This window comes from Quercus lobata, chromosome 8, assembly GCF_001633185.2.
Source record: "Quercus lobata isolate SW786 chromosome 8, ValleyOak3.0 Primary Assembly, whole genome shotgun sequence".
Taxonomy (NCBI): Eukaryota; Viridiplantae; Streptophyta; class Magnoliopsida; order Fagales; family Fagaceae; genus Quercus; species Quercus lobata.
This window is the reverse complement of record NC_044911.1, coordinates 3,496,112-3,567,962: the sequence shown is the minus strand read 5'-3', so window position 1 is coordinate 3,567,962 and position 71,851 is coordinate 3,496,112. Positions and strand designations below refer to the sequence as shown.

At 32.4% G+C, this 71,851-nt stretch overlaps 5 protein-coding genes and 3 non-coding genes across 17 annotated transcripts in view; 4 read left to right on the top strand and 4 right to left on the bottom strand.

The window, feature by feature from the left end:
• The first annotated feature begins 7,099 nt into the window (after positions 1-7,099).
• LOC115955276 lies at positions 7,100-11,967 on the top strand. Of its 2 annotated transcripts, none has more exons than XM_031073350.1 (5): positions 7,100-7,646; positions 10,037-10,122; positions 10,220-10,525; positions 10,683-10,766; positions 11,303-11,967. In XM_031073350.1, exons 1-5 carry the CDS (start codon positions 7,272-7,274, stop codon positions 11,751-11,753), a joined length of 1,302 nt encoding a protein of 433 aa, XP_030929210.1. In that variant the 5' UTR covers positions 7,100-7,271; the 3' UTR covers positions 11,754-11,967. The 2 variants fall into 2 exon arrangements, with proteins under 2 accessions (XP_030929210.1, XP_030929211.1); XM_031073351.1 differs by lacking the exon at positions 7,100-7,646 and adding an exon at positions 7,807-7,837.
• An 835-nt stretch (positions 11,968-12,802) lies between these two features.
• On the bottom strand, positions 12,803-19,454 carry LOC115955725 (phosphatidylinositol/phosphatidylcholine transfer protein SFH2-like). Of its 4 annotated transcripts, none has more exons than XM_031074011.1 (11): positions 19,205-19,454; positions 19,060-19,088; positions 17,964-18,035; positions 17,783-17,836; positions 16,586-16,663; positions 16,208-16,261; positions 15,524-15,583; positions 15,354-15,449; positions 14,457-14,558; positions 14,301-14,381; positions 12,805-13,423 (listed from the first exon to the last, which is right to left on the bottom strand). In XM_031074011.1, the coding sequence occupies exons 1-11, from the start codon at positions 19,257-19,259 to the stop codon at positions 13,103-13,105; spliced, it is 1,002 nt and encodes a 333-aa protein (XP_030929871.1). In that variant the 5' UTR covers positions 19,260-19,454; the 3' UTR covers positions 12,805-13,102. The 4 variants fall into 4 exon arrangements, with proteins under 4 accessions (XP_030929873.1, XP_030929871.1, XP_030929870.1 ...); XM_031074010.1 differs by having other exon boundaries at positions 17,964-18,047; positions 19,205-19,453; XM_031074013.1 differs by lacking the exon at positions 17,783-17,836 and having other exon boundaries at positions 12,803-13,423.
• Positions 19,455-30,385: 10,931 nt separating this feature from the next.
• On the top strand, positions 30,386-30,458 carry TRNAF-GAA. The gene has a single exon. It is a non-coding gene; the product is annotated as a tRNA-Phe (tRNA).
• Positions 30,459-36,408: 5,950 nt separating this feature from the next.
• TRNAF-GAA lies at positions 36,409-36,481 on the top strand. Its single transcript has one exon. It is a non-coding gene; the product is annotated as a tRNA-Phe (tRNA).
• Positions 36,482-46,411: 9,930 nt separating this feature from the next.
• On the top strand, positions 46,412-46,484 carry TRNAF-GAA. The gene has a single exon. It is a non-coding gene; the product is annotated as a tRNA-Phe (tRNA).
• Positions 46,485-47,931: 1,447 nt separating this feature from the next.
• On the bottom strand, positions 47,932-53,390 carry LOC115955360 (serine/threonine-protein kinase D6PK-like). 5 transcript variants are annotated; one of them, XM_031073472.1, is made up of 3 exons: positions 53,095-53,390; positions 51,193-52,284; positions 47,932-48,955 (listed from the first exon to the last, which is right to left on the bottom strand). In XM_031073472.1, exons 2-3 carry the CDS (start codon positions 52,155-52,157, stop codon positions 48,094-48,096), a joined length of 1,827 nt encoding a protein of 608 aa, XP_030929332.1. In that variant the 5' UTR covers positions 52,158-52,284; positions 53,095-53,390; the 3' UTR covers positions 47,932-48,093. The 5 variants fall into 5 exon arrangements, with proteins under 5 accessions (XP_030929332.1, XP_030929329.1, XP_030929331.1 ...); XM_031073469.1 differs by having other exon boundaries at positions 51,193-52,298; positions 53,095-53,389; XM_031073471.1 differs by lacking the exon at positions 53,095-53,390 and adding an exon at positions 52,929-53,008.
• Positions 53,391-59,286: 5,896 nt separating this feature from the next.
• LOC115958025 (DNA-directed RNA polymerases I and III subunit RPAC1-like) lies at positions 59,287-68,024 on the bottom strand. Its single transcript, XM_031076386.1, has 9 exons — positions 67,661-68,024; positions 66,610-66,801; positions 64,837-64,963; positions 64,591-64,722; positions 64,267-64,472; positions 61,910-62,005; positions 61,732-61,825; positions 61,443-61,562; positions 59,287-59,705 (listed from the first exon to the last, which is right to left on the bottom strand). The coding sequence occupies exons 1-9, from the start codon at positions 67,883-67,885 to the stop codon at positions 59,602-59,604; spliced, it is 1,296 nt and encodes a 431-aa protein (XP_030932246.1). The 5' UTR covers positions 67,886-68,024; the 3' UTR covers positions 59,287-59,601.
• Positions 68,025-71,609: 3,585 nt separating this feature from the next.
• The window catches only part of LOC115955799 (25S rRNA (cytosine-C(5))-methyltransferase nop2), a 9,229-nt gene continuing 8,987 nt past the window's right edge, over positions 71,610-71,851 (bottom strand). For both annotated transcript variants that reach the window (XM_031074145.1, XM_031074144.1), the window contains one exon: positions 71,610-71,851. This exon is cut by the window's right edge and continues 193 nt beyond it. The gene's annotated coding sequence lies outside the window, so the exon portion shown is untranslated.

Sequence of the window (71,851 nt, the reverse complement as noted above, 5' to 3'; positions counted from 1 at the left end):
TTAAATTTTATTCTAATATTACAATTTACAACCAAATCTATGAATAGGTTTAGTTATTTCATAACTTTCTAAGAAAAAATAAGATTTAGTTATTCCATTACAACATTTTTTATTTCTAATAATAAAGATTATTATTCTTGTCATAATCTCCACTCAATGTACCAATAAAGATTTTTCATTCTTTTTTCCTTCTTGGTATGGTAACTATATTCTGGATTTTGTTAAACATGTACCTATATTGAAATGCATGCAAGATTAATGAATGATTCTTAATGAAACTAGTCACTAACCCGTGCAATGCACGGGATAGTTAAATAAAATTTATACACATTCACCTTTATTTGTACAATCATTTGAAAATAATTCTAACTAATATCCAAATGTAAGAGACACATTAACTTACTATTTAAAGTAGCCTTCTGAAGAATTTACACATATTGTGCAACTGAGCCTTAATTTCTCATCAACGGTTAGAAATATAAACTGCAAATATATAAATAAAGACCATGGCTTGAGAAGGACGCATTAAACTTCAAATAAGAGTAGTAATGTTACTTTCTCAATCTTTGCTCAGTTGTAATAATAATATAGAGGAAATTCAAAACATGAAAAGAAAATAAAAATTACAACAATTAATTCCATTATCTTTCATGCTATACTTTGTAATTGTACGGAATTAAGTCAACTCAATTTAAGTAGTTGTAATAAAATTGGCTTCTACTATTCTCTATTCTATAGAGATATGAACATATTGGATTTCTCAAACCCGGTATTGCAATAAAATAATTTATTATTGAAAATAAGAAACAATTAAGCTCATCCCTTAAAGATTTACTTCTTGTACTTGGTAATTTCCATTCAAACTTTAAAATAGATTATTTGCCTTACCTAGATGTTTTCCTTGTGGTGAGGACAAATAAAATGAGACAGGTGTTGTATAACCTTCAAGGCAAAAAAGCTTTCTTCTAGTCAAAAATAAAACTCGTCAAGAGGAGTAAGAGAGAAAGAAATTACTCAATGAAAAACCATGGTGAATGGAGAAAAGATTTTTGAACTTCCAAAGATCCACACAAATTTTAGCCATAGGTGCAAAATGCCAAGTTAAGAAATATAAATATTGATCTACAGTTGCAATTTTTAAATAGAAAATAGCAATTTCATGAACAAAAACCCTAGCAACCAAATAGAAAAACTATAACCTTGATTTGATTTCTCATTTATCAATGATGGTGACTAGAGAATAAGTTGATTTAGTCCATAAGAGTGGCCCTGAGTAATTGCCGATGGCAAGTGCCAAAGATAGTAAGTAAATCAAATCAAAGAAGGAGAGAGTATAAATTATTTCACAAAATCAAAGATCTCTTTACATCCCATAAAATTTAAAATAAAGAAGAAAATCTCTCTATAGTTTAAGAAACACAATATAATAAAATTAAAAAGAGAAAATTTTCGGAGGACAAAATATTATAGATAATTTAAAAGAATTTTGGTTTAATTCCTGAACACCGCAACTCCATAAAATTCATACTAATAATAATATTTTATGATTGCACAGACTATTTTTTTAAAGTGGTTGATCTCAACATTGGCGTGCATTTAATCTTTCACTAAAAGCAAAGGGAAGTAGATCATGTGCATACATCTTTATGAGCAATTTTTGGCAGGCGTAACAAACGTGTAACCATTTTGTCCTATTCCTACCATCTAAGAACATATCCTCTCTTATAAGTTGATGATGACAAGTTTACATATCCTCTCCCTTTTTTTTTTCTTTTTTTTTCCCCCAAAGAAATAAAAGGACTATAAAGACATGTCCAATTTGTTAAAATGCAAGTGCTTCAAGCCATAGAACGATTTAATGAAAATTGCAACTCCATGAATTGAATTTGCAAATGGTATTAACTATTGACTATTAATGCGATTATTAAGCCGTACCACATTGAACATGTTTCTCTATCAAAATATATAAACAAACTAACCTTACAACAGCTGAACTTTATAAGCTAAAATCTATACCGTGAGTTGTAGATCTTGAATGCTATACCATGCGTTTAGAGCTTCCTACATCTGGAGAGAGAGAGTGTGCAGAAATCAAAGAAAATCTCTCTATAGCTTAAAAAACACAATATACTAAAATCAAAGAGAGAAAATTTTCGAAGGACAAAATATTATAGATAATCTAAAAGAATTTTGGTTTAATTCCTGAACACCGCAACTCCATAAAATTCATACTAATAATAATATTTTATGATAGCGCAGTTAGAATTTTGGTTTAATTCTTGAACACTGAATTGGAAATTGATTATATGAGTATTCAATGGCGAACAAAGTACTATGTATTAATTAATATATAAATAAAACTAACCTTACAAAAGCTGAACTTATAAGCTAAAATCTATACCGTGCGTTGTAGATCTTTTAGGGCTTCCTACATCTGGAGAGAGAGAGTTTGCAGAAACCGTAGTTTTATATTTCTTAACTTGAAAGAGGGGTAAGGTTGCTAGGGTTTTGAGGAGTTATAATGTTTTTTTTTTTTTAAATATTGTACTGACGTGGAAAATTGTGGTGCCAGCAAAGGCTTCGGTTTTATATATATATATATATATATATAGATAAATGGTCCTTCTTTAGCGAGATAGCTTAGTTATGAACTGTTTGTTAATGTCGTTTCCTTGTTTCTCCAAAAGACCGCCTTTCAAACATAAAAATTTGTTTGTTTGTTTATTTTTACACCATAAATGCAAACTTTAGGCTATAAAATCTCATTATTCACTTAAAAATTTGGAGATTTTTATTTTGTTCTAATATCCTATTTACAGTGTGTAATAGCATTACAAGATTGTGCGAGACTTAAAAGGAGACGAGTGGTATAGATATTGAAGTGCTGTGTGATTTTGAAAGTGTGTCCAAGGAGAAGCTTTGTGAGAGCCATGACAGGTTACGATGAAAATGGAGACCTTATAGCAATGTGATCGAGAATATTCAATCCAATACTAACATGACTGGTAACTCCCTCTCTCTCTCTCTCTCTCTCTCTCTCTCTCACACACACACACACACAAACACACAGAAAACAGAGTTTCATAATTCATGATATGTCATGATTCTTGAATGCTACATGTATGGCTGGGTGTGCATGCTTGAAATCAACCTTATTACAGAACACGCATGTTTTGTTACAATTGATGTAAATTACATATCTTTTGAATTTGTTGTGTAGTTCTACTACATGGGAATCATAGTTTACCCTCGATTAGTAGAATCAAAGAAGAGATAGAATTACATGGTCTTCAAAGTACAGTTTCTGTTAGCCCATGCTCACACCTTGGGGGGCATAAGTATGCAGGAAATGTTATCATATTTGGGTCAAAAATCAATGGAGAAGTCACTGGGCACTGGTAAGGGATATCAGTTGATTGATTTACTTTTACCAACTAATGCATTCAAGTTTTTCGGACCATGTGATTTAGCAGGTAAAGATTTTCATCCTTCCCAAAAATACAGTTTAGTTTATTGATAATGGAGCCCTCTCCTTTTTTTTATTCTTTTTTTAAATCTATTGGTATGGATATATTACATTGTTACTCCAGAGGATGTACCCGTATTGCTTGAGCAACACGTTTTGAAAGGAGAAATTGTAGACTGGCTGTGGAGATAATATTCTCATCTCTTCGTCCTTCTGTGTGTGCATGTGTAAAGTGTATACTGTAAGATCGCTTTCAAGGTGGTTTGCATCTACATCAGAGCTGTATCCAATTTTGATATCAGTTTTAGCTGTATGATAGGATAGGACTTTGGAGCATACAGAAAATAGTGTAATGGAAAATTGTGCTTCAACCGACCCAGGATCTAGAGTAGATATAAATGAGTTTATCTACCCTCATTTTTTGTTGCTGCATTGTAGTGTCAAACAATTGCTGGTCCATTTTTTGTCTTCAAGCATGATTGAATTCAAATTGTTGACTAGGCTTTACTGAAACATTTGATGGTGCATTCAGGGATGTAGCCAGGGAAATGGAAATTCATACTGCTGCCAAAACCCTGGGTTTCCTGAATAGGTAGAGAATCTAGATGCCAATGTGGGTGCAACAAAGGTGATTTCTGATAAAAATAGCAGCAAGGAACTAAACTCCGGGATCAAATGCCTACTTTAGCACGCCCCAGCCTATGAACTATGATTTTAGACCCCTGAAGCTATGCTTTACTTGATTGAATACATTCTTTCCTTTGGTAATAGATTGACTTTGTAACTATTTTCTCTTAAGTTAATTGATTGATCACTTGCAAAGATGAAGACAAAACCATAAGGCTTCACATCGCATTGGAAGACTGGAACTCATAAGAAGCCCAACTCCGATAATTTGAAGTATATATATAAAGAAGTGGTGTCTCAGTCTTTAGTTAGACTATTCTACTCCCTATCCATAAGATACTCTAGAAACCCCATGAATTAATTGTGTGGTGAATTAAACATGAGATTTTTGGATTTACGTCATGCTCCAATTCAATGATTCTACCACCTAAATTCCCCCGAGTGGTGTCAAGAGCCCTTGACTTCATATCATTCTAGTAATATTGAACATATAACCAACAACACAAAACATTGATTGCTGGTGTTTTTTCATTTATTTATTTATTTTGGATAAATGATAAAGTCATTAATGTAAATCAAAATACACAATGCTCTTTCCTCAAGGAGTGCTATAGCCTTGGAGGAAAAGTCCAAACTCGAACAGTACTCACAACATTAGACTTTAATGCTCATCTAAAGCTTGCATCCCTCAACTATCAGGTTTCTCATCCCCATGTATCCTCTGCCACTTCAGGACTAACTTTGGGAATTCTCATAACTCCTTCCTAATCGTGAAAAATGATTGCAATGTGCAATCTCAACATGGGTTCTTTCTATTGTTATATCATAGTTCACCTTATAGGAGCCTTAAGGAGGAATGTATCATTGGGCATGACATTTTTACTTAGCATATACAAGCCACTTTGTATGATCTCTCTTGTGTAGATAATCTGATTCTGAGCACATTGCATTGACTCTCTCTCTCCAACTCATTTTGTTTATAAATTGTTCTATTTTGAGGTATTGTCCACTTTGAAAATTAATAAATGAGATACGATTCTCACAACATTTTAAATTTACCCTTTAATTTATTTGAAATTTTATTATTTTTTACATTTAAAACAAAACTCTAAACTAATGTGGCGAAAAGGACAAGAAATGTCTTGCCAGCATTAGAATTTAAAGCATGTAGTCTACTTTTAGGAAATGTTTGGAATAGAGAACTTACAATAATAATAATAAAAAATATGCCAAATTCTCTAAAGATTGAAGAACGAGAAGAGATCTACTAAGAGAAAGATTTATCCAATAGACAATCTTAACAATTACATATAATCATAAATGGACAATGTTAACCATTACATCCAATCACATGCTACACGAAAGTTACCCCTTTTTTCATTGGAGCTTACCTATAACAAAGATACACATAGCTATATGATACCAAAATTTTATTCATTATCAAGTTAGTCTGTAAGTTATTATAATAAACCCTAAACCCATTATACGTGATGCAGCAAAAAAGACAAGACATGCTTTGTTTGCATTAAGATTTAAAACTTATTATCTACTTTCACATAATATTTGGAACAGAGAAATTACAATAATATGCCACTGCATTCTCTGAAGTTTGAGGAACAAGAAGAGATCTATTAAGAGAGGAATTTATCCAAGAGATAATCTTAACTGTTACATCCAATTACAAACTACACGAAAGGTATTCCTTTCTCATGGGAACTTACCTATCACAAAGATGCACATAGCAAAATGTTACCAATCATATTCATTATCAAGTTAGTTTGTAAATTATTGTAATAAATCTTAAACCCGTTATACATGATGTGGTGAAAAGGACAATACATGACTTGACTGGGCTGCATTAAGATTCAAAAGTTGTTGTCTACTTTCAAGAAATGTTTCGAATAGAGAACTTACAATAATACAACACCACATTTTCCGAAAATTGAAAAACAAGAAGTGATATGTTAAGAGAAATATTTATTTGAGAGACAATCTTAATAGTTACATCCAATCACAAAATGGCAATTTTAATTGTTATATCCAATCACAAACTGCACAAAAGTTATTCCTTTTTTATGGGGACTTACCTATCATAGAGATGCACATAGTAATATTATATCAAATATATTCATTATTTGGTTTTTTTTTTCTAAGTTTTTGTAATAAATACTAAACCTGTTATGCGCAATGTGACGAAAAAGACAAGACATGTCTTGCTTGCATTAGGATTTAAAACTTGTCATCTACTTTTCTGAAATGTTTGGAATAGAGAATACATACAACACCGCGTTCTCCAAAAATTGAGGAACAAAAAGAGATCTATTAAGAGAAAGATTTATCCAAGGGACAATCTTAACAATTACATCCAATCACAAACTAAGAATCTCAACCGTTACATCCAATTATAAGCTACATAAAAGTTGTCCCTTTTTTAATGGGAATTTACCTGTCACATAGAACTTACAATAACACAACACCGTGTTCTCCGAAAGTTAAGGAACCATAAGAGTGCATCCAACCACAAAACAAGAATCTTAACTATTATATCTAATCACAAACTACACAAAGTTACTCTTCTTCATGGGGACATACCTATTAGAGATTTCACATATTGTCAATACGATACCAATCATATTCATTATATTTTAAGTTATTATGTTGTAAATATGATACTAATCTCATTCTTTGTTACCTTCATTTGTAAACCTTTTATATAATAATTGAAACTGGCTTTAACATTTTCTATTTGTGACAATGTAAAGTAATAAGAGTGTCACCACACACCCAATACAAGCACACAAACAAAGTATTAGCCTAGCTAGTATGAACATTTTACTACATCCAAGAACTATAGAGTAGACTAGAAAGTTCATAAAAAAGAAAATTTAGAGAGTAGACTAGAAAAGTAGATCCAAGAGTCAAAAGAGAGCCAGTCACTTAACTCCAAGGGTCAAGAAACTCCCCTGAATGACACGTGTCATACTGTCTCTGAGCAATGACCAAAGTCTATTTCCACACCCCCTCCTTCCAATGCCACTGGAACCCAACCCCTCTCTCTCCAAACACAAACACACTCTCTCTCTCTCTCTCTCTTTCTCACACAACAAACACAATCACTCACTCACTCACTCTCTCTCTCTCTCTCTCTCTCTCTCTCTCTCTGACAGTGATAATATCTATGGCTAGCAACAGAGACAGAGAAGAAGCTCTGACATTCACGAACCCATCTTCACCAATCACAGTCTCGGAATCACTTGACAGCTACCTCACCGACCCAAATTCTCTCATCAGCAGCGCCTCCGGGAGCTTTCAGAACGAAGGGTTATTATCTGGTGGAGCCGATACCGTCAGTGACGCCGAGTTCGGTTTCTCTCGCCTGGACTTCAGGACGAGTCGACTCGCCGGCTCCGTCGAGTTCTACCAGCGCCACGTCTTCCTTTGCTACAAGAACCCCAAGGTTTGGCCCGCAAGAATCGAAGCCTCTGAATTTGATCGTGTTCCCAGGTTGCTCTCTGCTGCTGTAATGGCTAAGAAAGCTGATATGAACAAAGAGGTAGGTCACTGTTGAGTTTTTTTTTTTTTTTTGTGGTTTTTAGTTTGGATTTCGTGAATTGAAAAATGGGATTTTTTGTGTTAGTTTTGAGGCTTTTGTTCCAAGTGTTGATGTGGGTTTATTATAAATTTAGTGAATTGAAATGGGTTTGTGTGATTTCTTGTTTGTGAAGAGCTGATATGAACAAAGAGGTGTGTCACTTGTGAATTGAAATGGGGGTATTGTGTGATTTTGGGGCCCTTTTGTTCTAAGCGTAGATATGGGTTCATTATAAATGCTGTGAATTGAAATGGGGTCTTGTGTGATTTTGTAGCCCTGATATAGGTTCATTGTAAATTTAGCAAATTGAAATGGGATTTTGTGTGATCTGGGAGGCTTTTCTTCTAAGTGTTAATATGGGGGTTTATTGTGAATTTAGTGAATTGAAATGGGTTTTTGTGTGATTTTAAAGGATTTTTTTTTCAAAGTGTTGATATGAGCCAACTGTAAATTTAGTGAATTGAAATGGGTTTTTGTGTGATTTTGGAGGCCTTTGTTCTAAGTGTTGATATGGGTTCATTATAAATTTAGTGGAAATAGGTTTGTGTGATTTCTTGGTTCTAGTGATGGTTGGTTTTAGATTTATTAAATTGAAAAGGTTGTGTGTGCCTGGTGGAGTGGGTTTGTTGTGAGGCTTTTGCTTTCGGGGTTAATGTGGGTTTATTCTGAATTTAGTGATTTCAAAATGGGTTTGTGTTTTTTGTTGGTTTTTTATTTCACTCCTGATAATGGTTGATTTTGAATTTAGTTATTTGAAACGGGTTGAATAGAGGAAAAGAAAGAATGTGGCAGGCCCCAATTAATTTGTTGAGGATCCATAGCCGACCCCGAAATTTGGGACTAAGGCTTTGTTGTTGCTGCTGCTGTTGTTGAAACAGGTTTGTCTGCTTTGTGGATTAGTTTTGTTTGAGGTGTGTTTTGGAGGGTTTTTTGTATTTTGAGGTGTGATTTGGAGGCTTTTTCTTTCACTGCTGAAGTGAGTTCATTGTGAAATTAGTGAATTGAAAGGGGTTGTGTATGTTGAGGGTGTGTTTTGGAGGCTTTTGCTTTCAACGTTGACATGGGTGATGTGGGTTTGTGTGTTTTGAGAATTGATTGTATTTAAAGGGTTATTTGGAGGCTTATAGGTTCACTTTTGATATGTGTTGATTTTGAAGTTTGTTAAATGAAGTGTTTTTTTTTTTTTTTTTTCCTCGTGCTTACTTGTTATTAGGAGTAATTTGGAAGTATGAGTTGATCTTTTTTTGATAAATGTTTTATGGAGGGTTGGTTGGGAATTTGTTGATTTCTGGTTGGTTTAGGGTATCTTATGGATTTGTTTTTGTTCTGGGATTCATTTGAAATTTGTGATTTGGTGTCCATTGGTTTGGACGTGGTGTGAATTTATTTTGTTTTCAGGATATTGAGGTGAGTTTTTTGGGGTCTTGTGGATTGTTTGTATTTTTGGAGTGATGTGAGGATGTGAATTGTGGGAGATCTAGAAGATTAGTAAGTTTGTTGCAGTAGAGGTTGGGGTTTGGGTAATTTTGGGGATGATTGATTTTGTTTTGCAAAAATATATTTTGGTTCTGAATAAGGCATAGATTTGACTCTCTTAATATTAGTAATACTGGTTAAAAAAAATATGGTTCTAGTTGTCGGGTTTGGATGTAGGATTTCCTGCTTAGTTTGTGGAGAGAAGAGAATGGTATTTAGTTCTAGAAATAAAGAAAAACAATTATGCCCCCAAATTTGTATTCAAGTATTAAAAAGACCTCTCTTACCACCATAATCTGGCTTACTCAGTCTAAATTTTTTCCATTTTCTCTCATTTTTTATTTTATTTTTGATGTCTTTATTGTTTGGTTGTCAAGTTGAGATAGTGCCTTCTATTTCATCAATACACCAAAAAGTAGTAACCATGTTGAGAACTTGACTGCTAGTGCTGTTTCAAATATATGTAAGAGATCAGTTTTGTCTTTCACAACATTCATGACTATCAGGATACTGTATTGTAGGTGTGGACTTCTTTTTTTGGATGCATCATCTTCTAGTTGACTGTTAAATACCTAGATCCAAGAACTGATGTTAACTGTGGCCTGCAAATTATTGCATTTGATTATTATGGTAATTAGTATTTATATTTGTTTCATAATGAGAGTAGTGATAATGAGTATCCACCAGCCTATGTGTTTGGGCAAATGAATGAAATAATTTGATGATGGTGGATAGTGCTGTTTTTTTATTGTTGATGTTACCTGCTTAAAATAGCCTGTCATACATGTTGCATGCTATTCCGTTACCTCCCCTTCCCCCAGTATAATATCAGTTGATGTTAATCTTCTCCCCTTGTCTCTTTCATTTCTCTTTAGACCCGCTTGACAATATGTGAGGGACATGATGGAACCGAGACATCAAATGGGGATGTACTAATCTTTCCAGACATGATAAGATACAGGTCAATGGCATGCCCATTTGAGATTTGGTCAAATGATTTTTTATTCCCCCCCCCCCCCCCCAAATTTATTACTGATCAACTTTGGTGAAAAATGCAGGAGATTGACACATTTTGATGTTGACACATTTGTTGAGGAAGTGCTTGTGAAGGATGGTGAATGGCTACCTGGAACTCCTGAAAGATTAAAGGGTTCATACGTTTTTGTATGTTCTCATGGGTCCCGAGATCGCCGTTGTGGAGTTTGTGGACCTGCCCTAGTCGGTAGATTCAAAGAAGAGATAGAATTACGTGGTCTTCAAAGTAAAATTTCTGTTAGTCCATGCTCACACATTGGGGGACATCAGTATGCAGGAAATGTTATCATATTTGGATCAAAAATCAATGGAGAAGTCACTGGACACTGGTAAGGGGATGTCATTTGATTGATTTATTTTTACAAGCTAATGCATTCAAGTTTGTCATACATTGTGATTTACCAGGTAAAGTTTTTCATCCTTCCCAAGGCATATATACATTTGTTTAGTTTATTGATGATGAAGCTTTCTTTTTTTAATCTATAGGTATGGTTATGTCACTCCAGAGGATGTACCTGTGTTGCTTGAGCAGCATATTTTGAAAGGAGAAATTGTAAATGGGCTGTGGAGGTAATCTTCTCGTATTTGTCCTTTGTGTATTGTGTTTGTGTGTAAACTATATGATTTCTTTCAAGGTGGTATGCAATTTTTTTTTCCCCTCTACTAGAAGTAGACTAGTGTGCTTTTGGCATTAGCTTATTTAGCTTTTTGTTGAAAATGTGCTAAAATATACTTGTACTTTGAAAAAATGAGAAAAAGTGAGGTTTTAAAAAGATTTACATAAAAGCTAAACAAAAAGGCTGAAAGCAGACGGACACATATCTCAGAGCTGTATTGCTTTTGATATGAATTTTAGCTCTATGATAGGAGCTGACAGGAAGTTTTCTTTTTTCCTTTATATAGGAAGCTGGGAGTTAAGAAAGAAAATAGTGTAACAAAGAATTGTGATTCAACTCACATAGAATCTGTAGTAAATATAAATGAGTTTATCAACTGTTGCTTTTTGTTACTACACTGTAGTGTCATATGTGTTGGTCCATATTTTGTCTCCAAGTATTTTTAAATTGAAATGGTTGACTTGGCTTAACATTTGATGGTGATTTCAGGGGTCAGATGGGATTATCAGAAGAGGAACAGAATAAATCCTATGAACTTAGGCAAAATTTAAATGGCGAGACAAATGTTGGGAATAAAACTGAAGAACTGACACAAACACATAAAAGTGAGATGCACACTGCTGCTTGTCAATCTCAACCTGAGGAAATGGGGTGTTGCCAGGAAAATGGAAACTCGTACTGCTGTGAGTACCCTGCATTTCCAGAAAAGCTAGAGACTCAAGATGCCAATGTGGGTACAGCAAAGGTGATATCTGATAAAAAGAGTAGCAAGAAACTAAATTCCAGGATCAATGGTGTTAAAGGGGGTAGTGCACGCAAAGTTTGTGCGATGCCAACATGGTTTGACAGCTGGGAGCGAGAAGATATGTATGCAGCTCTCGCTGTTGTTTGTGCTGCAGCATCGGTTGCCATTGCCTATAGTTGCTACAAACAGTTGTAGATAAACTTCAAAGCCAATCTCTATATTGTGTTCATGATATAACGGGTTAGAGTACTCTTCCCTTTGTTGTCTCCAATCTTTATAAGATACCAATGTCACTTCATGATGTAATGCCTCTGCAAAAAGAGCCTTTGACTTAGAAGCACAAGTGTTTGGATAAAATCATCAAAATGATGTATAAAAATGTCGGCTTTGCCTCGGGGCACCTAAATTATCTCTTTCTTGTGTTTTCTTTTTTTTTTTTTTTTTTTGGTTTGCTAGATGTGTGAAATTTGCACAAAAGCAAATATGTAAAATCTCAAATCTCATAATTTTCAAAATTTTGGCACTTCAGTTTGTAATATTGATCAAATTTTATATAGAGCACGATTTGTAATTTACTAGTTTGTACCAATGGATTGCATTTGATAGAAAGCTCCCTCTCTCTCTTCGAAGGAAACATTTATGAGGCAAGATGGCAACCATCAATTTGGGAGGTGGATAGGTATGTCCACAGTTCTAACTTCCGACAAGCTGATTAGCATTGTATCCCCTATGGAGCTGGAAGGCATGGACCTTTAAAGAGCTTTTTTGGCTTATCAATTATAATTCGTGCATTTAAATGGAAGTAAACTTTCAACTTTACCCGTGTTTATGGAGATTCAACCTCAAAGGTTATATTTATAATTTATGATCCCTTGTTAATGGAATATTTGGAATAGAATGATATGGAGGGAAAGGAGAGGAAAGTGGTGTAGAGAGAAAGGTGGTTAGAATATACTAATCTATCTCCCTCCATCCAAAGTCCAAACATACAATTAATATCAAGTTTTTTGAACACATTGGACTTGGAAGGCTTCAATCAAGCCCAGATGGGGAATCTCTTAGTTAAAGATTAATGGACTGTTAATTTGAAAATTTATAATCTAGAGGTTTTGGCTTCCGGATATGGTCGGATCTGTGTAAATGAACAGACACTAATAATACTGATCATAATATAGTGTATGTTTGGAAAAGGGTCATCAGGATTTGCAGGTCTCAGCTGTACAGCTTTGAAATAAAGCCAGATAGGTCAAAAAGAAAGCTGAGTTGGATTACTCAAGCAATTAACATAAATTATAAAAGATTACACTTGTTCTCAAGCCTTCTACATTAATGATCTATCATTATGATCATATTATGATCATCCACCCCAAGGTGGTAATGTCAAACTACACCAGGTTAGCTTTGTACTTAAAAAAAAAAAAACCTGCATCAAGCCAATGCAAGTGAATTTGTTATCTGATAATTGAAGTACAGCCTCTCATTGTAGCCATCTGATAATTGGGTCTCAGTGCCATGTAGACTTGGAATTGTCACATTTGTGTTCTTCAGTCACCATTAACTTTAACGCCCTTCAGTGAGTTGGCAAGCCCATTCTTATTTCCTAACTTATGGAATTCAGTTTGAATGGTCTTCATGATCTCGGTGTCTCCTGGGTTTGGCGCCGGAAAATCTACATGCATTGACCCCTGTTTGATTGGTGAAGTAGACTCTTTAGACAAAGCTTGCTGATTGATATAATCATAGAGTTGTTGATGGAATTCATGGTCTAATGAGAAACAGTTGTCAGTGCCCTCATTTCTATAATGCTTGGACGATCCAGAGCCCTCTCTTCTACAAAAATGCGGGAGTGATCCATAATCCATTATCTGAATACAAGTGAACAATGTTCTTGTCAAATAAATGGAACATACAGATGACACTAGTGCGGGCAGAAAAAAAAACAGTAAAGAATTCCATCTATGCTAGTGAGGCAACATGAGAAAGAGAGATTAAATGTTGAGACCATTACATTGCTCATTAAAAGAAAATCTTGATAGGTGGATAGTTTTTTTTTTTTTTTTGTGAAGGGGGGGGGGGGGGTGTTACTGATACGCTTTCACTTAACCCCCTACATTGCTCATTAACATTACAAGAGTACCAACCAACAATTAATAAGTTGAATGCAGAAACTGGAAAAATTCCAAATTCACCATACAGATTGACTAGAGGACCTAAAAATACCTGCCTTGACCTATAAAATTTGACACAACTTGATTTGAAGACAGGACGCAATATAGAGATTAAATTTGGTATCAAAACTTAGACCTACCTAAGGAGCTAAGCCATAGCATGTGTTAATTAGGGGTGAAGCAATATTCTAAGACATATATCACATTGCATAAACTATCAAAAAAGCCAAATCCTACTGTCTTTGGGAAGGCAGTTTCTGCCTAGTTTAATCAGAAGTGCAGCTTGTTATCCTTCTTGGGAGAGTTTTCGTAATTTTCTTTAGCTTGATCAGGCTTTGTCCTTGTTTGTATTCAAACTGGGTTAGTACTATTTAGCTTTCTGTTTGTTGTAGTTTTTCAGCTTATTTCAATAAAATTCACCATCTTGATTATCAAAAAAGAGAGGCCAAATCCATGTATAGAACCGCTTACTCAAGAAGTAAATTAATGGCAATTAAAATAATGATACTATGTTTCTGCCAGCATCAGCAGTTCTAAAACAAAATTTCTAAATACAAATGGAAACGATGCTTACCTTCAGTAACTCATCTCTTCCACAACCTTGCAGAACCTGGATTTTCCGCCTTGTTCTTTCTTGCAAAAGAGGCTTTACAACCTGCCAACAACTGAGCATTAAGCATTTTGTTGCAAAAGAAGTAAACTTTTTTAAAAGTAAAGTATTGACACAAACCTTCCAACATGCTGAAAATATATAGGGTGCATTTACAATATAATATGTATCTGTCTTCTCAGGATAGTTCAAGTCATCAATTGTAGATATAGCAGTCAAAAGCTGCATTAAGATTGAACAGATAGTGATGAAAAGTGTCAAATATACAGTCCACAGAGTGAGGGTAGGCAAAATATTAGATTAATTGATATTGAAATAGAAATCACCTTTTTTTCACAACTAAATAAGTCATTGAAAAAGCACAAAAGGCAACCCAAGTACAAGGAAAGCATAAAAGAGAAACATCACAATTATGAATGGAGATATTGAAATTGAATACACTTGTCTACTTATGATGTATAAAGAAACAAATACATGCCCTTATCACAGAAACATAGAATAAATTAAACTTGTAGTAACAAAAATGTAGACAGGTAACACATGGAAAGACAGCAATCCAAAACTTATGGTTCATTATATGAAAGATCTGTAAGCCAATATGACCTCATGCTTTTTGTTACCAGTGCAACAGCATAGAGAAAATGGCTTTTTGGGGTTCTACACCAAATCAATTTTCCAATAAGGAAACCTTGAATCCACTCCACTAATAGGTGACTATTGATCTTTTATTTATAAACTATAGTATATCAGATATAGTAATGATACCTAATAGCTGATATACTATACATCAAAAAAGGGATATCAAGTCTAAAATGAATGTGAGATGCAAAACCCTGATGTCCACAATAAACTCTTCTTAAACAAAAGGAAGATTACAACATGAAGCTGACCATTACCCTCCAAATCAAAAAATATGATGCCCATTGATAGATTTTATAGATTAAGGGCCCTTTTTAGGAAAAGAGTGACAGTTAGAAGAAAAGACAAGTTAGAGGTTTAAGGACTACAGATGTATACCTTAATGTTATTCAGCGCTGAAAGCTTTAAACCGGTCATGTCTAAGATTTTCAGACAGGTACCAATATGTCGTCCATGCTTCTTTGTTGCAGAAGGCTACAACAAAAGTAAAATCAGGCCATAAGACAAGTTACAAGTCATAAAGATTATTGAATAATTCAAGTACGCACCAGAACTACACGATCTCTGTATTCATTCAACTGGATGTGTGACTGCACATAGTAATTTACCTAAAAACAAAGAAACATGTCAGTACACTGTAAATATCAAGAAAACCCCAATACATGATGCACATAGCAGTATATAATGCTGCCTTGTGCTCATAAGTGAAAGCATATTTAATGAACATAAGTGCATTCATCTAGAAGCAAGTAATTATTGATATTTATTCAGAACCGTTATCATGTTCCATGTCTCAAAGAAGCATGAAACAGAAGAACCTAGTACGAAGTATACGACCACAAAGTACCATAATTTATTGGAAAGGAATATTGCAACACTATAATATTTCAGGGAATTATACACGTACTCCATATCTATACCACTTGCAGTCCTACCAGTCCTACTGATCCCTTAAAAGAGGTTGTAGAGAAATTAAGTAATGCTTTATGTATATACATTCTTAGAACAGGAAGTTTGGTGCCAACAAAACAGATATAACCTGATGCCCTTAAACATTGTCCTTTTCTATGATTCAAGCATATGAAAATTTTCAATCTTCAAATTAGCTTAATGTATAGCTCAAGCAAATCTTGCATACGTAGTCCATTATATACCAAATCCAGGCCTAATAGCCCAATACAATTTTATAACTGTGAAATTTAAGAAGATTGAATATCATGCAAGATCCTCACAGATGCTTTGTCAAATGTGCTGAGCCCAAGACCAATAGCAATGACTGGAAGGCCCTGGCAAAAGTTAGCAGAAATAATGAGAAAGAAAACATAAATAGGAATGCAGGAGTGAAATAATCATCATTAAAGCCTTCATTTCTCATAAATGCAACCATAAATTTCCAAAAGCAACTCCCCACCACCCCAAACCCCCCAAAAAAAGGGGAAATTTAATTTATTTTTTCTTTTTAAATGTGGGTACAATGGTATATCCATTTGTGGCAAAAAAATAGTTTTTGAGATGCCAGACCAGCTTAAACAAGTTGGCTGGGAAGCACAACAATGATCAAGATTGAAATCCATGATAATTTTATGTAAATCTGTGAAAGACAGGCATACCTGTTTTGTGTAACCAGAAAATCCTTGAAGGTGAGAATCTCGCACTGCTCTGTACAAGTCAATAGGGATGATAGGTTTCTGTATACAGAAACAAAAGAAAATTTTGTAATGTAATCAATTCTGAGCACAATATTAGGTACAGGGTTGCCACCAACATGGTTCCAAAATATAATCAATCACAATAAACAAATATTACAATCCATAAGCAGAAGATAACATAACAGAAAAAAGCAACCATAAATTTTATTTTTAGTCTAGACCCAAATTTTACCATACATAAAAATACCATATTTTTCTTTTCTGGCCTGGGTTAATAATCAACCATGAGATTACTGTATGCATATGATTCAAGATTGATCATGAACATATGCTCTTGGCCTAGAACTGAGACACCAGGATTGTCTTCAATGCATAAATAATAATACAATAAAAATCTTAAATATTTACTTTGGGCGGCAGTACATATATCAGATTTCTATACCCTTGCAATTTATATCTTGGATGCAAAATTTTTATTACAATTCATTATTCCAATTTGTTTCTGTTTTTCCTAAACTCAATGCATTTAATTACCACATGGACCAGAAGTGCCAAAACAGGCTACACAAGCTTACCCTAGAAGCTATATATGATTTATGATTCACCATAGATTTATGTACATTTTTTATAGTTGTAGGTTGGCCATCTTTTGGTTGCTTCCAGTTCCAACCTCCTTGAAAGAAGTAACATCTTCAGCATTCATTAATGTGGAAGAGAAGAATTGTGGCTTTTGATTCTGAGCATAACTTGCTGGTGTATTGAGAATAAAATAAAATTTTTCATCATATAGCTTATTAATCCTCACTTCTTAGTGATTATAGTGTCCCATACATGCATATTAAAAGGGATTTTCTGTTTTTTTTTTTTTTTTTTTTTTTTTTTTTTTTTGGGGTGGGGGGGGTATTGCAATGTACTCTATGTTTGGGACATAGCCCAGGACAAGTCTGACAAGTAGTTTCCTATTTCTTTTTGTCGGTTGCTTATCTCTAATTTCACAGTTTATATAATACTATCTAGCAGAAAAGAAACAACATATTCACTAAATGCAAGAATTCACAAAATAAATGAGAAGTCAAGCATCAAACAGAGAAATTTCAGAAGTGACTTTAGCGACAATATTTCATGTTTAGCTACTAATCCCATAACGATAAACCTCACCGACAGTATATTGTCAATTCCATTCTGTACTCTCCACTGTAAACAATCAACCAACTGGAACAGATTTGTATGGTTAGTAAAAGCAGAAGTAGCCAAAGACAAATAAAGCTTAAAGAAGAAAATAAAATTTTGCAAAGCAATAAGTTAATAGAGAAGCTTCAGTGAAACAAATGGATCTAACCATTTTATGTGCTTTGGCAACATTCCATTCCCTGGCTTTGAGAAACCGAACCAATGTTTCTGTTGGATAACCCTGGTGCATATTCTGGAGATCAAGGTACACACTTTGAATTTAAAATTTTAAGTAATTCTTAAAAGCAAAATTGCCAACTTCAATTCAATAAAGCATCACAAAACAGGCACAATCAAATAGATGAGACAACAAAAAAGCACAGGATTTATTTATAAGTAAATGATTCATTGAAGAGAGCAGAAGGAGCACGACCCAATCACCTGGGAAGGATAATTATTAGAGAAAATTAGAAAGATCAAGCAACTCAAGTGGATACTCCAAACTCAAACTCCACTACAAACTTACTTTCTTCCTCTAACACGCTTGAAGTGCGAATCACTGTGTCAGACTAAATCCCCTCCCCACTAGCTCTAAGTCAATAGCCTCATGATGAGTCATTCTTTTCAAAATAGCAATAAAACTTTGTCTACTTTATTTATGTAAACATATTCCATTAGTGAATGGGAAAGAGAAAGGGGGAAAATTTTAAGAAGCAAATTGATGAAGAAACCAGCCTCCTATCTTAGCCAAACTCCCTTCCGCTCTATATAAAATGTAAATCAAACCATGTATGATCAGAAAGGGTTCTGCCAATTCAGAGGGAACCCAACAGAATAAAAAAGCAGAATAATATCTACAACTACAGTCAAAAACCTTATCTACCCCATAGTGAATCAGCCAAACTTCACTGCTACCAATCCATCAGTTATAAAATAAATATTAGAAAGAAATGAAATTAAAATTATTATATAAATAAATAAAAAAAGCAAGATCGACCCAGATCACATATAACAAAACTAAGAATGTAAAACAATAAATAAAATCAGTACCTGATCCAAAATAAGCTACATGGTTGATTCAATTAGGCTATGTTGAGTAAAGGGTTAAAGTTCTCAGGTATTAAACACTTAAAAGCTAGACAACAGAAAACAAGTTCGTAGCAAAATTTTGTTCCAAAATTTATACTTTTTTTGCCAACCTTTTTTTCTCAGCATTCAAACAGAACACAGATCAGAGAAACTAACAAAAAAGAGAAGAGACCAACCTTGTATGAGTTCTTCAGTGGCTCATCTACTGCAACATTTCACAAACAAACAAACCAAAAAAAAAGGTAATAAATATTAGCAATTTAGGATCAGAGAAGAAGAATTTGAAGAAATTGCCAACTGGGGTTTTGACAAAAAGCTTACTTTCTTCCATTAAAGACCGGAACTCCTTCACAGCCTCCTCATTTGCAATACCCATCTCCTGTTTTTGCTTTCTAAATCTGAATTAGTAGAAAATATACAAACTTTCAGATGAGTTTTTTGAAAACCCAACTGGGTTTGGAGCTCCTCAGCCTCACAACCTGTGTCTCAGTCTCTGTCAGCTTTTTAAGAGCTCCAAGTTTAGAGAGAGAGAGACAGAGAGAGAGTTGTGAAATAAAATTTTAAAAAAAAAAAAAAAATCTGTGTTTGTTTTTTATACATCCACTTCCCCTTCTATGTTTGGTTTTAATAGTAACTCAGATGTTTTTGGTCTCCTAAAAAATAAATAAATAATTTTTTTTTTTTTTTTGAGAAACAATAAATTATTTGTTTGGTTTAAAGGCTTAAAGTTAAAGATGGAAATAATTTATTTTATAAAAAGATAGAGAATATAAATAAATGGAAAAACTTGCGTATTATGGATGTAAATTTTTATTACTAGTTATTAGCTGAGTTTTAACTTTCAAAACTGTTGTTCTCAAAAAAAAAAAAAAAAAAATTTAACTGTTTTTTTTTCTTTTTAATTTTTAATTTCCTTATATGACATTAATTTTTTGACTTTAATCTTATCAAACGGTCTAACATCATTAGATTAAAAAATGGAATGTAAGACCCTTCACATGAGAATATTCTTGTAAGATAATTACAAGAGGTTATTTGAGGTAAAATGAGATATTTAAGGGTCATATAAAGCTTAATCATGGATTTTAGATGAGGAAGGCTAAAGATACAAACAAAATTTTACACAACGGTTAGCGTGTGACAAGTTGTTAATGATAAATAAAAATAAGATGTAAGCGGTGAGTCCAAATCAAAATCAGTAAAAACTTGCCAACTTAACTATTTAAAAAATGTCCTTCTCAAAAAAAAAAAAAAAAAAAACTATTTAAAAAATGTTGTGAATTTCTTTTGTGCATATAGCATTCCTCATTTTAAATTCTAGATATATAAGAGAGATAAAATGATAAGGGGGATGACAAATGTGTAAAGCTAATTTTAGTGAAATTTTTTTAGAAAGTTGAACCAAATACCTGGATATGAACATCGTTAAGAACTTGATATACTCCAATTTTTCTTTAAAAAATAGCTTAGAAAATGAGGAGAAGAATTAGAGATTTAATTAATCTATATATATATATATAAAACCGAAACCTTTGAAACTCCCACAATTTTCCACATTATCATTTTAATTTAAAAAAATTTTAATTTTTAAAACTAAATAGTGAGAGAGTCCTAACAGGAGTCTCTTTTATATATATATATATATATATATATATATAAGAGACAAAATCTTTGAAAACCCTAAAGCAATCTCCTCTATCCGTCTCCACTAAGAGATAAAACCCTAAACTTCAAATTTTAATTATTAAAACTAAATAGTGAGAGAGTTCTAACAGGAGTCTCTTTTATTTATATATATATATATATATATATATAAGACAAAATCTTTGAAAACCCTAAAGTAATCTCCTCTGTCTGTCTCTACTAAGAGAGAAAACCCTAAGTTTCAATTTCTTTGGTACGCTTACTATTGCTTTTTCTCTTTTTTGTGAATTAGTTTTTTTTGCTTTTGTTTTGTATGGAGTAGTACTTTACAATATATAATATAACTACAAGTATTGTAGTAAGTTTGCTAACTTTTTGTGTGGTTCAAAGATGCTATATTCTATATTATTTTAGATTATATAACCTTAAGCTTTACCTTATGGAGACGTTGTACAAGTTTTCAATTCCTTTTGTGTGGATATTTTCTCACAGCTGTGGAGTAAGGTATATGAACTATATGTTATCTTATGTTTTCTCTTATGGTGTCATGCTTCTTTGTTTATTAATTAAAGATTATGTTGGAAGCCTATGTTATTTGCACCTTCAAAGTGTTCGACAATGTTTGAACCAAAATTTTCATCAATTAGGAAGAATTAGGTAAAAAAAACTTAGAAAAGCTTTCCATCCTTACTGAAATTGTCTCGCAATAATGACTTTTTTTTTTTTTTTTTTATAATTTGTAGGTTCTGAATGTTTTGATTTTTAATTTTATTATCTTTTGAAAGTTTGACCATCTAAATTTTTGGGTTCAATTTTTTGCAATATTTGAAACAGTTTAGCAAATTTCAACTGTTATAACTACGGATTAATCTCTTGAAGGTAACCTATCTTTCTCTTATATTTCTCTATTTGGTAGTCATATATACTTTGTTTTGTTTCAATAATTTCTAGACAGTGCCAGTAAATTTTCTGATTTTTTTTCCCCTTTCGAACGTTTTAACATCAGAACTTTTTAGTTTTTTTTTTTTCAATATCTAAATTTGGCTTATTCATCAAATTGTAACTCAAAAAGATAGGAGCAATTCACGCAATAGTATAGTTTCATAATCAATTTAAAATTTTATAAAATTATTTTTGTCTATTATAAATAGGTAAGTTCCCGTGCGTTGCACGGGTTTCCGACTAGTTAAATATAATTGTTAAGAGCCTTGTAGTTTTATAGACATGCCCAATCTCTCTCATGTGAAGAATCTGGTTTCGTATCATCTTTTTTCATTTGTTGTAAATGAAAAATAATAACAAACATGATTAAAATTAATGAGAGAATAGTACAAGATTTCAAAATAAAGGAAAAACATTATGAAATTAATACAAGATGCAGGCTCAACCTAATTAAACATATTTGATTATGTGCATGACTTTTTTTTTTTTTTTGGATTAAGAGAATTTACAACACTCAACACACCCAAAAGGCTTAAATAACCTTTGGGGGTCTTGAATGGAGATTATGAACACACACACCCCTTTTGTCACAATATGTACATGCTATTTCAATGATAAGATAACTTCGTGACTACTAATTTAAAGTCTTGATCACATTTTACTGAAACCTAAATTAAATATACATCTAATAAAAAATTAAAACCAAATAATTGAAAAAAATAAACTATTCTTCTAAAAAAAAGTATAGAAGTACTTAAATGATTCCTAATCGAGAAATATTTTTTTTTCGTATAAAATGGGAATTTAGGGTTCAACTCATTAAATATACGTGTTAGAATGTTAGCAATTATTTTGTCAACAAACATAGCATGGCTATCTTGATTATTGTATTTGTTCCGATATTAACATTTTCTATAAAATAAATCATTTTCCATAAAATATTTCCTATAAAAATATATAATTTTCCTATATTTGGTAGTAACTTTAAAATGAGTAGGAAAATTGTTTTTTACTTTCTTTTATTTAGTTTGGTGTGAGATATAATTGTTTTCTCAAAAAAATTGGTGGAAAACAACTCTATTTCATGACAAACTAAATAAGAGAAGTCAAAAGATAATTTTTCTTTTACACATTTTTTTTCTAATACTACCAAATACATATAAACACGAAAAACTATCTTTACATAAGTTTTTCCATTGAAACAGACACAATAATTCTAAGTTAATTTTGGGGTTCAAGTAATAGCACATTGTTAATTGCATTTTTTGCAACTTGTCATGTTTGTAGTTTGAATCTCACATCCTTTTATCCTATTTTTTATATTTTATTTTATGTCCTACCACTACATATTCTATTTTTCTTTTCTTATAAAATAACCAAAGTTTAAAATGAGGAAAAAATATATTCAAACAAATGGCAAAATTGTAATTGATAAAACATAAAATAGAATACAAAAATTGAAATAGATGATTTTTATTCAATTTATGGTCAATATATGGTCCTCTATTATATAAATATTATAGTTGGTGTATTGTGATACTAACCATTCAACAACAAAAACAAAGACGTCCTATAAAAAAATTAGTAATAAAATAGAGATAACGAAAAAGACAAAAGATATAGTTGTCAATAATTTTCTATAATTAATGTAAGCTGTGAGATTGAACCACGTTAAATTCCTATTTTAGCTTTTTCTCTTTTTGTTACTTGAAATTTATAAAAGAAATTTGTACTTCATTAGTTTTAAAATATGACCTTATTTTGGGTTTAGAACCAAAACTTATAAATAAATCTCGTTCATAAAAAATTTTCTTTTCATAAATAAATAAAAAAAAATTGAAACTTTTTTTTTTGAAAAGAATAAAATTGAAACTTGCTTGTGAGAGAGATGTGATGATTGATGGTGCCCTATTGTGGTATTTTGAACTTTGTTTTGTTTTTTTTCTTTTTAGGGACCCAGAATAACATGCATATATAAATCGTGAAAACTACACAAAATTAGAAACTCGGGTGTGAAAAAGGTTCATAAACTTTCTAATTAGTAAACGTGGGATCCATCATGGGGTCCATGTGAGGGGATTGATGTATGATGATGATATTGACTTGGTACCAGGCAAAAATGTAGCCACATGGGATTGTAAAAAGGGGCAAATCCTATTGGCTGGTAAAATCAAAGTCAAAATTTTCCCAAATACTAGGTCGGTCTAGGTTGATTTGGCTTTTTTTTTTTTTTAATTATGAATAAATAATAATCAGTACCATCCAATTAGGCAATAGATTTTCAAAGTGGGCAACCCCTATTGGCTGGTAAAAACAAAGTTAAATTTTTCCCATGAATAAAACAAGGTTGAATTAATAAAATTAATAAAACAGAGCAAATTTGGTTGGTGTATGGTATCAATCTTTGACTGCAATCTCTGAACATTCCAGTTTTGCAGGCATGACCAGTTAAACTGACCTTAACTGGTCATCCCTTCTTTAGCAGACAAAGTTTCAAAAATCATATGCAATTTATGGATTGATACATGATATATTTAACCCACTTTTCTATTAATTTTTTTTTTTTTTATACATTTTTAACTCTCTCTTTTTTTTTCTTTTTCTTTTTTTTAGTTTATTTTAATGGTTAAAATTGAAGGTTATTTTTTTCAACTTTCAATCTTAATCATTAATTACAATTGTATCAGAAGCAATATCGTAGATATTGCACCTAATCTCGATCCCCAATTTATTATGAATTGTATGAGCATGAAGTGTCAATGATATATGCTTAGAAGGATTTCACGACTTTCATGTTGTTAAAATAAAAAAATAAATGAATATTACAGCCAATCTATCATATCTAATAGTCCTTACTTTTCTCATGCTAGAAATTGGGGTTGGCATGCAAAAGTAATTATGTTTTCTACCAAAAAAAAAAAAAAGTAATTATGTAGCTTAATTACAAATTTACAATACACAATGATAAGGACCAATGTACTTGGTCTTAATGTACTGGAATAATTGTTAAGAAAATTTATGTTCCTAGACAAACTTCACGAGATCTATGCTTTTTTGTTGAAATTTGGATAAAGTTAAATTGTTGTTTGAGATCATGATAATATGTCGAATATCTCAGAGAAAGAAAAATAGTTTTTTTTTTGAGAAACAAAAAAAAAAAAAAAAAAAAAAGAAGTTGATTGAGGCAATGAATAAATAATTAAATACTCAGAAATTAAGACAAACTCTTTAAACTTTTGCATGCACATGACTTATAGGTGATCACATCTACTAGTAGTAACTAGAAACTATTCTCAACTCAAATTAGTTAGGAAATAGGGTTAAATACTTTTTTATATATAGATTGTCTTTCTTTCTTTTTTTTTTTTTTTTTTTTTAGAGTTTTGTAACTTTTTTTTTTTTTTTTGGAAAGAAGAGTTTTGTAACTCAATAGTATAGCCTAGTGATTCTAATGAAACATCCCAAGTTTGTATTCCTCCTCCCCACTTAATAAATGTATTAAGAATTTGTCTTTTTAAACTTAAACTCTTTAATATTTATAATATATATACATATAATTGAAGATGTTTGATTTTTGATTGACCTCATAATATTTTGCATTTTTGAGGTCTCACAATTTTGCACGTCAATATTCTAATATATAAATATGTTCTTATAACGTCTACTCCTAATGATAGAGTTATCATCAAATCAAAACACCAATCGGTTTTTGATGTAGGCAGAATTGAACTCTAAATCTCTTATTCAACCATTGGAGATTTTACCAGTTGAGTTAACTGAAACTTACATATTTTCTTTAAATATAATATGTAGTTTTATATGGAGTAAAATACTATTTTGATTTTTAAGTTTTACTAAAAATTTGTTTATCGTGCCTAAACTTTAAAATTTTATTTTTTGTCCCTAAACTGTTGAAAAGTTTGTCCATTAAATAATTGAAAATGTTTCTCTTTATGTTCTTAAACTTTAAAAAATATATTTTTCATCCCTAAACTATTGAAAATTTTTTTTTTTTTTTGTTTGCCCCTATTTTTGTCTTTTAACTATTGAAAAAATGACAAAAATTTTCTACAAATTTGGTTGTAACCAATGGTTACAACTCCCACAAACAAAATTAATATGACTACATATTTTGAAAATTAACTATTGAATTGTATATTATTTATGTTCTTAATACATATATTAAATTTTGTACCAATTGGATGTTTTTTACTATTTGATCTATAAATTTATTTTTCATACATAATTTTAGACTACAAAAACTTGAAATTTAAAATTTTAATTGATGATATAATTCAATGGTTAATTTATCAAAATTAACATCCAATAAAAATATATTGAGTGGATTTGTAGTCATCAACTATAACTAAGTTAATTTGTAACCAAACTTTGTCCTAAAAAAACTCTTTATAAAGTTTAAAGATGAAAAAAAGACATTTTTAAAGTTAAGATTAAATTCTATAAAGATGTGGTGTAAAACCAAAATTTTACCACTCTAATCTCAACATACCACATCATCAATATTACATATTAAAGAATAGGCACAACTACACTCAATCAATTTTTATATCAATTTGAAAATTCAACTTAACTGTAAGTTTATTGAGATGTTATTATGAGTGGTAGGATGTATTAAGTTTGAAGTAAAAAGTTGATATGGTTATCTCTTATTGGATGATGTATATAGATTTTACACCCCATTCTTACCAAATTCGAACTTTTTAAAGTTTAAAATTTTTTTTTTAAAGAAATTCTTAAAGTTTTAGAGATGAAAAACACCAAAATAGTATTTTAATTTTATAATAAATATCTATTAATAACTACCATTATTATATATTTAATAGATTAATTTAAAAGTAAAATCATAATAAATATATATTAATTACTACCATAATTATCAAATTCATATTAATATTCAATACAAAAAAACAATCAAAATGAATGTGAATTAATAACTATAGGGGGCCAATTAGTCAGAAGGTATTGTTAAAACTGTACATATTGAGCCTATGGCCCAGTCCAAAGATATTTACTTGTCCAAGGATGGTCAAATAATGTTATTATGGGAATGGTAGAAGAGGAAGAGATAAGGATTGTACATAATAGTCCAAAACATGTCCGAGGAGAAAAGTCATATTGGAAATGTGGATCCGAGGTCAGTAGGAATGTCCTATCTTCCTGAACATCCTTCAATGTTGCATCACGGTTAGAAATCAGACATTGGATAAGAGAGGAGTAGAGGAAGACAACAAATATCTACAAAAGCTACAACCTTCACATTAAATGCATCCTAGCTAACTCTCTGGCCGCATTAATGTGGAGGTGATATCTGAACAGTGATGAAACAGCCTTACAGTTGTTAGTTGAAAGTTCTGGGAGGTGTTAGAGGGAACAAGGAGTTCCTAGAATCTAACCTACACGTGTATGGTGGGGATGATGCCAAAAATTATAGTATATAGCATGGAAAGGAGAAAAGAAAGGGGGAGAAAAAAATCACTAAACGATCTTTTGAACTCTTGTAACCTTGATCATCAACTTGACATTATAACAAAGCTCTTCGGACTAGGCCGAGGATAAATTTTTTTACCTTACTTGTGTTTGATTATCTTAAATAAACAATTGTTACTGTCTTTCTTACTCAATAAAATTAGTTCTTTCACCCACACTCTATAAATTCATTGTTTGGGCTCATTGGGCCAAAACCCAATCTTATATTGGGTCAAATCCAAATTTAGTCCTTACAATAACTATTATAATTTTTAAATTTCAAAATAAATACAAAATAAAAGAGAAAACATCATGTCTTACATAAAAATATAAAATCATATTTTATTAAAAAAAAAATTATTCATTGCACGGATACTAACTACTAGTATTCATAAAATTATGTGAAAGGTGGAAAAGGATGGTGGGGACAATAAATATGCATTGTGAAATACAATTCAAATTATTAAAGAATCACACTCAAGTTAAATTGTAATAAATAGGGCCATTTGAACATATTTATGAGTTTCTTCAATTTTCAACCTCACCCTTTCAAGTTTCAACACCAATATCCAACCACTCCTTACCTCTAATGCATTTTTCTATTTCCTTTGAATTTAAAATATTGATCGAATTTGGATGTGACAACTGACAAGAATGTTCCCATGTGTCCCACACTCCTAGTGGCTCAAAATTAAATACACCACCTCCTTATACTATTATTTTCTTTTCTTTGGTTAGTGTCCTCATGTGAATCTTTCACATGTTTGAGATTTGGTTTCCATGTTCCCCATCCAATTCACCTATTTTTTAGATCTGTGCCAATTTTCTCCCCATCCAATTCACCTATTTTTTAGGTCTGTGCCAATTTTCTCTGGGACCCTTGGTGAAAGATTAGAATTTTCTGTCTCCCCCATATGATTCACATTCTTTTTTATTTTTTTTTATTTTTTATTTTTAAAATCAAGTGGTAGAACCGTAGAAGGGCCTACAAACTCTCTCTCTCTCTCTCTCTATATATATATATACCCCCAAATTCTCACCCCACAATGGATCAAGCCCATAATTTATTCGCATATTTTGTGTCAGATCTTGCAAACAATAATGTTAGGATCTCAATGCACCTCTAAATAAAATCATGTAGAGTATCCTCATATTGCAATTCTTATTTAAACCGTATGAATATATATATATATATATATATAAATGATTGATATATTGGTCTTGTACGGCACCGAGGTCCCAAGACCCAAATGGGCCCTAGGCTCAGGCCCAATGGCACGGCCCCATCACTTTAAGTTCTGCTTGAAACTACCTTCACGAACTACGAGTTTTGAGCCTCGGCCCCTAACCTATGCTCGGCATAAATTTCCCGAACAATCAATGAAACCTTGTCTGGACGTACCATAAGATGCTCAGCAGTTCAGAGAACATCACTATTGAGCATATTCACCTGAGTTGGAACCAAGTTCCAAAATCATAATCGCTGCATTCCACTCTCACCTAAACGTCCACTTACAACAGATAACATTGGACCTTCAATTGCATTTATAATGGCAATAATCATGATCTCCCCACTAACTTAGAGCTATAAATAGGAGAAGTTGGGGAAGAAGAGGGGGTTCAGAAAAAAGGGAGAAAAAAAAGTCATTTAGGAAGAGAGGAGGGATATTACTCTGAATTTCTGTGCCGAAAACGACCCAAAGTAGGAAATCCTAAAGCCCACCCTATAAATAAGTTGTGAGCCCAAGTGAGGTTAAGCCCAACAGTTTCATTTCCGGCACGCATAGGTCTAATGATAAAATAGTACAATCATCAGAAGCAAATATCATAAGTTAAAATTCTATTAAAAAAAAAAATACTAATACACCATTGTAATTTGGTTTGACACTCAATAATTAAGACGTTTAACCGTTGACCTTGGTTATTTGAAATCTAATTAAATTACCTATACAATAGCATTCCATTAGACATCTAATTGGTTATGAACTATGAAGTCAAATTCATGGATTCCAAAATGATGAGGACCCCATAGCTTTTGTTCCCCTTTGTGATGAAAATCCTCCCTTTATGAAAATCAGAAAATTCCCTTTTGCCTCTTACAAGCCCCCTCCACACAAACACACACACACACACACACACACATATATATATATATATATATATATTTAAAAAAAATTATTAAAAAAAAAAAAAAAAAAAAAAAACCGAAAACGAATGAGAATACAAATGTCATGTTTTTCCAAGTTTCTTTCTAGCAGATAGGGCCTAGTTGGCCACTTAAGAATTCAATGAGACCTAAGTTAGCACCTGCACTATCCTGAATTTTTCAGTAACCATCTTTTTTTCTTTTGTACTCTTTTTATATAAATACTATGGGCTCACTAATCGCACAATACTTATTATAGGTTCTTTTTTCGTAATTTAGGTTTGACTTTTAAGGCAAAGCTACTAAGATTTATCACATTTAAAAAGTGATGAAAGAGATATAATGCGAAAAAACGAACACTATATATGCTGCATATCATTTCAAGATCATAGATGCTAAAAAAATTTTATTTTAATGTTTCATTTACTCGATTCTAGGGAGGGAATCAATGCATTCTTGAAAGATAATGGTAGCTATTCAGCAAAAAGTAAATATAAAAAAACAAAAAGAGAAAGAAAGGAAAGAAAATGGTAGCCCTACATGTTTTGTTCAAATTCTCTTTTATTAGGGCAACTTTTGTTTGAGAACATTGTAATTCTATGTAGTTTAACACGTGAAACTTTACTATTTTTGACATCTCCTGATATTTTCTAATCGAGATATCCAATGTTCAAATCCTCCTCCTTTTAACTATCAAATTATCCCCAAAAAATTGGTTTTTATTATTATTTAAATTTGTTTAGAAATGATAACAACAAATTGTATCAATGATTTGGAAACTTAAATAAAATTCGCAATAGTTATAGAGTTATATGCAACAAAATATTGCAGCCTGTTCAATAAATTTACAAAAAGAGAACAACAAAAGAGGAAAAAAGATAATCATAGAGAAATTAATTGAAGGACTTAAAAAAAAAAAAATGCAAGGGCCACTAACACCAAGAATATAACCTTTCATCAACTTCTTTTCTATTAATTGTGATGTGTAGGTGTAACATGTGTTAACCATTCTTTTAGAGAAAATTATTAGGAATAATGTCAATTGGAAGCAAACTTTGGTGGCAGCAGTATCATTAACGTTATCAAAGAATTTTATAATTGATGTCTAGAAAAAGGCCTTGACATTTTATTCCCTATCACAAACTAAAAGAAATATTTAAAAAGAAATAAAGAAAAGGAAAATGCATAAAATATTGTTTGATTTTCACCGAATATACCATTCACTTTGTGAATATTCGAAAAGAAACTAGATATAATATAACTGTTCAGTGAATAACACGTAGGCGGGGATAGCTCAGTTGGGAGAGCGTCAGACTGAAGATCTGAAGGTCGCGTGTTCGATCCACGCTCACCGCATTTTTGTATATTTTTTAATCCTTTTATTTTAATATAATAATAACAAGTTTTTTTTTTTTTTTTTTTTTTTTTTTTAATATTTGAAACCAATATAATAATAACAAGTTAATAGTTCAGCCAAAAAAAAAAGTTGAAAACAACCAAAACAGGAAAAAGTACTTTCTAGCCAGGCCCACTTGTGAACTTTTCTTTTGAAACAAGTTATTTTTAATTGATGGTTATAATAATAATAACAAGTACTTCCTTATTTTTTATAACAAGTCAGTGCCATTTGATTTTGCCAAGGACATGATTTTTTTTTTTTTGGTATTTTTTTAATCCTTTTATTTTAATATAATAATAACAAGTTTTTTTTAAAAAAAATATTTAAAAACCAATATAATAATAACAAGTTAATAGTTCAGCCAAAAAAAAAAAAAAAGTTGAAAACAACCAAAACAGGAAAAAGTACTTTCTTGCCGGGCCCACTTGTGAACTTTTCTTTTGAAACAAGTTATTTTTAATTGATGGTTATAATAATAACAAGTACTTCCTTATTTTTTATAACAAGCCAGTGCCATTTGATCTTGCCAAGGACGTGATTTTTTTTATTTTTTTGGAATAATTGATAGTTATAATAATTGAAATGGGGATTTAAACCCCAGCCGTTTCTTGTACCTCTATTGAAACAGAATGGTTTCATGTTCCTTTATCGATTGGTTATTCTTCTATGTTTGTATATCTTTTTTCAATTTCGGTCTCTATTAGTTTATAAGATTGAGTGTGCGTTTGGAAAGTGCGTTTTGCGCTTCCCAGCGGCACGTTTTTTCTTTAGTGGGTTTCGTGCACTGTTCACGGCACCCACAAACTTTTTTTTTCTTCCAGTAAAATAAAAGAATTAAAAATGGGTCTTACAGCACTATTCACACATTTGAACATTATTTTGCTACAGTATTTTCAGTTTTCAACAATAACAAGTATTTCCTTATTTTTTATAACAAGTTAGTGCTATTTGATTTTGCCAAGGACATTATTTTTTTTGAATAATTGATAGTTATAATAATTGAAATGAGGATTTGAACCCTAATCGTTTCTTGTACCTCTATTGAAACAAAATGGTTTCATGTTCCTTCATTGATTGGTTATTACTCTCTGTTTGTATCTCTTTTTTCAATTTCGGTCTCAATTAGTTTACAAGATTGAGTGTGCGTTTGGGAAGTGCGTTTTGCGCTTCCTAGCGGCATGTTTTTTTTTCTTTAGTGGGTCCCGTGAACAGCCCGTGCACTGTTCACGGGACCCACAAACCTTTTTTTTTAAAGCAAAATAAAACATTAAAAATGGGTCTCACAACACTATACACACATTTGAAAATTATTTTGCTACAATGTTTTCAGTTTTCAATTTTTAGTTTTCAACAATAAGTGGTATTCAAACAGACTCTAAATGACCAATTCTCCTCCGGACCCTCGATTCGATTGTTTTCCAAGAATGTTGAGCCGTGTATGTAAGCCATGTATCTGGGAGGAACTTCAAAGAAAGGCTTTCGGTTTTTTGTACCCTGTTTAGGTCTTGCAGCTATTAATAATATATATATATATATATATAAATGGATTATTATATAATATTTAGAATAAAATTCTTTTTTTTTATTTAGAAAACAAATTATATATATGTCCAATCTCTAGTGGTGGTGGAACCAACCAAGATGTATGTCGTCCAACCCGACCTCAGACTCTTTCTTCTCGACCTATTTGACTCTCTAGCCTCAGTTATTTAGATGGTATCCTGAGATTAAAGAGCTCAAATTTCTCTCGGGGACACACGAAACAAAGATATGAACTAGGTAAATAGAAATGGAAAAAAGATGTTTCCAATTCATCAAAATCATATACTTTTCCTACATCTGTATGATATAAAAAACTAGATCAATATTGCCCATATAATGAAAGTAAATCTTGGTCCATGGAGTCCCAAGAAGGTAAGAACTCCAACCTGTCCGATGCTTCTTTGACCAAATACGATATATAAGTGGGACCTGCACTATGAGCAAGATGTGCGAAAAACCACTTCTTTTTTCCAGTTTTGCAACAACTTGGGTGAAGTGGGGTTCTACCGGGAAACCATGGATTTTTTAGTTTTTGCCACTGGTTACTAGTCGAGCCACTGGAATGGAATGAGATAAGAATCTCTATAGATCTTTCCTCTCCACTTACTCGTAACAGGCTTTCCTTCTGTAGAAGACTTCTTCTGAATGGCATAATTGTCCAATTTTTTCCTCAATCTTCTTTGAAGAATGACTCCTCCTACCTTGTTCTCCTAATGAAAACTATTATTTTTCTAATGCTTGTTTATGAGGGCTTATTTTTATCGGTTTATTGGGCTTAAAAATTAAAACTTTAATAAAAAGTTATACATAAGCCAAAACCGAAATAACTAGCTATAGTTGGCATGAAGGATTTCAGTTATGCACCTAATACATGAATTTTGTTGCTGGACTTGGATAAGGAGTAAGGACAGGTCCCAATAATCATCAGAGTGAAAACTAGGCATATTTTTGCTTAATGGAAGAGCAAAAATAGGGCTACTATAATCAATATTTTCAAGAACTTCAGAATTTATGGGGTCGATCAGCATAGTATTCATCCTCAAAATTGTTCTGTTGATGATGTGAACTGTGAAGAGACTCCTCATTCTATATATATTTTTTAATTAATTAGTTTACTTATGTGTATCAACTATCATGTCTTTCTCAATTATCTAAGTATGAACCAACTAATTCTTTAATCCATTGTGAGCCACATGCCAATGATTGATTTCTTCGTATTGGAAACAAGTTATATATTAGGACCTAAACTTATGTTTAATTTAGATAATAGTTGATTACGTGAATGAGTTTAGTTGATCTCTATGTAATTTTATATATGTTCCGTCTGTTAAATGACTTTTGGTTTCAAATATGAACAAACGGATAAGAGAGTTTTGAAACTAGTATATACTTGTGAACGTTCATGGAAAGTAAAATTTTTCTTTGCTTGCCCCATTGTATAACTTCGTGTTTTTTGTCATTTTCATTACGACAGAATTAGTTAGTGTACGTTATTCCCTCGTTGATTCCTTTTTGATCTTGTAACTTATGAACGGAAAATTATTGAATACTTTAGGAGTACCATAAATGCATACTCCCCTTCTCACATGAATTATGAGTCCCACCATAAATTTAATTTGTGAGACTCACAGTTATGTGTGAGAAGGGAATACGCATTTATGGTACTCTAGGAGTACCCAATAATTATCCCTTATGAACAAATGATTCTTTTAATTTTTTTTTTTTTATAATTATTAAGAGAAACTCAAAATAAAATTTTTTGTCTCGGAACAAATAGATCTTGGGTTCAAAACCCACCTACGTTATAAACTAATTTGTGTTTTGGCCTAACGATAGAGATTAATCAATATAGAGTGAATGACATAAGTTAAAATTCTATCATATTTATTTGTCTATCAAACAGAAATAATTAACTCTGTTTTAGAATTATAAGAGACCATTAAGTACTTGTGTGATGTAAGGAGTAAGAGTCGGGATTTAAGTCTTTAGGAGGGAGTTTCTCACACTATATACTTAGATTAAGTTAGAATAAAATTTCTATCTTGTATAAAAAAAAAATCATAGTTTAAATTCATTGTTTCTATCGTAATATTCAACATTGACATCTTCAAAAAGTCCTATGGATTTTCCTTGGTCCACATAATACAACGAGAATTGGATTGCCAAACAATCTGATTTGGATGACGTACAAACACTCCTCTCCATGAAAACAACAATCTATCACCTTCCTGGGCATTGTAGTTGAGAACTTGAGATATGTCTTGCTGAGAGCCTGGTTTCCTCAATATAATATTGTGGTGATCCATTCCATAGTCAATAAATCTATCAAGAAGCACCATTGCTCTTAAGTCTTAACCGAAAGAAAAGCTCTAAAAAGTATTGAAAGGGGGAGAAATTCATGAAATTAATTTAGTTTGGGGAGTTGGATGAAGCTTTGGCAATGATCTTGTGAACTCAATTGCATGATTAATTGCAATTTGGTTAATTGTAGCAGATCATTGGGTTTAGTTTGGATATTATGAAATATAAGGTGATTTCTTGTTAACCAAATTGACCGAGGTAGTAAAAGAAAAAACGATGAGTTAATGTGTTGAGATAAGTGTTATAAAGTTTGCATACATCCACATTAAGATGTCACAATTGTCAGGAATAGGCAAGAAAACTTTTCCATTTTCACCAATGCATCATTAATAGGTCTGTGCCAAATTTCTTTAGGACTCATACTAGTAAAAGATTAGAATTTTCTATCCCCCCTTATGATTCACATTTCATATTTATCTTTTTTTTTTAAATAATTAAGTAGTAGAAAAACCTAAAGTCTATACCACACAAACTCTCACCCCACAAAATTGGATCAAGTCCATAATTAATTTGTATATTTTGTGTCGGATGTTGCAAACAATGTTAGGATAAATATAGGTTTGGATCTCAATGCACCTCTCTAAATAAATCATGTGGAGTAACTCCACATTGCAAGCTTTACCCACTAAACAATACTAATACACCACTGCAATTTAGTTTAACACTCAACAACTAAGACGTTTAAAGGTTAACCTTTGAAATTCATGGATTCCAAATTGATGAGGACCCCATTGCTTTTGTTCCCCTTTGTAATGAAAATCTTCCCCTTATGTAAATTAGAAATTTCCCTTTTGCCTTAAAGTCAAAAAGAAAATTCCATAAATGTAAAATAACGAATGGGAATACAAATGTCATGCTTTTCCAATGAATACAATGAGAAACTAAGTTAGCACCTGCACTATCCAGAATTTTTCAGTAACAACCTATTTTCTTTTGTACTCTTTTATTATAGGTTTTTTTTTTTTTTTTTTTTTTTTTTTTTGGATAATTTCTTTTTGACTTTAAGGCAAAGCTGCTAAAATTTATCACTTTGAGAAAGTGATGAACTCATGAAAGAGACATTATGAGAAAAAAAAAAAAAACACAATGCTGCATGTCTTTTCAAGATCGTAGTCGTAGATGCTCATCAAATAATTCAATATAATGTTTCAGTACTTGACTCTAGGGAGGGAATCAATGCATTCTTGAAAAAAATGGTAGCTACTTTGCTTCTTATCTGTTAAAATAGAATAAAGTTTAAAAGAAAAATCACAAAGAAAAAATAGGCATTACCTTTTCTATTTCCATTGACATATGTGGACAAGTACATATTCTCTTTTCCCTCTTACAAATTGGTCCCAAAGAGTCCAGTTAATTTAGTTAATTAGGCAAATCATGCAAGATGTGATTAAAAAAGTTTGAAGCTTTGTAGCTCAATTGTTGGCACTACCTCAACAGATATATCCAGGATTCAAATTCTCCTTCCTTCAACTATCGAACTATCAAAAAAAAAAAAATTTGACTTTTTTATTAAAATTTTTTTTTTTTGTAGTGTTATATGCAACAAGAAATTGCGGCACGTTCACTAAATTTACAAAAATAGAAAAAGAAAAGAAAAAATACATTCCTCGAGAAATTGAAGGATTGAAAAAATGCAAGGAACACAAACGCCAAGAATACAACCTTTCATGAAAAATTTTCTATTAATAGTGATATGTTAACCAATGTTTTAGAACAATTGTTAGGAACAATTTCAATTGTAAGCAAAGATTAATGGCAGCAATATCATCAAATGTTGTCAAAGAATTTTTATAAATTGATGGTTAGAAAAGGCCTTGACATTTTATTCCTTATCACAAATCAAAAAAATATATTTAAAAGTTAAAACGAAAAAAAAGAAAAGAAAAGAAGGAAAGGCATAATATATTTGTTTGATTTTCACCGAATATACGGAACCATTCACTTAGTGAATATTTGATTATACGGTTTTAGACATAATTAATTGTTCATTTCAGGGCGTGAGCAGCGGGGATAGCTCAGTTGGGAGAGCGTCAGACTGAAGATCTGAAGGTCGCGTGTTCGATCCACGCTCACCGCATTTTGTTCTTCTCCAGGCTAGCTTTTTAATAACAACTTTAGTGTTTTTTGAACAATTTTTTTCTCTTTGCTTTTGTTGTTCTCTAAGCGATTTTTAATAACAACTTTTAGTGTTATTTGAACACTTTTTTTTTTCTTTTTTCTTTTTAATAATTCCATCGTAATAACAAAATAATTCCATAGTAATAATAATAATATTAGGGAATGAGATTTGAACCATGATTATTATTATTATTATTATCTATATATATATATAAAACCGAAGTCTTTGCTGGCACCACAATTTTCCTAACTTTTTAATAACAACTTTAGTGTTTTTTGAGCAATTTTTTTCTCTTTGCTTTTGTTGTTCTCTAAGCGATTTTTAATAACAACTTTTAGTGTTATTTGAACACTTTTTTTTTCTTTTTTCTTTTTAATAATTCCATCGTAATAACAAAATAATTCCATAAGCGATTTTTAATAACAACTTTTAGTGTTATTTGAACACTTTTTTTTTCTTTTTTCTTTTTAATAATTCCATCGTAATAACAAAATAATTCCATATAAATTCATAATCAATATTAGGGATGAGATTGAACATCGATTATTATATTATGTATTATCATATATATATTAATTTACGTAATATAAACCGAAGTCTTTGTGGACCCATCTCACGTCAGCACAAATATTAAATAAATAAAAATTATAACTCCTCAAAACCCTAGCAACCTTACCCCTCTCTCAAGTTAAGAAATATAAAGCCACGGTTTCTGCAAACTCTCTCTCTCTCCAGACGTAGGAAGCCCTAAAGCGTTCAAGATCTACAATGCACGGTATAGATTTTAGCTTATAAAATTCAACTTTTGTAAGGTTAGTTTTGTTTATATATTAATTAATACATAGTACTTTGTTCACCATTGAATACTCATATAATCAATTTCCAATTCAGTGTTCAAGAATTAAACCAAAATTCTAACTGCGCTATCATAAAATATTATTATTAGTATGAATTTTATGGAGTTGCGGTGTTCAAGAATTAAACCAAAATTCTTTTAAATTATCTATAATATTTTGTCATTTGAAAATTTTATCTCTTTGATTTTAGTATATTGTGTTTCTTAAGCTATAGAGAGATTTTCCTTGGTTTCTGCAAACTCTCTCTCTCTCCAAATGTAGGAAGCCCTAAATGCATGGTATAGCATTCAAGATCTACAACTCACGGTATAGATTTTAGCTTATAAAGTTCAGCTTTTGTAAGGTTAGTTTGTTTAAATATTTAGTCCTTATGTTTAGGTTTAGGTTTAGGTTTTAAGAGATTTATATATTACTACTATGTGGCTGAATTTTCTGTGACATCAGTTTTATGTTTTTTTTTTTTTTTTTTTTAAATTTGTTTTATGTAAGGTCAGTTTGTTTACATCAGTTCTTTATCTCAAAGATAAGGCTTTTATTTCTACCGCAAGAACTATTTAGGTATGTATCCTTTGCAAGCACACATGAATTTAAATTGTCTTTTAATATATGCATGTTTTATTATTTTCTAATAGTTTTCCCGTGTATCGCACGGGTTAGCGACTAATTTTTATTATTCTCCAAGCTAGCTTTTTAATAACAACTTTCGTGTTTTTTGAACACTTTTTTCTCTTTGCTTTTGTTGTTCTCCAAGCGATTTTTAATAACAACTTTTAGTGTTATTTGAACACTTTTTTTTTTCTTTTAATAATTCCATAGTAATAATAATAATAATAGGGAATGAGATTTGAACCATGATTATTATTATTATTATTATTATTATTATTATTATTTTAGAAACTGACAGTGGTATATATTGAAAATGACCTAACTCTTGGATAAACAATATAAGCTTTAAACTTCTTGATTATTATTTATTAGTGATGACAATAAGAATGGTGATTTGAGCCACGATTATCTCAATAAAAAAAATGAAACTATACCAAAATCATTTGAACATTTTTTTTTCTTTTTTGATAATTCCATAATAATAACAATATGAAGGGGGATTTAAACTATGATTATTCTAATGAAGGAAAGTAGACTATACCAGAGTTACGAGATTCTTGACAACATGAAAATGTTTATGTGTGTGTGCGTGTGAGTAAATTGATAGTTACAACAAGAGAGATAAAATTTAAACCTTGGATGTTTATATTGAGAACATTAGAAAGTACTAGTTGAATTGTTCTTGACAACTTGAAAACAGTTCTAAGTGCTTGTTTATGTGAAAAACTGATGAGAATGCAAATTGTCATATTTTTCTCCCTTAATGTTTAGTCTTTTATATTTATTTGGTGCCTAAATGTACTCATTATTCTTGTATTTTGATTTAGGATGCAAATGGATGCGTTAAGTGCAAAACGTAGCTAATTGGGTGATTCTGGACAGCTTTGACATTGCTTCGTAATCTGGGCATAACTCTCTCATCCAAGCTCCAATTGAGATGATTAAAGATGCTATGGAACGCCAAGACAAAGCTCTACAACTTTCATGTTTTGAGTTTTGAGAGATACGGGCTGCATCAAGGACGAGATCGGGCTTGAAGTTGCTGCACCTGCACTGCTAACGTTCTGGAATGTTCCTTTGCCTGCAATTCTAATACGCAGATCTGATGGGGTTTATTTTCAGAAGCTCCCAGATCTGATGCACGAAATTTCCAGATGAAAAACACCACTTTCCTAGTTATATTAGGACTTTGTTTTATTTTTAATATTTTTCCTTAATTAGTTAGATTTGGATATTATTTTTAAGAATGTTTTTAGGAGATTTTGTAGGCTTGGAAAAGGGGGAATTAACGTGTAAAAGGGGGAGGAGAAATCAGAATTGGACACATGCCTCTCTCTCCCCTCTTCTCTGATTTTTTTCCTTTGAGTTTTCATCATAATCATCATGGCCCTACTTGGCTAAACTTTTATACTTGATCGAAGGAAACTGAAGCATGGGAATTAATAAAGCTGTGAGATCTAATTTGTTTTTAGTGTTCAATTTATGCTTTGAATATTGGATGTTCTTCTGTGCCTATTTTCATGATTGTTTCGTTTAATTACTAGGAGGCCTACTAGTTTATTGTTCGTTGCAATCTACTGCTACGTTAGATATCAAGTCCGTAATTGTTTGATCTCTCTAACTTGTGAAGCAACCAAGATTTAATGATTTGTTGCGTCAGAAATTATTAGATCTTAGGAAGAACGCTTGACTAAATTAAATGCAACCGCTTGTGTTTGTGTTGTTTAGTTTCATCGATCTCTCTAATTCTTAAGGTTGCAACTAGATTAAACCTTTAGCGCTTGTCTTGGGTTGTTTAGTAGTTAGGGTTTATTAAATCGCTTATTTTCTAGTTAACTACGACTAAGGAGAGATAGGGAAATTATTCCAATGGTGAATATTCAAAATGTGAATTGATATATACTTGTATCGATGATCAGTTGTAAAATTCCGATGGTGGATGTTGACTTAGACCAAGGTTTGTTCTTTTGATTAGTTTTGATACTTTAATTTGAATTGTTCCTTAGTTTTTTTTTTTTTTTTTTTTTTTTTTTTTTTTTTTTTGTTTTCATTATACTAAACCCCCCCTCCTTGTTCACGTACCATAAAATTAGGCTAGATACTCTCCGTGGGAACGATCCTTACTCGCACTACTACATATATTTTTAGGAGTATAGGTTTTATTTTTGGTTACCTACGACAGCACACCAAAAACTCTTCATTCTATATAATTTGTAAATGTTAGTCTTTAGAAAACTATTGTTTTAAAAAAAAAAAAAAAATTTTAACATAAATTTCATAAGAAATATAAAAGGTATTATCAGATGGTTGAATTTCATTGCTCAATAAAAGTTTATATTTGAACCAAATTAAATCATAACTAAAAGAAAAAAATTTCGACCGTTGCCGATCTTCTTATTTGCCAAATCCACATTCAATTACATGCTAATTCCTATAGTTATTTGGATATAAGTTTGACTACAAATTTGGTTGTAATCAATTGTTACAACTTCACTCAATATATTCTTATTGTATGTGAATTTTGACAAATCCACAAGCAAAATTTCCAAAAGATCAAATATTAATAGCTATATCATCACTCAAAGGTTTAAACTTCAAGTTTTTATAGTTTAAAATTATGCATAAAAAAATAAGTTTGTAGATCCAATAGTAAATAATATCAAATTGGCATAAAATTTGACTTGTGTATTAAGAACATAAATTCAATTGTTAGATTTTTAAAATATGTAATAATATTAATTTTTTAGTGAAAGTTGTAGTCATTGAGTACAATTAAATTTGTAGCCAAATTTTGTTATAATGATTTGCCCAAATAGTTAGTGGTCACTTTTAGATACATGTGTGATTTTTTTTTTTTTTTTTTGAGAAACATATACATGTGTGATTAATGATTATACAATTTCTACATAAATTATCAAACAAATATGTATTTTTATATATACGCACATTGTAAGGATACGATTTGTAACGACCCAAAATGATATTGGGTTCGCACGTAAAAATGTCCAAACAATATCATTTGTAGAGCGTGAGTTTGAAAGGCTAGGCCTTGGTCACCAGACAGTGGTTTTTTGTGGTGTTCATACAGAATTAAATCTTGTTCGCTCGAGGAGTCTTTCTCCTGGAGGCGGGCTGGGAGGCTCTGGTTTTTGGCCATTTTTCCCAGACACTTCTCCCGGATTGCTTGTTCCTCTTTTTATATTAGTCTGTATTCCTTATCCTTCGTCCATGTGTAGGATCAACTTTTTCAAGACTGATACTTGTCCCATCAGCCCATACCCAAAGTGGTTGGGGGTGGTTGTAAAAGTTGAAGAGCATGGCTCTGTCAGGTGCAGAATGCTTTATTGTAGTTCTGGCAGCCTTTTACTTGTGCTGTTCCCGCACTGTAATCACTTTTCCTTTTAGGGGCATTTATGGCATGCCGAGCAGGAGCTCGTCCTCGGCCATTTCCTTAGGCCGTCCATGACTCTCATGATGCGTCCTCGGCCCTGTATCTCCTCGGCACAGGCCTTGGGCCTTAACATGAAATGGGCTGGGGTCACAAACTCTCTGGCCCCACACACATTGTTCAAATCAAATACAAATAATGAGTAAATGTAACTGCAAAATTGTATTTACATAAAGTGTGAGCCATATCATTGGCATTTCTCTTAATCCATTTAAAATTACAACTATCAAAAACACGATGTAAGTTTTCTTTTTTGATAAGAAAACACAATATAGGTTAATGACTTCCAGTCATACAAGTATCATTTAATTCTATGTATTAGAAATATAATAATGTGTTGCAATCCAATATATAATCTAAATGATACTGTGGTGGGTCTATTTGTGATTTTGGGCTGGACTGCCTCTTGCTATACTGAGACCCAAATGTTCTGGATAAGAGAGTTGGGATCGGTCCAATTGCAATTCACCTTAGTCCCGTTTGCCGAAACTTCGGTCACATACTCATGGCAAGCGAAGCTGTTACAAGAGGGTTACGACAGACACATACAATATGACAATAAAGGCAATATGCTTCCCGTTAAACAGAATAAATGAGGAATCCTTAAGCAAAGTAAGAAAAAGAATGGTATAAGAGACACGTTATAAGTGAGATTACAAAAGCGAGAAAGGAAATAATCTTGATAAACAACGAAATCAAAAGGAAAATGTTAGTCTGCCGTGTTCAATTGTGTTACAGGACTAAGGCCAAGGAGGGGACCACTCCTTTAACATGGATAACCTCGTCTGTTGCAGAAATTATCCAGTTTGAGGGAATGGGCCTGAATGGCTTGTGCCCAAATAAATCATTTATCCTTAACAGAGGGTAGACTTTTAGAGGGAGAGAAGGGATTAGCCTATTGGTGCATGCCTGTCATTCTACACTCTTTGTTTTTTCTTCCTGAATCTCTCTTTCTTCTTTGTTTTTGTTATTTTTGTTTCTTTCTCTCTTCTTTTCTTTCTTTCTCAGTGCTTACCCATGTAATGATGTTGTGATTCTCTCCTAGTGGTTACTATTGTTGTCATGATGATACTGTGCACGGCAAGGGTCCTTTATATACTGTCTGCCATAATTGGCTTTTACCAATTTAGCCTTTAACTACTTTTGTCTGGTCTGGGTGTCCTTGCTGACCACCATTGGTTTGTCAGCTGTCCAGTCACCACCATTTACCTGTACTGGCTGCGCCACTCCCCATCTCTAGACAAAGAATATTATTTTGTTTGCTTGTTCATCGTGGCATTCTTATCCACCATAGTGTGAGTGTTTTCTCTCTATCCCTCATGGCATGAACCTAGTGGTTCCAACTCATCCTTGCTTCTTTTGGGTGGTAAATCATCCCTGCAGGACATTACCTCCAAAAGAATCTGAGCAAGAACCCCAGAATAGGCTTTCCTTTTTCCCCACCGCCAGACCATACCCCCTCTTACCTCTGACCCACGACCCACCACTCATGTATTGGCTGGGTATAGGTTAGTGGTATCTGGGCCTTGCGCGTGCTTTAGTTCTGTGTACGTCCAAACCTTGTCTATTGCTCATGCGTTTGCCGTGGTCTGGAGGCTCGTCTTATGGCGTGGACTATTTTCTGATTTCTCATTCCTTACGGCTTGCTTCTCTCAAGGGCTGGGCCTTGTTTGATTGTGGGCTTTTCTTTCTTTAGCCTACTCTTTTGCTCCTTCTGTAGTCTTGTTACCATTCCTGCCATGCTACTCTTCTATTCTTGTTGTGGTGTTATTTGACCCCAGCTTGTTGGGCCTCTTTTAGGCCTGCTGCGTATTCCTCTCTCAATTGGCTATAATGACCTAGTATGGTCATTGGATTTATACTCATGCTACTTTAGGCTTTTTTGACCCATTATATTGCTTATGGGCTCCTTTGTCCCATTTCTTTCATCTTTGGGTATCCTCTTTGGGTATCCTTGGCCCATTTCTAATTCTGCATTCTCATGGGTTTTTACTAACTCTTTTAGGTTTCCCTGGCCTAATTACCTTATCCTTCATCCTTTGGATTCATGGGCTTTCCATCAACTCCTTACTTTCTTACTTCATTACTTCGGGTTTGCTATGGTCCATTCTTACTTTTCTACATCACATAATGCCCATGAGTTTACTACTTCTCTCTCTGGGCTTCTTTAGGCCCCTTTAGACCCATTTGCTTTCCTCAAGACTCATTTATTTACTTTATAGGCCTATGATCCATTATTCCTGCCATTCGAGCTTAATGGTTCTTCTATCAATCCACTAACTCTTCTCTACCCATATTGTTGGGCTTCTTCCTACTACTGGGCTTCCAAAATGAGCATCAACAGATGCAAAAATAAATCAAGATGTTAGATAGAATAAATTTTCAAACTAACATAAAACCAATTTCGAAAATAAAATCATTAATGACATTAAATAGATTAGAGGAAACTTTGTAGTTATATTGAAGTATAAAAGTGTATAACTATGCTAGGGTATTCAACCCAAAAAATAATTATAAAAATTATATATAATGGGGTAAATTTGTGAGTCAATAGATCTATATGTCTACATGAAAATTTTCCATCTATTAATACCAGCTAGATTGAAACTATCTTCTCAAAAAAAAAAAAAAAAAAGCAATAACCAGATTTTTATTTTTTTTTTCAAATTTCCTTGTTGCAATTAGTGGTTGGAATTATTGATCACCGCACATCAATCCCACAGCTTGTATGGCAAACTTTTTGAACCTCTCATTCTAATTTACATATTTGTTAACATAACAAAAATATAAATAAGTGGCAAAAGGAAATAAATCCTTGCCACCCAAATTTCCCTATATCATAGTGACATTGTTAATCTTCCTATTAAAGAGCAATCCTCTAAACTCTTGTCTTTGGAGTTAGACCAAAAGCCAGTCTATTTATTAGCCAAAATTTATTTACAATGTGATGGTTTCTTAGATTATTCTCATCAAACCTCCTAAATGCTATAAATCCTATTTTTTTAGCAGCTGAACCCCAAAACACGCACCCCATCAACAAACTTGTATATTGTATAAAATTTGCAATCTTACTTCAATGCACTCTCATTTTTTAGAGCGCATTGTAGCAAGATTGTATAATATTTTATTGATTTTAATTCTCTCTCTCCTTAGACTCTCAGACTCTCCCTCTCGTTCTTTGCTCTCCGTTAAGCTTCAAGGGTCTGTGGTCGACGATTGTGGTCATGATTTGGTGGGTATCGGTGGTGCTTGACGACGGTTTTGATGGGGTTGAGATCAGGGTGGTGGGTTTTGGCTAGAGTTGAGAATGAGGTGGGTGGTGGTGTGTTTTGGTTGGGGTTGAGATCGGGGTGGGTGGGTGGTGGGTTTTGCGGTGGCAGTGATGGAAGGGTTTTTTTTTTTTTTTTTTTTTTTTTTTTTTTTTTTTTTCCTGTTGTGGTTTTGGTTCGGCATGGGTCGTGGGTCACCAATCCTGGGTTTGTGTGTGTGATGGGTTTTGGTTCACCGATCTGGTTTTGGTTCTTGTGGGTTTTGGTTTGGCGTGATGGGTTTGCTAGTTATTTTTGTGGTGGTTGGTTGTGGTTATACTAGGTTTTGGTTCGGCATGATCTTGGGTTTTTTTCTTTTTTTGTTCTTCTTGCAAGGGTTTGTGGTTACCACGGTGGTGCTGTGACTTGTGGTGGTGGTGGCTGTGGTGGGTTGTGGTTGCTACAATGGTGGTTATGGCAAGTGGAGCGGTGGTAGGGGTGGTGGAGGAGGGGGTTGGCTGGTTGCTATAGATTTGTGTGTAGTTGTTTTATTATTATTTTAGTGAGTAGTTTATATTATTTAAATGAAATGGTAAAAAATATAGAAGTTTTGATGTTTGATGTATCTTAAAGTGAGGTGGTATAATAAATAAAGTAGGTTTTTAAAGTGTTAAATGCTAAAAAATTTAGAATTGTTATTGGAAATGCTCTTACACTACTATCTTGCTTGACTGTATTGCATTCTTTAGCATCAGTATTGGGGTTGTAAAACCCCCCAAATGCTATTTTATACCATCAACCAACAAAAATTGAGCATTATCTTGAGTGGTACTTCTAAACCCTGCAAGATGATTTTTTTTTAAAATAATATTTTATTGGGTTTTGGGTTTTATTTGGATATTGGGTTTTATTATTTTATTGTGTAGATATATTATTTTAACGTGTTGTATGGTAAAATAAAAGTTGAGATATTGGATGTATTATAAAATGGTATGGTATAATAGATAAAGTAGTTTTTGAGAGGCTCAAATGAGATATTTTTTAGAAACCAAATCCTAATGCTCAAGCCTATAGCTTTGATTAGTTTTCCCTTCCAAACACAAAGAATCTCAGCCACACCTGACACCAGCTTTCTTATCTAAATCTTTCACACCAGCAACCCGTGGAGTGTCTTTTCTATTGCTCACCTATCTCTTTAAATCTGCCTACTTCTGTTTTCTCTTTCATGGTGGTGTACTCTTCCAAACCTTTGCTTTACTTGATATATGTTATTTATAACACTTGAATGAACATTTTATCATTTGGCCCACTAAGATCCAAAAACACATGCACAATAATAGACCATGTGCATCAGTTATGCACTAGTGCTTTGATTCACCACTTCTTTCTTAGTCACCATTTCTATGCATTAATTAAACAAGGCACATTAATGAAGTTAAGGGGGGAAAATGTTTTACAAATTAGATTCAAGAGCTGAAAGAAAAAAAAAAAAAAAAAATCTTAGATGACAGAGAAGTAAAACAATCCAAGCGTCACTCTACAAAGTATAAACTGAGTCTGAAATAAATAAATATGGTGTTGAATCATGAATTACTGCACTAGCCATAATAGCCATCTTATCTTAATGGACATTGTCACTGATAAAACTATAGCTATGGACAGGTGAGAACTGAAAACCATTTTTATTTTGTTGTGTTATCCAGAGTACATTGTAACATACATCACACAGGCGGGGATAGCTCAGTTGGGAGAGCGTCAGACTGAAGATCTGAAGGTCGCGTGTTCGATCCACGCTCACCGCATTTTTGTATCACAATGTTTTATTTTGTGCCAACTAAGCCACTTTGGTTAACAGTTAAACCAATAAAGGCCCATATTATATTTACTTCATTAAACAAACAAGTCATACGTTGTCTAAACTAATAAAATCTATGTTTTTTGAAACAAATGCTTAATGTTGTTTGACCTGAAACAAAAACTTAGTCCAAAATGTTTAATTGTCAAACAAGTAAGCCGAAAATTTATATTACACTTTAGGGTGAAAAGACTCAAGACTTGTTATTTTAGACTTTAATCCAATGTTTTTGAATTCTAACAAATAGAGTCAAAAGATTGAAAAGCAAATAAAATTAGTTGTTATTCAACATTCAACAAGTACACAGACAGTTTTTCAACTTGAATATTGACTAACTTACTTATATAGTTCTCCTATCATTCTCCCATAACCAACACAACTAGTCAACTACCATATCAATTGCTCATTCATTGTGTTTCAAAATCTCTGGTGGTCAAGGACTATTTTCCAAGTTAACCCTGTGGGCCATGGCTATGAAATATGGACCTTAAGAACATTGATTTCTGCAACACATTACACATTAAAATGTTCCTAAAAACCTTATTATTTTAGACTTAATCCAGTGTTTCTGAATTCTAACATATAGAGGCATATACGATTGAAAAGTAAATAGAATTATTAGTAATTCGACAAGTACAAAGAAAGCAAACCAAATCATAACTTTCTCAACCAGAATATTGAGTCAATTTACTACTATAGTACAATATTTATTGTTTCCCTATTAGTTTCCCATAGCCAACATATCATTCATTGTATTTCAAAATCTCTGGCTGTCAAGGACTAGTTTTTAAGTTGATGCCTGGCTATAAAATAGGGACTACAAGAACATTTATTTCTACGACAAAAAAAATTGAAAATGTTCCAAAAAGCCAAGACATATTTTAGACTTGGTCTGTTTCTGTCTTCTAACAAACATAGGCATGAGATTGAATAGTAAATAGGATTAGTACACGTTTAGATTAATTTTGTATTGATTTGTTGATTAACTGAAAGTGGGTACAAGTACTATTATATCTAGAAAGAGCAAAGCTTTAAAAAATTGTATATATAATCACACTCATTACTTATATGTACAATACTAGTTATTCAACTAGTACAAAGACAGCATACCATTACCTTCTCAACCAGAATATTGAGTCAGCTTACTAGTATAGTACAATATTTATTGTTCTATTATACTGTCCCATAATAAACATAACCACCTCTTAGCCAAAAATAATAATAATAAATAACTACCATATCAATTGGTCATTCATTGTGTTCAACTTTCAAGTTTCAAAATCTGGTGGTAAAAAAGGGGCAAATTTTCAAAGTTAAAAAACCCTATGCCTGGCTATGAAATTTGGACTAAAAGAAGAATGATTTCTGCAACACAAATTTGAAAATGATTCATAAAAACATCAAACATATTGTCGTTATCGATATAAAAAACCCTAATTTTCACATAATCAGCAATTAAGAAACTCTACATCTTTCTCAAGCAAAAAGGGAAGAAAAAAAATAAGGGAAAGAAGAAGAAGAAGAAGAAGAAGAAGCAAGATTGGTTCTGAAAATAATTAAAAGAAATCAAATTCTAAATAATTTTGATCAGGGTAACCAGCAGGAGCAGCTTTGTCACTAGTTGATGCCATAGGGCCTGGAATTTGCTCAATCTCGACTGGCTTTGGAATCTCTGGTGGGCTAGCACAACGAATCAAAGCCCAGTTTACGCCTTCAAAAAAGGGATGCTGTTTAATCTCTGTTGCTCCACGTTTATATGCCAACCTATGCTGTGGTTCTTTCACTAGTAAGCCTCTTATCAAGTCTCTTGCCGAAAAGCTCACCACTGGTGACTCTGGGAATCGTAGTGGTTGACCTACAACATTGAACAAGGTGGCCCGATTCCCTGATCCCTTGAAAGGAGTCTTGCCAAACAAGAGCTCATAGAGAAAGATCCCAAAAGTCCACCAATCAACAGCACTACCATGCCCTTCACCTTTGATAATTTCAGGTGCCAAGTACTCGTGGGTTCCAACAAATGACATTGAGCGAGCATTGGTTGGCTCGGCAATAAGCTCTGGCAATGGGCTGACTTGGTTTCCCATTTCATTCTTGGGTTTTCGTTCTTTCTTGGATTTGCTTGAAAATAAACGAGGCCCGAAACATGTTGTAGGCACCACACAAGATGGTTGGATACAGGAGGGCTCAATGCAAGCTGGTTGGACACAGTAAACTGTGTTCTTGCGCAAGGGTTCAGAATCAAGTGCAGAAGACTTAACTAATGTTGGGCTTACAGCACAGCGGAGGGAAAGGTCAAAATCAGAAAGCATAATGTGTCCATCTTCTCTCACAAGGACATTTTCTGGCTTGAGGTCACGATAAACTATTCCAAGCATGTGTAGATACTCCAAAGCAAGGAGAACCTCAGCTACATAGAACCTGCATATTCAGGGCCAAGAGATAACAACGATGTATCACAGTCAATTGTCAATGCAAGGAAAGAAGATTTATTGGTTTGCAACTACTGTGTGATGCAGGATAGAAGAATCCAACTCATGAAGATTTTCCTCTTGCTATGAAATTATTCTATTAAAAAGTTATAAACAACCAAAGCATATCATTGACGTAACAACAGATAAAGACAGTTGGAATCTTTTTTGTTTTTATTCTAGAACAATAAACATTATCATTAGCTTTCAACGGGAGGAATATGCCCTAGAGACTACAGAAGACAAGCACAGGTCCAGGAAATCCCAGTATAATTCGTTTTTTTGACATATGCATTTGCCTTTGGTGGGGAATCTAAGAGGGGAAAAAAGGAAACTAATGGGTGCTTATGAGTTATGACTCTCATTGGCAAGCCAGCACGTTTTCCTTCCTCCATAGCTAGGATAAATTTTGTGTGATAAGCATATGACAATTTGTAAATCCCTTCCCAAAATGACTATATTGAAGCTCTCATATGAAGGTGATTCTCATTTTGTACAGTAGCCAGTAAGATTAAGCTAAGAGCAGTAGAAAAATCTCTTCTTAACTCTCTTTCAATTTCAAATGTCTTTTCAATAAGCATCATTTCTCACTTGAAGAAAGAAATGTGGAGATACACAAAGATATGTGTTCAGCTATGTTTAAAATGGACCATACTAAATCAGGCTGCTAAAGAACTTCATCAATCAACTCCTTGGAATAGTGATAAAAAATTGTTCTCTTAGTTCTTTAACAAAAAAAACACCCAAAAAAAAAATGGTAATTCTTGACCCAAAATCAATAATAATAAAAAGTACTCATTTTGGTTGAAGTAGCCTAATATCAACATAATTGTCTGTTTAATAGCTTTTCATCTTTCGGATTTTCTTTGAGATATTTCCAATGAAAGTGTCTAGGGTTCAAATGCCCCCTCCCCAATTGTAACTATGAAAAAGAAAATCTTTGAGATACCAGATTTTCTTTTTGAATTTTGAACTAATTTTCTTTTTGAATTTGGTCTTTAATGTTGCTGAGATTTTTTGGGATGTAATTGTGGCTTAATGTAATCCCTGCAACCTATTAAAAAGAGGCTCCAGGAATAGTTTGAGGCAATACAATTTGAATTAAGAATTTTATGATAAGATAATATTTCCCTTGCTTGGTGGTGATTCAAAGCACCCTTAAGTGGTGCTGCCTAAGGTTTTCAGGCAAATTCTAGGTGATGAAGGTTAGGCCCCATTTTAACTTCTTTTTCCTTGTATCTATTTTTCAACCCATCCTACATCAGTAGAGTATAAATGCTTGGCTTCTTTGTACCAAGAATCACTATCCAAAAGTTTTCCCCTCAGTTTATCTAGCCCATCACTTCACCAAATTTCTCATCTTAATGCTTGTTCATATACCTTATGTTTTTTATCACACTTGGCATCTTGAGCATAACTACCAAAATGCATTTCTATAAATATCCTATCAACACTCTAGACAAACCAACCAATCCTCTTTTTTTTTTTTCCTTTTTTTTTCTTTTTTTTTTTCTTTTCTTGATAAGTGAAGAAAATTTTATTCAAAGTCATGAAAAGGAGTCACCTAAGTATACAGGAAGTATACAGCAGGTGACCAAAACAATCAAATGCACAAAAACCAACCAATCCTCTTGATATGGCCGTTTGGAACAACTCAATCATTATATTTCTCAGAATTAGCCTAAGTACCTAAGTATTTTTAAAGAAGAGTGGCATCCCGTCATTTGAAAGGCATATAACTCTAAAGCTTGTCATATCAAGCATATCAACATTTCTCCTCATTGCCAACTATGCACAGCACCTAATAAAGAAAAGAGAAGTTCTTGGGAATTGATACCTAATCACTGCATATAACTTTTTATATGCAATTATCATTTCATAGAGTTCTTGTAGGAGATCCATATATGTCCACCTGATAATGTATTGTTTGCATGAATAGTGTTTCATCATATTATAGATCAGCAAGATATCAAAATTTTATTCCACAGCATGAGACTAATACTTACTCTCATAAATACTGAGGATCCACCTTATAACAATGAGTTTACAATAAACCAATGAAGTGAGATGACAAAGAAAATTCAATCCAACTAAATATGATATTAAAGCATGAACCAGAACTATCATTAACAAAATTCTATGCAACAATTGAACCATATAGATACTAAGTTAAGACAGGTTTCTTACTTTACTGCTTGTTCAGAAAAATGCTTCCCTGGTTGCCTCTGCCGAAGTGTGTGCAAGTCACCTCCAGGGCAGAACTCCATCACCAAACAAGAAAACTTTTCCGTCTCAAAATGGGTATACAAGGTCGGGAGGAAGGGATGGTCTAAAGACTGTAGTATCTCTCTTTCTGTCTGAGCCCGAAGCAGTTTTTTACGGCTTGCTAAAGATGCTTTGTCCATAACCTTCATTGCAAAATAACATTTTGTTCCACTCAACTCAGAAAGATGGACACTTCCAATATCTCCACAACCTAACTTCTTTAGAAGTCTAAAATGGTTCAAACCCAACACGCCATCTTTTGCTCGGACAGCCTGTATGGCTTCCCATCGTATGTCATTTGCCTTGTGAGGTTTGTTAATAGTGCTACTTAAGCTGCTGCAAGTGCTTTCATCACTCACATCACTGCTTGTGCTACCTCTACAGATGCTGCTTTTCCCACTCTCGACGTAATCTACACGGTCACTAATTTTGGCACTCCCACTAGTCTTCCCAAGACTGCTAGTTCCATCACTGACTTTAGCTGAAGCCGGGCTAAGTCCGTGCTCCAATGTCTTCTTTTCTTGATCAGCCCCACCTTCTAGTGAACCCTTAGTCTCCTTCACCGCAGGTCTTACATTAGCTGGCACTTGTTTTGGATCACTTAACGATAAACTTGAATCTAATCTTTTAGCTAAAGAGTTGTTGGACTCCTTTTGATGAGAACTCAGTGATCCTTTTTCCGCAATGGTTTCTACAGGAACCTGCTTCAATGTGATTTCTTGGACACCCTTTGGTAATTTTCTTGGAGTAACCGGCTCTGATTTGCTTGTCTTTGTAATCTGCAAGGGTGCAGGCCTACGAAAGTTTCCTTCTACTGTTTGACTACCAATTAATTTTCTCTGCTTCTCTGGAGAAGTTCTGGTACTGGATTTTGAGGCCATCGACATAATGGGAACTTATTAGACAGATCCGATTGAATATATCCATCACTCAGCACCCAATCTCACCACATAACTCCCACCATTTACAGTAACAATTATTTTCATTTCCAAGTCCATCATAGCAGGGTAATATCTACAAGAAAGCAACTAAAAAAAATCAAAACTTTGCAACATACTTATAATATGCTCAAATGGAAGTTGTAAAGTTAGACTAACCTAGCCCAAAACAAAGTAAAGGAACACTATTTGAGCAAAAAGAGAAACATATCAGAGATTCAAAATTGTTAGTCACCACTATAACTACATGATCCATGTACTGGATGAAAAACCTTTACTTGACCAAACAAGCAGTTAAAAGAAAGTATAACCATTATCTCTAAGAGGTTAGAATTGAACATTTATTAAAAAATTAAGGACAAAATGTGATATAAACTAAACTAAACAAAAATAACTTGCATACATACCCAGATCATAGCTCAAACAATACCAAAAAACCCACCAAGAGAGTTTGAAAATATCACCAAAATACAGGAACACAGTCATCTACCTCAAAATGGCAATCCTTTTTTTTCCATGAAAAAAGAAAAAACCAAACTTTCCAGAGCAAAAATGTGTAAGATCAAAGAAGCATGGAAAAAGTTAGAGAAACTCCAAAGGATTTCCACATAAAAATATAGATTCTCCACTGCTCTGACAATACAAATGAAGGCCAAAAGAGCAAAAGATGAGAACAAAGTAAAGAAGATTGATACAGATCTCCAAAAACCACAGACCCACCTCTTTGGATCCAGGAACCCCACAAAGACACAGATGCTAAAAAACAAAATAGAGTGCAAAGAGAAGCAAAAACCCATTAAGGAAAAGGGGAAAAAATCAGAAAACCCAGTTGAGAAAAAGTAAAGAGAAAGAAAGAAAAATAAAGGAAGCCCAAAAGGAGTAGTACCTCACAGAGAGAGTCTCAAAGATCAGAACTTTGGAGGGGACCTTTGCTTTAGCAGAGTGGAAGAAAAGAGCACTGACTCACTCTCTAAACTCACTTACTTAACTCATTCACTCTCTACTGTTGAGAGAGATAAAGGAGAGCAATGTGTTAGAGAACTCCTTCTCCTCAAATGTGTGGAGAGAGAGAGAGAGAAAGTGAGAAAAAAAAAATAAAAAAAAGCTTGTGTTAGAAAGGGTTGGGTGTCTCTGTGGGCTACCATCCATGTAATGTAGGAGAAAGAGAGAGAGAGAGAAGGGTCAAAGTTAAAAGTGGAGGCTTTTGTTTTTCTTTTTCTTTTTTTTTCTTTCTCTTTCTCTCTCTTTGTTTGTTTGTTTGTTTTTTTTTTTTCCTTTTTTTGGATTAATTTCTCTCTCTCTCTCTCTCTTTTTAATTTGTGTGTTTGGAGGGTTCAATTATTTCCATGTATTTTGTTCCTAAACTGAAGGTCTGAATCAACATATGGGCCTCCAAAGGCTCCAACCTGTCCCCTCATGTTTTCTGCCTTTTCGAGTTTCCCATTTTAGGCTTCAATTCTTTGGGATTGACCATTGTCACCCCATCACTTTTTATTAATCTTTTCTATATTCTCATATCAATACAATTTCAAATACTACTTTGGATATATATATATATATATATTTATATATACATAATTTGGCATTTAAAAAAATAAAATAATAACTTCTCATCACATAAATAAATATATTCATATTAGAAAACCTTATCATTTTCACTAAAAAATATATCAATAATTGATCAATTAGTATTTTAACCGCTACAAACATAGATTTTTTTATATTATTAATTTATTATACTAATGTTGATATTAGTACGAAAAAATTGATAGTATTGACCAGTACGGAATGGTATTTAAAACTTTTTATTTTATTTTTAAGAAATGAAAGTAACATTACATACATGTACTACATGAAAATGCCATGAAAATGCCACCCAACCATTAATTTGCCTAGAAAGAGGCCCCTTTGTACATTTTTTTGGGTCTATTGATAATCAAACAATTGGGAAAACTCTCCATAACAATGTAAGTTGATTATGGGGATTGATTATGATGGACGGCTAGGATGGGTTTTTTGAAAAGTCAAATAGATGGCCCCATTGATCAAAAGTCATGGGTGGAGAGGTGGGGATGGATCATTATTGGGTTGGGGTTTTGGTGCAATGATTGATAGGAATTATATAGTTACTGTCTGGCCATTTTTATTTTCTTTTATATTAAGAACTAATCACAAATATTTTATCCTAAAGAAAGAACCAAATCATATATGTCACCTATAATGTCAATATCACCCCATCTCTAAAGCACATTCAAGTGTTTATATTATTATTTCTATGAAAAAAAAGAGTTTGTATTATCAAAAAACCACCTCATTGTTGTAAATTTTGTTATAAAGTTAAATGGATATACTAATTAATTATTTTTTAAGCAGATTAATATTAACAAAAAAAGGTGAAATGAAAATGAAACTAAGAAAAGGCCAAGAAAAGAGAGAGAGGACATAGACTCATAGCGTCCTTGGGATTCCTGAATTGGCTGGTCATGAAGAACTCTAGGCTAGATTTTTCACAACCATTTTTGGCACAGGTTTCCTCATAAGATATAAAAGTCACTTAGCAGAAAGGGAATCAATGAAAGTTGTGTGCAATGTCTCCTTTCAGAAGGTACACTACTTTGTACAAGCCTGAAGTCACACTCTAATATCTAAGAGGAAGTGCACAACACAATGTTGAATATAGTCACCACAAAATCCACATTCAAAATCCAACAGTATCTAAAAAATGTGGTGGAATGAAATTATCACCACCACCCGTGCCCTTCAACAGAGTTTCTGTCTGTCTAGGAATGTTTTGCCAAAGAAACCCAACATCTCAATCTTTCCAATTTGATTTGATTCCTCACCTCTTTGCCAAGCATGGACAGCTCACTTGTTATAATAAATACTCCAAATGGAAGATGAGTAAATTTTCTTAATGGCTATTGAAATTATGTCTGTACTCTATGGTTGGTAGCAAAATTGCTTGCTCACCTAGAACATAAAAGGACTGCTTTTTTTTGGATGTTTCGTTCTGTATATCTGCTGGTGATTCTAAATTAAATGTGGCTTGGATTAGTTTTTTTGTGAAGAGTTTATTCGCTAATTTATTGAAAGTTTTCAAAAACATAATTGTACTATAAAAATGATGAGGTTTTAAAAAGTTGTATATAATTAAAATATTTACGAACTGACATGATAATAAATGTAATTTATACCATTTCAACAAATAAATAATATATAAATTACTCTTTTATGTATTCTTTAAATAGGTAGATAATGGAGGAATGGAAGAAAAGATGGGATTCCAAATACAAATGTGGAACACTACAAAAGATGTCACTAGCATTATACTATCACTTGAACCCTACTTTTTTGTGTATTGATGATAATGGTGGCTCTAGGAATTTCTTCTAGGATGGTAATTGTAAAACTTAAATTATACAAAATCTAATAAAAGTATAACTTCATATATTGACCAACCAAAAAAAAAAAAAAACACACACACACACACACATACACTCAAATACATAAAGTCTTACAATTTCTTTTTATGAGTTTTTTTTTTTTTTTTTTTTTTGAAATCATTGCAAGATAGTTTTATTATCAATGCTGCAAGCTACATCTCTTTTAAAGTTGAAAGACAAATATATTGTTATCAATTGGGCTTTTTCTTTTTCTATGTAAAGGCCTAACAAGTTATTAAGGGGATCAAAGTTTTAGAAAAAAGTTTGGCTACAAATTTAGTTAGGCTACAACTCTCACAATATGGGTATATATTTTAAAAATCTAACAATTGAATTACATGTTCTTTATGTTTTTAAAACACATGTTAAATTTCATATCAATAGGATGTTATTTACTATTTGATTCATAAACTTATTTTTTATGTATAATTTTAGACTACAAAAACTCGAAATTTAAATATTTGATTAATGACATAGTTATTGATCCCTTGATCTTATTGAAATTTTGTGAACATGGATGATATAATAAAAAATGTAATTCAATGGTAGATTTGTCAAAATTTACATCTAATAACAAAAATATTAAGTGGAATTGTATATTTAGTTTACAACGAAGTTTCTTGTCAAGCTTTGTCCACAATTTAATTATGTTAAACCTAAAAAATTTTAGGGTGGTCACAATTTTTCTTGAAGGTAAAAAAAAATCATCAAGTTTCTAAATTTTATATTATAATTTTTTTTTCCTAGGTTAAGTTGATTCTTTAATCATCTTGGCTTTAACGGATAGTTGTTTATAATTGATGATGGATCATTTTGTATTACTTATATTGTATTACTAGTATTACTCAATTAAATAAGCTAACTCACTAAATGTGTTCTTTTTCTTTTTGGGAGGGAGGAATTTTTAATGTCAAAAATCAATCGAGTATATCAAGAGGCATGGCGACAGACTCTTGACATATTAATGATAATAGCATGCAAAATATTAGGCCCCCAATTTGTCCTACGATCTGATAATGCAATGTCTAATCTCCATCAGTACTTTCTCATTTCATTTCTTGTTTTAGTCTTTTAGATATTAGACATGACATGATTGGTAGATGGGGTTAAGAGTAATTTTTGCACAGACAGTACATAAGCATGTTAAATTAATTTAACTATAACCGACCCTTTGGTCTAACTAATACTATAATTTTAGACTTAAAAAATAAAAAATAAAAAATAAAACCTTGACCAAGTTCTAAAATATTTAGTTCCTTAATTTGAACACGTTTGACCACCCTGATGACTTGGCCAAACATAGTTTTAAGAGTGTAAGTAAAAAATTGCATCTTTTGCCAACTTTTTTATTTGTCTTTTTTTTAAGATATCCTTGTTAACTTTCTATTTGCTGAGGGCTTGTAGTTGAATTGGGATCCCAAGCTTTAGGGATGAAAGGATTTGAGCTGCATGATTAAAGCATATTGTAATTATTTCTATAAAAAGAAAAAGAAAAAAAAGAAGTAAACTTCTATTCTTATAAATGTACAAAATCATTATTTAATATATTAAATGCATTTGTGTTCACACGAGGCTTGATGACAAAAACCTTATAACATATTGTAATTCACTAGTGTAATTCAAGCCAATTCGGCTTTCATTTAATTAATATTACAATGCTACTTCTCCAAAAAAAAAAAAACTTTATAACATACTGTAATTATCTCTAAAATATATATATATATATATAAAGCTTCAATTTCTATAAATGTATAAAATCATTATTCAATATATTAAATGCATTTGTGTTTGCACGAGGCTTGAAAACAAAAGCCTCGTAACATATAAAAATGGTTAAAAGGTAAAATTATTTATTTATTTATTTATTATCTATTATATATTGATTTGGCATCAAATTTAGGCCTGCCTACATAGTTGTCATGTGTAGCACTTTAATCACCATGAAAATTGCTATCTAAATTTGACATATGGTGCCTTGATGACTCAAATTATAACGTTCATTTCAATGTATATACTGCATAACCTACTTAAAGATTGTGGTTTTCAGATTTTTTTGGACACACATAGGCTGCTTTATAGTCAATACACCATTCTATGCTCTATAATACCAGATCAAACATTCATTAGTTTAAGTAATATGATACAATATACGAAACAAACTAAGCCTATATCTATGATTTGTTGGCTTAATGGGGTAGACTAGTGAACTGCCAGAGAAACAAGATTCCTTTTTCCCCTAATGGCCAAGGTTAGCCACATGGTCATATGGGTGATCATGTAAGACCATCAAGTACAAATAAGCCCAGATGACTCATACTTTATAATTTGATAAATGGAACTGTGCAATGGGTCAATGATCAATACATTAAAAAAGAAAAAAAAATAACAATTCTTTTTATTAATTAAGAAGCATATGTGCACATTATGGAATCTTTTCATCAAACACTATAAGCCTGTGGCTTTTATTTTAAGACTGATCATTACAGTGTCCTGCAAACACTACCATATTTTTTTCCTTGGACAGTTGATAGTATCTAGGTGGGGCTTGAGTGCAACAGTGGTCCCAGGTGAATAAATATTGTACAGTGATACATATTAGTTCGTCCTTCATTTCTTTAATAAGGAAGTAGAAAGATGCTATAGGATCCAAATGAAGCATCAAGCATCACTAAATCAATATTCAACAGCTTTGCCAGTGGATCACAGGCTTAGGACATGACTTTGTAACTTGTACAAGTTTGGAGACATTCTCCAAATGTGTTATTGCTATCTGCAAGGGGTGGACATGCTTGGAATAAGCCAAGCTGAAGCTGAATGATAGTTTCAATATAAACAAGGAATGCTTTATCAATGGGAATTTGGTGAAGATTACATCACAAACAGATTGCTTTGGAAATTTGGAGGGACTCAAAAAAAGAGAGAAAAAAAAAAAAAAAAAAAAAAAAACTATTCCTTTTGTTAAATTTCTCTGAGCTCTAGATGGCCCCCCACCCAAAATAGGGTGGCTTTTGCAGGACTAGGAGGTCAGCCGGTCCATGAACTAGTCTAAATTAGATGGACTAAAATGGACTTTTTCTTTCTTTATAATTTATAGATCCCAACCCAGCCAATAGACAAGTTTACCTTAAATTCCCTTCCATTACAAACAAAACATATCATCATGTGATTTGGACCTCGTTCACCTTCATGAAGAGCTATTGTTAACTCCAATTGGATTTTAAGGAACTTAAAATAAGTGCTACTAAAATAGCCCAACTTACTTATACCTCCACCTTTTCTGCTTCTTAAAAGGTGCACCCTATCATGACCGTGCAAATTGTGAATTAGGTGTTACTCTGTCAAAAAAGACGGTAGTATGTGTCTTCCACATGAAGCAGTAGTGTTGTGCTACTCACCATTATGACAAGAAATAAGGGCTGCTGGAGTCTCACACTTTTGAGATTTATTCGGATCCCATTTGTTTTGCTTTTCACTGGTTATGATGATAACCTGGGAAACAACTAATATTACATTCAAAGTCTCTTTGAAGCCTGTTATGCCAAAAGTTGAGCTAGACTGCTGGTGCTAACATGGTTATAACTGTCAAGCATATATTCAGGAAGGGTGTTAGTTCTTTTAAATAAAAATAAAAATAATAATAATAATCCCTGCCATCATCATAAGGATTTATTTTGAGTCCCCGACAATAGAGTGCCAAAGAAATTAACTCAGATCATGTGTTCGATAAGATGGTTGTATATTTTCTGCCAAAAAGAGAAGTAAAGACCCACAAAAAGAAAGAGGGGGTTGGGGGGAAGCAAAAATTAGGTTCTATAAATTATAAGAAACTAGCTTCTTATATTATGATATGAATATGTAAACAACAATAATCAACCATGCATAATATAATAAACCAGATCCTCTGCAGTCCTTTCAACTTCATTCCTATTAATTAGCATAAGAACAAAGAATCAAGAGAGCTCGGAAATCATGCGTTCACACTTGCTTTCTAAAATCTTCACAGCTTCAGTAAATAGTACCTCAGGAGGTAATGCTCCCGTTGATTCAATGGTAACTGTAAGGTAAGAGAGAACAAATAAACTTTTAAACTGATATCAAATTTTTGTATAAACGATAATGCTTAATGGAAACCATTTTCTTTATAAAAAAATTAAATAAATAACTGACTCTGCAAGAAACTCTGAACAATCGAAAGAGAGTTGGAATTCAAACAGCTGGGATCAACATTAGTTTGTGTCTTAACATGATACTGTGTCAATGTGTGTGTGAGAGTATATGTACTGAAATTGAAGAAAATCTAGTGAGCCTTCTTTGAAATTGACCTACATCACTTAAACAAGCAGTTGCAAGCCAATCTTAATTTTTGTTTAAAAGGTAACAAATAGAGGCCTTATAATGCTCAAATTTGTCAAGCACTCCTCTCTAAACAAACAATAATCATTTTTTTGGTAAGTAAACAATAAATTTATTTTTTTATTTTTTGCGTGAGTGTAGTTTAGGTGTTTAAAATTACTCTCTAACTAATCGAAGAAACTTTTTTGGCTAAAATACAAAAATGACTCTCTAACTTTCTTCAGATTTCATTTCAGTAACTTTGTTTTCGTTCATTTCAGTCCTCCAAGTTTTAGATTTATTCAATTAAGGCCTTTTTGTTAACTTTTGTTAAAATTTTTTGAAAAAAAAAAAATAGAAAATATTTTTCAATCTTTAATTGAATTTTTTTAATTTAAAAAATTTGAAGAAAAATTTATAAAATCGAAAAATTAACCACAACATATATGGAAAAACCTTAATTAAATAAACTTAAAAGTTAGAGGACTAAAATGAACAAAAGCAAAGTTAGAAAACTGAAATGAAATCTAAAAAAAACTTAGAGGGTCGGTTTTGCATTTTACCCAACCTTTTTTTTGTTATGCATTAGAATCAACTTTATGATATGTATTATATGATAAATGGAGGGGATTTAAAGGGGGACACATTCCCCTCAATGCGGGGAGGAGATGCAATTGGTTTAGAAACCACTGGCATACTATTTCATTATCTAGGGACCCACATAGGGTTCACAAGTACCTATACATATATTGTTCAGATCCTTGCAATTCTCAGCAATGCATTGCAGAATTGTCCCATTTAAGAATGTTGTGTACAGGTTCCTTTGACTGAAACATGTATGAATCTGATACACCATTACGCATTAATGAAGGGTTTCACACCTCCCCACCTACCCCCCCCCCCCCCCCCCCCCCCCCAAAAACCTCTTCTTCCCATAAAGAATTCCATTAGTGCTGTATCTTTTAGACAACTAAAACAAGGAGTAAAACAACATGGCTAGAACATTGTCAAATTAAGCTCTAAGAAGGAATCGGGAAGATTTCATTCTCAAGCCCCATGGCCTGCCAAGCATTTTTAGTTGTAGTAACCCTTTATTGAGGCAAAGTTCCAGACCTGGCCATAATTTCAATTGTTCCATCCTGACAACAAGATACCAGCAGTGCCCCATGATTTTGAGGGTTGATCAAACCCAGTGGGCTGTAAACAATAACTTCATTTGAGGTTGGATATTACTTTTCTTTTGCATTCTTTAAATAATCATGGAATGAATAGGTGTTATTATACTAATATCCTCTGAATGTCCTGTCTTTACTAACGCACCCAACCAACAGAATATGAACCGCTCATTACTTTACTTATCAGTCCATATTTACGCAGATGGAGATGCCAATTGACCCAAAAGTCATACGCAAAATGTGTTGCCTAACTCTAATTAATTCACACACACCATATTACTTACATATGAAATGATCCTTAACACGACGTAGTGACACGCGTTTCTCCCATTCTTCCCCTCCTCTGATGCATTCTCTACACAATGTGCAAGCTCGTGGCTGGGCCACAGTTAACCTTTTTCTACCTGCTCAATAGACAAAATATCAATTGCGAAAGTGAGTTCTCCCAAAGAAAAAGGAAAATGTGATCACACATATAGCTTAATGATGAGCTGCATACTATTGGGAAAAAAACCCTTTTAAATTTTAGACAAAATCCATTGTGTGGATAATCTAAAGAAAAGAACACTTCACCATTGGCAATATCTTCAATGTCAAATACTCCAACTGGGCATTTTTTTTTAAGGGTTTCAGCATCCTCATCTTCGATCTCTTCCAATAGTACAACCTGCGCAAAGTAAACTCATAAAACATTTTTCTTCAAAAACATTTGCAGTGTTTAGATCCAGCTCTAAATAATATATCATCTCACCTCAGGAAGCATCCTATACCAAGCAGTGGCCACTGGCGACCACTTTGCATGTGTTTTACCAACACCTTTCACAGCTTGTGCTTCAAGTTCAATTTCCTACAAAAGATAAAGGTGTCTACTCCAATAAAAAACAATTCAAAGAACCATTTTTCAGAAAGGCATTAACGCTATTTTGACTTGAGGTGGCATAAATGGCGCATGTTATCATGATAAAGAAAGCAGTAATTGATTTAGAATAGTTTAGAAGCCTATTATAGTTGTAAGTAAACATTTAAAACAAGGACTATTTTTTACAAAGGTTATGATCGTGAAAAATAAATTTATGATGCTCACTCCAAACAATTTAAAAAAAAAAAAAAAAAAAAGTTTAACTCAAATATGATTTTGTGAAGTTGTTCATGCCAGCAGTTAGAGAGAAGAAAGTCATCCAGGAGTCAATAGTGCATCCAAGAAAGAAGCTTAGTGCAGTTGCTAGGAAAGTGATAACTTCAAAGAATAAAATTATAAATATCATCCAGATTGACATCCATGTGCCTATCACTAAGAGACTCAATTTCTAGAAGCCATAGGCATATTTTGATTAAGTTCTCAAGAATGTCTATGCCAGAATTGCTCCCTTATATTAGTCCAATTTGCCTAATGCACAGTGTCCTCTACAGTTACTTGGGTCCCATAACCCCCTTTTTTTAATAACTAGGAGGTTAAAACCACACCCGTAGATCTTAGCGCCACGACCTAAGCCTTCATCCTATTTGAGCTAGAGTTCATTTGCCCAAATACCTTCTAGCTCTCCCAAAGGTAGGGTTGTAAATGAACCAAGCTAATTTTGGACAACTTGGACTCAATTCAGGAAAAAAGCTTGTTTACGTTAGTTTATTTAACAAATAAGACAAGCTGAAGCCCAACTTTAAGCTTGACTACTGAACAAGCTGAGCTCAAACTTAATGATGTGCATGTGAACAAGTTTGTGTGTATGAGGCTCAATTTAAGTACATATAATATTATACGTTCATGTGTATACATGTATAAATATATACTGATATAGACTTGAAATTAGATTGTGGAAGTTAGTAAATAAGTTTATAATATATCAACTTATTTTCTGTAACATATTTTTTTTTATAGGTATATTTTATGTAATGTAATGTATTGATAATATAAATTGTTTATTCTGTAGTAAAAATTATTTAATATTTGACAATACAAGGTTAGTGAATCTAATGTTTATAAGTTCATTAATTATTGGCATAGATTTGTGAAGGGATAAAAAAGTTTAGTTGCAGGGTTTATTATATATGGGAAAAAAAAAAAAAAAATCAATGTGAACAAATTTGAGCTTGTTCAATAAGAAATGAACAAAATTTGAACACAAAATCTAGTTTGGCGATGAGCTCAAACTTAGCTCTTGTTCAAAATATTATTAAATGAAAAATTCTGAACTTTTAATGTTAAGCTCGGCCCAGTTCATTAAAGCCTTTCCAAAAGGAAGTATATGAATGTATTTTGATAGCAAAAGCAGGGATGCTTTCCTTTTGCTAAAAACTACTGTGATCTCAATATTCAGAGGCTGAGCTCATTTTTATGTGATATGACCCTCCATTGACCCTCTTAGTTATCCACTCTCTTTTTTTTGATAGGTAAGAGAGTAATATTATTAATAGAAAAAAATGAAAGATACATAGAGTTCACGATAGTGAACAAAGAACAACATAGCAATAAAAAGAAATAAAGGAATCAAAATCATATTCTAAGAGACAAAAGAAATTCAATAATAGTAGAACAATCTAAAAGACCCCTACATCGAGACCAGTCGAAGAGAGTCCACTGGCACAAATCTAACAATTGGGCCATTGATTTCTCGATATCCTCAAAAGAATGCCTATTACGTTCAGTCCAAATAGTCCACGTCAAACAACCTGGTACCAAATTCCAAATATCGGAATTATATTTCCCAAGCCAATGGTGCCAACAACAAAGTAAGTCTGCAACCGAACCTAGCATGACCCACTCTCCCTTATGCTAAGGGGCCACTGCCAGCTCATAACTAGTCAAGGCGCACCTTTACCAAATAAGCTACCATCCACAACTATGTTACTCTTAAGGATAAAATTTTTTTGGTAATTACTTTATTCAAAAGCATATTATAATCCAATCTAAACCATCAAGCAGGTGATTTTGATTGACTTCCAGTAAGGCTTTTGTCAATGAATATTATGAGATAACAGTAAATATAATACATAAACTAATGCGTATATCACTAAGAAACAAGAAATAACCAAGCTCTACCAGTAATGGCCAAAAACAACCAAAAGGAGAAGGAAAAGAAAAGAAAGAGGGGGAAGCAGGGGGGGGATCACCTGACCAGGGCCAAGTCTAGCAATATTAATATCATCAAGTGGCTCCTTGAATCCAATTTTATTGTTGGAAAATTCCGGGAGAGAATCTTGGCTGCAAGTAAATGAAGTATATGTTTTCGATTTTGAGGTTGAATTGGAATTTGAATCCTCTGATTCTAAATAAAACTCGCTTCCTTTAGGCAGCCATTTCAAATCCTTGGCTTTTACTGCATCGATCATTGCCATCATCATCAAAAATAACCACCAATAGTCAGATAGAAAGAGAATTAATTAAGATTTGAGAATAAAGCTATAAATTTCAACCATAAAGCACAAGAACTATACCTGTGATACGAGGGGGAACTTTCTTTTCTTCCTTTTTTTTTTTAGATTGGCCCTTTTCTTCTTCTAAGGCCTTTGCACATTGAACATGGAGCTTGAAAACAATGGTATTCCTTTCATTTGGTGCATTGTTTTCTAGGGTTAAAAAGAATAAGAAATGTTCACTCAGTTCCCTAAAAATGCAGGGGAAAACGTGTGATATTGTCTTTTATGTCAAAAATTGAACCAAATCGCATATCTGAATCTAACCTGCATATTCAAAAAGCCTTGGGTCAACGCTGATTGGAATGAGACCCAACCTGTGGGCAAGCACCTCGTCTTGGATTAGTGATGTATTGTTTGCAATAAAAACTTTTTCAATAGCCATAGTTGGAACCTGCATGCATAACATCCAAAGTGAATTCACCATTACCATTAACACTACATTGCCAGCTATAATATGTTTTTTAAATAGTAAGATATACAGACACATGCAGTGGGTTTTGAACCCACATAACAGATACAAAGAAGCAAGAAGCCAAGAATTACCATATATATATATATATGTATGTATGTATGTATGTATGCATGTATGTATACATATAATAGAATTGCAACCTATGATGTCTGCTCCATGATGATTACTCTTTATCATCAAGTCAAGGAACCAATTGATTTTTTGTGTTGATGGGGTTTGAACTCCAAATTTCTTGTTCAAAAACAAAAGACTTAACCAATTGAATTAACTCGACCATATTTTAAATTTCAGCACTAAGTTAAATATAATTTTAGAAATGCCCAAAAATAACCCAACTCATGATCAAGCAAGGAAATTATTCAACATGAGTGATACCATAATAAATTTGTAATGCACCTTAAATTACATTTCTTTTGCATTAACTAGTTTTTGGAGTCTAGAGAAATAATCCTGATAATTCTCCCATAGAAGCACCAATATCCACAAGATATAGGCATGTTGATTCAAAGAAAAGCTATGTAATAGAGGTCATCAAGATACTCTATCTTAAAAAAAAGCTATGTAATAGAGGTCATCAAGATACTCTATCTTAAAGATGCCCAGAAATCATGTTGCAACTGGAAGGATATTTAAGACATGGATCCACAAGGCATGGGAATGGGAATGAGTACATGATTGCCACATATGGGGAAGGTGGCACAATGGGGTAGGTTTCAATTTAAAAACAATGACTACCTTGTCTCAGTCCAAACTTCGAGTTCTCTATTACTAATAGAAGACAAACATTATCTTTCTCTTTTTTTAAGTAGAATTGATTTATTAAAAATAAGAACACTTTATGCTCACGATGATGAACACAAAGATCAAAAATATTACAAAGCAAAACTAAGAGAATTGTGAAACTCTAAAACAGAGGTACAATGACTAAAACCCAAGACCACTCAAACAAGGTGCAAATTAAAGAGAATTTCAACTGATCAATGGATCTCTCCATATTCTGAAAAGTGCGAGAGTTTCGCTCCTTCCACACTAGCCACATCAAACAAGATGGCACTAAATTCCAAACTGCCATGGAGTTTCCAGATCAATAACAAGATGCTAGAATGTTAGGCCTCCTTATATAAATATGAGAGAGAGAGAGAGAGAGAGAGAGAGAGAGAGAGAGAGACAAGGCAAATACTACAATGTTGCAAATCTTTCTGTCATAGATCCCTTCAAGTGGCATTAAAAGTGCTTATAAAATATTTAAGAAGCAAGCTTTTTTAAAGCCTTTTCCCTTTCTCTCTCATTCTTCTTGAGATCAACTCAGTAGAATGCGTAAACAGATAAATTGTAAAAGGAGTTCTACTAGACACAGGTAAATGTTTAGTGAAACCAGTCTGACTAAAACAGACAAAGAGAAAAATAAATATTGCAACCAATCTTCTTTAAAAACATAGAACTACAACTATAGTGCTAATCAATGCAAAGAAGTATTAACAAGTCATAGAGTATGATGCATATAATCATGCATATTTGAGTGTTCTAGAATGCCAATATGATAGAATCATGGAATAACATCACACCTCAGCAATCAGGATTCTCCGAAATGCATTTGCAATTGCTGGATCAATACCAATCATATCAAACTCCATGTCCATGCCATCATCTGAGAATCGAATCACTTCAACTCTAAAGTTGTTGCGGAATTGGTCCAACCGGAAGCTATTATCGAGTCCTACAGACGCAAAAGCACCAGAGTATTGTATAGAGTCTGTCTGCACACACCAAGATTACAGAGTGTAAGAAACTAAGCAAAAAGACAGACAGAGGGAGAGAGAGCAACAATAAAACCCACCAAATCCAAAACCTCAGTTATAGTTACAAACAAAAACTAGAAAAATGGCAAGGGATAAAATTCCCAGTTTGCTGTTTACACCACTTGTTTCAAAGAAGAAACGCAAGTAAGCTTATAGTTGAATTAGGCTGGCAGAGGAAAATTTTTTGTTTTTTCAATTCAAAATTTGCGAGAAAAAAAAAAAAAAAAAATTCAATCCAAAGTTTCATTTTACTTAAATAACTAGGCCTATAGTTGAATTACAATGGGCCAAGGAATAAAGTCACGTTCTTTCACTTCCAAGCAATTTCAAAAACATGAATTTTTTATACAAATTATTACAAAAAATTAGTACACGGTATTATCATGCTTAGCTAGCTTCAGCTACACATAAGTATATACAGTTGAACTATGCTGGGGAAAGGGGTTAATTAATGTTCCTTCACTCCCATATAATCTTTTAAAAAAATGAAACTTCAATTCAAATTATTACAAAAAAATTAGTACACACTGTCTTAGCTGCGACTACATATAAAAGTACATGTAGCAACACATTCCTTTACTAAGCACACATACACATTCACATAAGCATGTATAGGAAATTAAACAAGAGCACCAAAGAATACCCTTATAGTGAAATTTATGGGTATGCCAAATTTCACACTAAAAAATGGAAACCCAACAACAAAAACAAGAAAAATAGGCAAAAGCAAATAATGGGTATTGATGAAAATTGAAAATTTAAGAATGAAGTAAATAGAATGATTAAAAAAAGGGGGGTTTTGAAGTGTGGGAAATACATGGGTGGGAGCATCAATGTTGGCGAAGACACGGGTTCTTTGCAGCTCAACGTGAGGTGGGACATTCCTAGGCACATCAGGAAGACTCATAATGTAGTCTATTCCACCACCTTTTGATTCTTGTTTTTGTTCTTCAGACCCAGACTCAGACTCTGACATAGATTCTGCTTCAGTTTCTTCTTCTTCTGTTTCTGTTTCTGACATTCTTTGGTCTTTCTTGGCCATGTTTTGATGGAGGAGTTCTCTCTCTCTCTCTGTCTGTGTCTTTGTGTTTCTGTGTGTGCTTTTGTTTTTGTTGTTATTACAGTTATGAGTTTGAGAGAGAGAGAGAGAGAGAGAGAGAGAGAGCAGTTTAGGGTTTTAGGGTTTAACAAAGGAAGAGAGGTGACGTGTGGTCACTGATTGGGAAGCTCTGGTCTTGTATTGGAATTTGGGACAAATCCCAAACTCTTTATTTTTATTTATTTATTATTTTTTTTTCCACTCAAATTCTCTATTTTTTTAATATGAAAATTGTCCATGTTTTAATATTAGTCTAAAAAAAAAAAAAAATTCAGTGCGATACACAGGTGATGAAAAATTATATGTAAATTAAAAATATATTATTAATTAACTATCTTAAGTCTTAACCTAAAATTTTGATAGAGTTCTACCTAAAATAAATTAATTATTTTAATGAAGAACTAAGAATACAGGTAGTGTTTAAGTTATGTTAAAACATAAAACTATGAGTTTTGATTTTTAACCAAAATAACTATAAAAAAATTAACATTTATTTTTAATTACTTTTTAAAATTTTGGTAATTATAATTTTAGTTGAAATATATGAATTTGATTTCATTGGATTAGAAAAATAAATAGAAACTGCAGCTTTTAATCCAATTGTTCAAAAAGACAAAAATACTCCATAATTAAAAAAAAAAACACACACACACACTAATTAAAGAACTTTTAACTTTAATATGATGACCGATTTGACTTGATGTTTCTAGATCTTCACACATTTTTTATTTTGTAGTTCAAAATCAACGCAATTCACTTTATATATATATATATATATATATATATATATATATATATTAGACTGAAGGCTGGATTAACATTATTTTATTTTATTTTATTTCTTATTTGCCAAAAAAAAAAAAAATCAATTTCCTTCATATCAACCAAAACAAATAATAGTTAATATCTGCCGCTAATCCCATAAGTCGTGTATTAAAGACAAAATAAAAAATATGAGTAATTACCCATAGTTCACAAGAACTATTCAAAACATTTAATAGATTTTATAAATTAACTTAAAGCAATAAAATTAGAAATTAAATAGGTTATCCACTTAGCATAATCATGATTTCTAAAACTCAACTTTGATCATGTAATATATGATGTGATCAATTGTGATTAGTATATAACTATAATAAAAATAGAATCTGTTAGAGTGATTGACTTAGGTGAAAATAATGTTACTCAGAATACTCTAGTTATAACATACCATATTAACATTTGTAAAATTGTTTTACCCCTAACAATTCACTTTTATTATAGGATTTTTACAAATATCATTTTCAAACTTTGACCTAATTTGATTTAGACAATTAATTATCTAGTTTTTAACAATTTAAAACATTTTATGATCATTTTTCATTAAAAGAAGAATGGGGACTTCAACACCTATCCCTATTATGATGCCTTAAGAGGGTCCTCTTCTATAAGTTTTCCCTAGAATAGTATTTGGGCTGTGAAGGCCACTTAGAGGGTTTCTTTTTTGGTTTGGTCATTGACGTAGGGGAAGATACTCATTGGTAATAATATATGGAGGAGAAGGTTTCTATAGTGGAATGGTATTGCATGTGCTGATGTAGTGAGGAGAAAATGGATCATCTTTTGATTCATTATGGGAAGACCCATCAGTTGTGTATCTTTGTTTTTAGGTTGTTTGGGGTTTATTAGGTTTTACTAGAGCAAGTGATTGACCTTTTATTTGAATGGAGAAACCGGTTGGAGAAGCATTTGTCAGATATTTTGAATATAACTCCATTATGTTTGATGTGGATTATTTGGCGGAAGTGTAACAGTTGAACATTTTTGGATTTGAAGAGTTTGAAGGACCAACTTCTAGCCTCTTTTGTAGGCACTTTATTTGATTAGGTTTGAGCTTGGGGATTCACATAAGGTGATTCTATCCCGATGTTCATAGACTCTCCTTCTTCATGTATATAATTTTTTTTGTTGTTCTTTTTGTAAATATTTTGACTACTTTATACCTTTTTGCATGTAGTAATTTGAATAAATTTATTTATACTTAAAAAAAAAAAAACCTTAAATCAGATTTAACCACGTAATGTGCATATGATAATATCGACATTTCAAAATTTTTGAGGATACAGTAGAAATCATGTGCACATTATGTGTTAATTTTGAACGAAAAATATAAATAAATTTCAATTTTCACAAACATAATGTCAAGGGGTTAAGTGCTGAAATTAAAAGTTCAAGTTCCAATTTGATTGAGTTATTGTCAAGTTCAAGAGTAATATATATATATATATATATATATTTTTTTTTTTTTCTTCTTTAAAAAAAAACACTATTATTGGAATGAACAAATATTCTTTCTGTTCCCTTGGGGTTCAAAAGGGAAGAGTATTATACTTATTGGTTAATTGGTTGAAGTACAGTGTGGGTAAACTTAAACATGATATCTCATGGTAGACTTGTGCAGTCATGAGAAAGTGAAGTTTAGGAATATACATGGATATTGCCTAGGAAAGAATTTTAGGAAAATGTACTCATTGTTTATGGTCTAGTGATACCTACCCATTTTTATGAAATTCAGGTTTGGGGGTTGAATACTTGAATCCATTTTCTTACTAATACTTCAGGGGGAAAAAGTAAAAACTCTGATGATGCCAAAGCATAAAAGAGCATGCTGTCTTCTTTTTTTATTTATTTTATTTATTTTATTTTTTATTTATTTATGGATATTGTGTTTTACACCTCCAATCATTTATGATTTATGTATGTGATGCTTGGTTTCTGAATTGAACTTATAATGTAAAACGATGTACATATTTGTTAAATTCTGAATTGAAGTTATGGATATTGTGTTTTACACCTCACAAAGTTCCATATTTGTTATCTCGTCAAAGAAAAAAAAAAGTTACATATTTGTTACATTTTATATTTATTTATATATATTTTTTAAATCTTATCTATATATAGCACTTGACTAGATTTTATTTTATTTATTATTGTATGAATAGAATAGGTTTGTGAAGATTTGATTATCAAAAAAACAAAAAGAAAAGTTTGTGAAGATTTGTGAGAACTTCTTTGTGCTAATCCAAGACATTTTTCAGCCTTAGGCGATAGCCTAGCCCAAATATTTAACCAACATTTAAAAGAAAATTATAAATTCATTTAAAAAAAATATAAGTTTAGAATATATATATATATATGATATCTACTCTATGATTATTGAATCTTAATTCAGCTAGTGTGCGGGGACTTGATTAGTTGATTGGAATCATTGGATTGACAAATTCAATGCATTGTATCTATTTTACTTGTTTTTGGTAAAGAAGTTCTTGGCAAATAGTTACTTGTCATATTAGATCATTTCCGGTCCTTTTTCAGGTTCTTTCTATCCCTATACAACACAGGAATAGGTTACTTTTTCGGGGACCATTGTATGATTGGAATAAGTTCGTTAAATTTTGTGAGGAGTGAAATTCTTTGTACTTTTTCAGACAGTTTTTACTCTTTTTAAGACTTAGTGATATCTAGGCAAACATCGGATCAATATGTGAATCCTGGCTCACTTGGTATCTGAGTCCAGGTTGGATGAGCAGAAACAAAAAACATAGCATTCTGATCAACAATTAACCAATGGCAGATTATAGATGTCATGTTACCACAAAGTTCTAGTGGAAAACATTTACTGCAAGTAAAACACAGAAAGGAAATGCCTCCACAAAAACATACTAATAATATTAGTAAATATCAGAATTGATTCTTTGACAAACAAAAGAGAAACAAAACTTCTTGGACTTGTACCGCCCAAGAAATGTGAGCAATTTCAAGTCCACCCCTCCACTGATGTTTACATAATCAAAATTTTGATATTATATATAAAGCTAGAGATACCAGCACAAAAAGGCTGAAGTACATGGCCCAGAACCATTCCTTCAT

Excerpts from the sequence above, each read along its gene's own strand:
- LOC115958025 (XM_031076386.1), bottom strand. The coding sequence starts at position 67,885 with ATGGCCAAGAAAGACCAAAGAATGTCAGAAACAGAAACAGAAGAAGAA. Across the intron at positions 64,964-66,609 it reads GGAGAATCCTGATTGCTGAG|GTTCCAACTATGGCTATTGA; the intron begins GTGTGATGTTAT and ends TTATGCATGCAG. Across the intron at positions 62,006-64,266 it reads CTAGACTTGGCCCTGGTCAG|GAAATTGAACTTGAAGCACA; the intron begins GTGATCCCCCCC and ends TATCTTTTGTAG.
- LOC115955360 (XM_031073472.1), bottom strand. The coding sequence starts at position 52,157 with ATGTCGATGGCCTCAAAATCCAGTACCAGAACTTCTCCAGAGAAGCAG. Across the intron at positions 48,956-51,192 it reads TTTTCTGAACAAGCAGTAAA|GTTCTATGTAGCTGAGGTTC; the intron begins GTAAGAAACCTG and ends CTGAATATGCAG.
- LOC115955725 (XM_031074010.1), bottom strand. The coding sequence starts at position 19,259 with ATGGGTATTGCAAATGAGGAGGCTGTGAAGGAGTTCCGGTCTTTAATG. Across the intron at positions 18,048-19,059 it reads CACTGAAGAACTCATACAAG|AATATGCACCAGGGTTATCC; the intron begins GTTGGTCTCTTC and ends CTTGATCTCCAG. Across the intron at positions 15,584-16,207 it reads GCACATTTGACAAAGCATCT|GTAAATTACTATGTGCAGTC; the intron begins GTGAGGATCTTG and ends CTTTGTTTTTAG.
- LOC115955276 (XM_031073350.1), top strand. The coding sequence starts at position 7,272 with ATGGCTAGCAACAGAGACAGAGAAGAAGCTCTGACATTCACGAACCCA. Across the intron at positions 10,123-10,219 it reads CCAGACATGATAAGATACAG|GAGATTGACACATTTTGATG; the intron begins GTCAATGGCATG and ends TGAAAAATGCAG. Across the intron at positions 10,767-11,302 it reads ATTGTAAATGGGCTGTGGAG|GGGTCAGATGGGATTATCAG; the intron begins GTAATCTTCTCG and ends TGGTGATTTCAG.